The sequence below is a fragment of the Cuculus canorus genome, chromosome 1 (genome assembly GCF_017976375.1).
Source record: "Cuculus canorus isolate bCucCan1 chromosome 1, bCucCan1.pri, whole genome shotgun sequence".
NCBI classification, from domain to species: Eukaryota; Metazoa; Chordata; class Aves; order Cuculiformes; family Cuculidae; genus Cuculus; species Cuculus canorus.
This window is the reverse complement of record NC_071401.1, coordinates 147,932,377-148,004,465: the sequence shown is the minus strand read 5'-3', so window position 1 is coordinate 148,004,465 and position 72,089 is coordinate 147,932,377. Positions and strand designations below refer to the sequence as shown.

General features: G+C 40.2%; 1 protein-coding gene across 1 annotated transcript; it reads right to left on the bottom strand.

Annotated features, from left to right (window-relative positions):
* Positions 1-36,686: 36,686 nt before the first annotated feature.
* LOC104058958 (tyrosine 3-monooxygenase) lies at positions 36,687-71,747 on the bottom strand. Its single transcript, XM_009560550.2, has 12 exons — positions 71,550-71,747; positions 70,460-70,634; positions 67,245-67,333; positions 64,228-64,295; positions 61,446-61,496; positions 56,876-57,021; positions 51,099-51,234; positions 50,375-50,444; positions 48,645-48,701; positions 45,525-45,620; positions 39,571-39,704; positions 36,687-38,054 (listed from the first exon to the last, which is right to left on the bottom strand). Exons 1-12 carry the CDS (start codon positions 71,745-71,747, stop codon positions 37,895-37,897), a joined length of 1,380 nt encoding a protein of 459 aa, XP_009558845.2. The 3' UTR covers positions 36,687-37,894.
* Between the last annotated feature and the right edge of the window lie 342 nt (positions 71,748-72,089).

Genomic DNA, 72,089 nt, shown 5'->3' with positions numbered 1-72,089 from the left:
GCATATTGGGTACTGAAGTATGCCACTGATTAATTACAGTCTCAAAAGACCTGTGAGCAAGTGGGAAGGCATAAGCATCTGGCATCTGTAATGAGAAGATAGATGGGAAATGCACAGGACTGTTGTTATTTCTTCATATTTTTTTCTGACTCAGATGCTTTGCTCCATTCACTAGTGTTAATCTTAGCTGTGGGTGGTTTGAAGGAACTAGGAAGAAGGGCTGAGCCACCATGTTTCCTCCACCCCCACTGGTATTCCAGCTGTATCCAAGTCTGGGGGAAAATATTCTAGTATGAAAAAAGTAAATAACAGATACAATAACTGGGTGGTGGGGGATAAGTGGCTGGGAAGAGAGTGAGGAAATCAGGATGTAGGTTTACCTTCCCGCCCCCATCCTGGTAAAGTACCACATCTGCAAGAACTATAAGAACTTAGGCCCTGGTAAGTAAGATGCTTAACTATGCCCTGAAACTCCTCAGATCACATACCATCCCCAGATTTTCAGGTTCCTTGGAAATTTTCTTCAGCAAAACTTCTAATGACAGTAGAGAATAAGTGCAAGACAAAGTGAAGGTAATAGAAGACTGTGAATAGTTAATGTCCAGTGTATGCAGTCAATAGATTTTATAACCTGGATGATTCTAAAAGTTGTTTCATTTCAGATAATCTCTTCTCTATTGCTTACACCTCCATTGTATGCTTCTATCATGACAGTTACAATGAAGTTACAGTTTGTGCTAAGCCAGTAGCTGTTGGTCTACACACCAAGAGTAGCAGCAGGACTGAGAGCTATCCCTCAGCTAAGCTTAAATGGAGAGTTTTCAGCAGCTCACTGCAAGACTGTGTTAGTTGTAAAAATAGAAAGCATTGCTTACAGCAGAAATTGTGATTGCCTATATGCATCCATGAACTTACCAAGGTTATGAAGAGCTCACCATTGAAATAATTCAAATAGTTCCGTTGGAAATACTTTTCCTTTAGAAAATTCAGCCAGAAATAAAAACTGGATATGTTTTTAATAGGGTTTTTTTTTTTAAGAAAACACTAAAAAATCCCCTACAGAAAGCAAGTATTCTTCCAAAAACTTGTTGTTTTGGGGGGTTATTTTTCTTGCCAAATCCCCAATTTTCTGTCACATAGTTTCAACAAAAATTTTTCAGACAGCCCAAAGAACAAGAAAGATCAAACGAAATCTGTGGAGTGCTCTTAAGATTCAGAGGAGGGGTAAAATCCTACAAAGAAAAAAATGTTAAGCTGTTTGGACCACAAAGGAATATCTGGGGAGTGTGTTAAGACTTGTCTATGTCTTGTTGATTTGCCCTGAAACTGCTAAACAGCTAATGAAGCAAAAGTTCAGCTTGAACAGTTTAATCTAGAGCTGACTGAAAAAGTACTTGGAGCAAAACATTTCAATATAAAATGGCTTTTTTCCAAAACCAGAACTTTCAGGAAAAGCTTTCAGTTTCTTCTAAATTTCTATTTTCTGTTGGAACCAAACATTTTATTCCTTTCAGTTTTTTTTTCATTCCTGCACCCTACTTTCTTTTACCACTGAATAAAATGTAAAGACTAATGCGCAGCGACTATTTATCTCAAAATTTTCCTTAAATTTATTTTTATTTTTTCATTTGTGACCTTCCAGAGCATTCTCAACTTTGGAAATGTAAGGGAGTAATAAAAAGGGGAAATAAATATATATTTACTTATAATCCTGCAGCAAACTGTGGAATAGTAGATTTTCTGTTGATAATACATGATGATGCTTTATAAACTTACAATTAATTCATTGAAAAAAAAAATTTGTTACTGGCTTGTGTCACTTGTGCTGTTATACCTAGATCCAACCAGTCAGCTGAAATAAAATATTGCATATAAACAACTTTTAACATGAATACTATGTCAAAGAATACGGTCTTCTGTTGTCCAAAAACTGTTGCTTTTCAGTGTTAGGAAGCAGAGACTACACTTTTGCAAGACATTGGAAAGTTTAACAATGGACCACAGTGCTGTAATCTTGTCAAATCCTCTGGACGTGTGTTCTCCGTCTGTTTCCATTCAGGTCTTTTGCATGTGCTTCTCAATTATTACTGTCATCTGCATGACAGGAAGACCTAGAGGCTCCACCTGAGATCAGCTCCTGCCCATCCTAGACACTGTACAGAGACTAATACTTAGACACAACCCTTTACTCAGAAAGTTTATAGTCTAAATGGCTAGTACAAAAAAAGAATGAATTCAAACAGCTTCAGGTGGAAGATCAAGAGCTACATTGCAAGCAGATTAAGATGGAATCCTGGCCTCCTGTCAATGAGGGTTTTGTCATTCATTTCCATTTGACCTGGATTCCTTCTGTGGCTGACTTGCCCAAAACTTCCTGTCTGCATCAGAGACAGAAATTGAACTCTGAGTCCCTGTCCGGTGACATCACCCTTCCTGCCAAAGGATGATTTAGATGTGCTCCATGCGTCACTCTCCTGACAAAATGAATGGAAGTAGTGCATGTCAAGGGCCTCCAGGCTTGGGCCATTCATCCCTAACATGTTCTTTTCCTCCACCTCTTGGTAGAACCTCTGAGTTCTGACAGTGAGAGTTGAGTAAACTCAGCAGGTTCACAAAGATGGCGCTTAAGAGCATTTTGCAGCCTGGGTGTGGGCTTAGGGTTGGAAGGAATCCAGAACCTCAAAAGGAAGTAGAACTGAAATGACCAATTTTTTGCCTGGTTTGGGGCCAAAAACTAGTGAAAACAACACTTCAGGTGGTTCCTATATAAAGAAACACAAAGCCAGACAGGTTTATAGAAAACCACCTCAAATTTTCTTACTGTGCAGTAGGGTTCAGAAAGAAGGTATGGAAAATTGGGTAATATTGCTCAAGTTCCAGGCTGAGGGCAAAGGTTCAAAATACTTCAAACCTGCTCCAATCTGGGTTCATTTCACTTCTAAACCTTGGCATAAATCCAGAAGCTACCTAATATGGTATTGTACCAAGATACTTCGCACACTTGGTAGTCTCCTTCATGATATCGTTTGTTAAGTTTTGAGGTTTTTTTTCTGTTCTGTTATTTTTTTCTTGGCATTTACATTTAAAACTCCTTTCTTAGGGGCTTGTGTCGATCCTGTCAGAAATCTCATGCCTTCCAGTATTCCTCAGAATTTTATTCTCAAGAATTTTAATTCCACACAGAATTCCACCTCAGAAAAAGGAGATGAAAGAATAAGATCTAAATAAAATATAGTCCAAGATTTGTCCTTAATGACAGGCCACCAACCTGTGCCTGTAGAAAGACCAAATCAGTTATTTTAGTAGTGCTAGAACTCATTGAGTCTTCTTGGAACAACTGGCAGCTGTCAGCTTCAGCTTCAGTATTCTATGAGGGCCTTATTTTCTCGGTGCCATGTGTGACAATAATCCTTCTTGTGGACAAAATATGTGTTTGCTATAACTTCGCAATGTTAGATAAAGATCTGCAGGCAGTGATTTGTTATTAAAGCACATCAAGATCCCTGTAAAAGAGAAAACTTACCTCTTAAGAGAAACACAACCTGGTTCAAATCTCGCCAAAAAAATGTGCACTGCTTTCTTCCTAGAATGTGAGTTCTCTGCTCAAGTCCAAACTAAATAGTCACTAACTTATAATTAAGTCAAGTGAAAAAAAATTGCTAAGACTCTTATAATAAAAGTCTTTCTTCATGGGAATCCCTACTAACAACGACACTTCAATGAAGCATTCCAAAAAGTAAGAATTTGAATTCACTAAATGTGATTAAAAGCCCTTTTCTGAATGAAATGTTGTATGCACAGACACACGAAGAATTTGGGGGAGAAGTTGTAGTACTTCTGGTTCCTATTTTGCCTGTTATCCACAATGATCTAAGAAAAGCCACTCAACATGGCATTCAAGTACTGTTCTCATCACAAGTGTGAATCAGGATAGTACATTTAGTCCAGAAATAAAACACAAAATCAGATAACACAGACATGGAAAGTAACTTCTGTATAAGGCAACACATTAGTTACTCTGTGTGGATGTTTTTAGTAGTCTTCTGGTTATCTTTAGTCTTCTCTGAGTCAAGAATAAGGCTTTCCTAGGAAAATCAACATTGTGTTTTAAGCTTTACTGAATTTAAAGCCTGTGAAATTCAACAGTAGCAGTGACATTATATGAACACGATTCCTTCTGCTCATCTCTTTTATAGTGATGGCAAGAAAAATTAAGATGAAGGAGAAAGAAATGAGGACATAAATTGCAAGTCAACTAGGTGACGACTAAGCCATGAAAGGCAAGGGCCCATCTTAGATGGTTTTACTTACATTTGTATTGTGTTTGCTGCCAGCTAATACAGTAGCTGGTAGGATACAGGTGACCTAGGGAATTACCTGCAATTAGATCCTTCAAATATTACAAAGGTGGACTTTTATCCAACCTATAAGGGTGATAAGTGGTCTGATAAGAAAACTTCTGATTTCATTTCAGTGCTACCACCTGGTGGGCAAAATATAGACAGCAAAAATCATATTGTTATAATACTGGAACATTCTGATACAGTGAGTTTTTGTTTTGTTTTGTGAAAGAAACATAAGATATTATTAAAACAACTTGAACATCTGGTTTGGGGATAAAGTCATTTTGCAGTGTTGCTGCCAAGCCTCAGGGCCAAGCACAAAGAGAACAACCTTCCCTTCCAGCCTCTCCATAATGCATAACACCAAACTGTAAAATGAAGAATAAAATATACTGGAGCTATAGTTGTACACATCTACAGAAATTCACCTGATAGCTTGAAAGCCAGGGAACTGTATGGGATTAAAGCTGCAGAATGTTATAAACCAACAGCAGGGAACAGGAATTATGTTTATTTTAGTGTGGGTAAGCTAAAGTCAAAGTTACATCAGGCATTCTGAGGAAAAGAAGCGGAGAGGAAAATCACTAGGAAATATTTGTAATTCGTTATTGAAAGGCTCTGTTAAGATGCCATAATGAAGAGCAGTGCTGTTTTCTTTGGTACACTTAGAACTTACAATGTGAAGGTGGAAGCAAGGGTCAGATCCTATCTTCTCCAACTACTGCCTGAACATTTGGGATCTGGAAGAAAAGGGACAGATTGTTCCAATTTTGTCTTACTTACTTTCAAATGAATCTGGCCCCAAACCTCAAACATTTATGCAAGGTCCTTTCCTGTTAAAATGTATGTAACTATCATAACCACATGACTTTAAGTTTTACAAAACCTTGGAATAGGTTTTACTTGAGAACGTTTCTTCAGGGTTGAAGTTTTGCTGTCATTAACCTTACTGTGGCTGAGATTTTACCTCTGACATTCTTCATCTACCCTACACTGTCACTTTCTTACATGTAAGTAAGAACCAGCCACTGATATTTCAAATGCTTCCAGTCCCGACTTGAATGCTTTCTTTGGCCATTTGCCTGCACTCAATAACGAAGTGTCTTTTAAAATGTGATTGAAGTTGTATTATGCCATCTGGGATCGCTGCGACCTTTGACCTGGCATAAATCTACTAAATTGAAACCAAGCTTAGCAAAATTTAATCAATAATGGGTTTTTTTAAAACAGGTGTGAATACACCAATACTGATCTCTGAGATTGATACATTAAATCCTTTGATTTAACTCAGCAGACATTATATAATAAACTTCTGTGCTTAAGTGCTGATATTGGTATTTTTTTGAGTCTTTGGTATTGAAAATCTACTACTCTAGAAGGTCAGCCAGTAGGTGACTTAATGTCTCCAAGTACTTCTTCTAATGAGTACACCAGTAATTCATGATAATTTCAACCTTGGTAACAAGGTTCACAGAGATCTGGTCAAGCCTTCCAAAACTTCATTTTCATCAGACAATTTGTACCATGGTTGAATGAGAATAAATAACAGTTTTCTAGTATATTTTTTTCTCATATATTGCTCTTCTGAGTTCCTGCCAAATTGTCGACTAGAACAAATATCCATTCTTCCAGTATAGTTTAAAGTGACTTCTATTTTTCCTACAAGAGTCTTGGTCCTTGACTTACAGGTGATAGTGATCAGATGCAAGAAAGACTGAGATGGGGTACTGTGTTATATGTAAAGAAATGGAAACCACTTCTTGACTGGATAAAATATCTACCTGTTCCCAAGGTTTCTGATGTTTGAGCTCCTCTATACACTTTTTTTTTTGTTGAAAATGTGAGAAAAATATGAGAAATTCTCAGATTTTAATGCCGGAAGAGCAGCAAGAACAAGTACTGTTCATTTAGTCTGATTTCCTATAGCAAGTATTTCAAGGGCAAATAGAAATTTGGGGTGTGTTTTGGTTTGCCTTTTTTTTTCCTTTCAAATACTAATGCTTTATCATTATTTGGGGAAAGATCTCTTTTGGCAGTACCCCAGAAATTCAGCAATTGCTCCTAGTAAGACCTTCTATACATACAAAATGACACACGCTGGCTCAGAGACACTGTTCCTGCCATATGCAGTGTTCTGCAGTTTTTGAGGGGCGATGTTGATTGGAAAAACTGTGGCCTAAAGCTGGGCTCAAAATAATCTCAACATCTACCTGGGAATTTAATACTATGTGCTTTCCATGGACTTAAACAGTTAATTAGGCATCTCTTGTCAGAGACAGGTTACTGGGCTAGACAGAGCTTATCTGAGCCTGTACAGGTGTTCTTGTGTTTCTTAGCATGCTTATGTTTGACCTAGTTACCTGGGAGGAAATATTTTGCTTTCCTTTATTGCAAAGTTGCTTTAGAACCTCTGAGCTCAAAAGAGGAGCTGCTGCAGTCCAGTATGGCATGGTCTTCCCATTGTCAGAAGGACAGCAGAGGAAACAGGGGCTGCGAGCAGCTGCCTTATGCTAGAGGCCATATCCTGAATCCATGGTACTGGCTGTCAGTTCTAGCTGAATTCAAAGTTTACCTTATGCCCCAGCTCCCATGAGAATAGTCTTCTCTGTGCAAGAGGTAAATTATTTTGGCTCCCCCTTATACCAAACTACGCTAAATTCATATCTTTCCTCTTTCATTTCAAGCCCTTCCTGTACAAGACCAGCCATAAATTATTCCCTTGGAATTCCTTTATTTAACATATTTCTCCTATTTGATTGCTATGGTATCTTTTAGAAGGAGATCCAGTCCTAATTTGAAGACTGGATCTGATAAATTTTTCTTCCCCTCTTCAACATTGAATGACCCTAATACATATGCGTGTGTGCGTTTGGTTATTCCTTGGCTTTGAGACAGGAAAGTACGTGGCCAGAGAAAAGATGTAAATAACATGCCCAAATGAAAAGGATGAAAAGAAAATTCTACGGATTCCTTACACAGGTTTTAGTGCCTTTTGAATAAAAATTGGTTTTGACATTTTGCACAATTTTTGGCTTGCTCTTCCTTGTCATTTACAATACAATTTTGAACTAAGTATCCCTTATAGAGCAGAACTGGAAACATCATCTCTGTGTCAGGATAGGGTGCTGGTAGTACTATAAGAACAATATTCCTTTGAGATGATCTAAGAGATCTGGTAGATTTTCTGTTTCATCATACCATTTATCCTGATGACCTAGACAGGGTACATGAAAGCTGTTTTGGGCTCTGGTCTTCCAAAGGCAGCATGATTGTCACCATTGAAATGACCTGCTCCTTTGTGAAGCTATTCTGACCTTCATAATTTTCTTCGTCAAAGACTTCAGTAATATCAGTCTTGCTGCTAGTACCCATGTCATTACACATACTCACAGATATTCAAAAAATAAGCAAATATATTTGCTTGCTTCCTCCACAGGGGGTCCAAGTTTATTTTAAAATTGACAGTAGAAAAGATGGAGTCATGCAAAGACTGTGTATTTTTTGTGATGTCTAGCAATACTAGATTTGAGAGAGGCAATTTCCTGTATTTAATGTTTTAGCATGCTGAGTGGAGAAGTAATGACTATTTTCAATAACAGCACTTTTTTTTTTCCAGGGGAAGCTCATTCCCTTTTCATACAGCAGCTGCTTCCTACACGATGCCTTTAAGGCTGCGTACATTACAAAGAGGTATTGAAAGGGACAATGGCTGGATGTGCTTCAAGTATGTCGGAAGAGAATCCTGCTAGCCCTCAAAGTGCTGGAATGGGTGGCATGTGATCAAAAGGTGCAGAATGGTACTCCTATTGGATCTGAAGCTGCGAGAGTCCATCTGCTCTGGGCTTTTGTTATTAATCTGTGCATTAGCAATAATTTTACATGTATTCTGCCAATTCCCCAGGCTTATCTGATTGTAGGGTTCCTTTCGCCAGATTTTTCAGCAGTCTTCTGGAACCCTTCTCTAGGGGATCACTCCCACCTCCTTTATGTCAGAATGGATAACAGTGCACTTACCTCAGTGAGCCAGCAGAGTTTATACATTTCCCATCAGGCTTCTCTTTGGATAACGAGGCAGGTTGTCTCTGGCAAGGATTAGTGGCTTGTGATACACTCTTTTAAAAGCTGTGGTAAAATAGAGTTTACAATGACATTGGCTATTGAGAAATTGATTTCTCTATTGCTGTTCATAAAGTTTCTTTCTCATCCAGCTTTTTGTCTCTTAGCAATAGTATCCATTCACTTTATGAACTTATGAATGCTGTTATGATCCTTTCGTGGCCGGTAATTATGTCTGACACTAGAACGTTTGATTATGGACAGCGGAAAAGAAATTGAAAATGTAACCTCCCTGTAGAAACCAGGGTGGTTTCAGGGGAGAAGATGTATTGAATATGCAGATTACAGGAGAATCTGCCTGTGTAACTGGCTGGCTTCCTAGGCTTTTGCTATTGGTGCAGTATATAATAAATAGGACAATATCAATATTTACTTTCTTTCTGTTGATTTTTTTTTAACAGTACCACAGCATAATAAGCAAAATTCTTGGATTTCTGCATTAGTTTTTCAGGAGCAGATAGACTCTAGTGAAATCCCTTCTTTTTCTTTTTTATTTTTTTTTTTTAATGTTCTACAGCATCAAGCTATAGACACAAGCATTTCTCCAGACCTATGGAACACATTCGAACAACTTTCTTGAGTTTGCCATTACAGTTAATTCTATGATTGAGGGGGAAAGGGGCATTTTTTTAAAATACCGTGTCCACTAATCCCAGTCTTGGGACAGAACTGGTTAAGACCATTGACATTTTCAAATATAGGGTTCCCCAGAGTCTCAGAGTTACACCCTGCCCTGCTGTCAACTATGATAGGATGAGGCAAACATGAGAGTTTCAGGCTCATTTCATTAAAACATCATGCCCATAAGTCCACAATTGTCAGTGATATACAGACTGAGTATATTCCTATGGAAGTAGGTGATTATGTTTGCATGCTGTCAGTAGGAACTAAACCATGGCATTTAACATACTTCTAGCCAGATTCCCTTTTACAGCAAGAGAAAAAGCTCAAGGTTTTAACTCATGGGAACCATAATGAACAGTTTTGGGCAAACCTTAAAAGAGCACCCTGAGATTAAGATAATTGTGTGCTTTGGGAAATTTAAGCTCCAATATCCACTGATCAAATCTGTGCTTAAGGGGAGGTTTGATAGCAAGTTTTCCCTGTACCGCTTCCTGATAGTGCTCAAGCTTGGAGAAAATGTCCTATCTTTCCTAACTTATTTAAGATGCAGATAATCCTGATGAAATTGAAGTGCCTTCTGTCCTTCTTAAACACGTATGCAGGAGCAGGACCAAGTGCATTAAAATCCAGTTGCAATACAGAAGGTTACATTATGTAAAGGACTAAAGAAGAGCAAATGATACAATATATCAAACAAAAAATGATTTTTGTGGACCTCTCACAATGAGTTTTACTGGCATTTAAGTCAATGAGTTCCCACTCAAGGAACCAGAAAGACAATATTTGCATACTGTATTTATATGGGTTCTGTTAAGACCAATAATTACACATAAGCATCCTGGCTCTGTATTTGCTATCGCACATACCCTTCTCTGTGCCTCTCTGTGTTGAAACTAGTTAAAATCTGAATCTGAGACAGAATTATTGCCTTTCAATTAGATGTCAACACAATAGTTTGATTACTCATTTTTCACTACTGATTTATTCAGAACAGTGGACATTTCATTTATTCTTTGGATGTTTCTAATCTGGAATAAAAGAAGGGATTATGTAGAGTCACTATGAGCTTGTGAATTTGGCAGAGTTTTTACAGTTGCAACTCCATTCTGTGCTTCGTAGATTGTGTGTGGCCTAAATGAAGCCTTCAAATCAGAGCCCCTACAGAAGATGAACCGATCTTTGTTTCATACTTCAGGCCAGCCTCTTCTAGGAGGTTTAATTAAAAATAATGGAGGAGGTGAAAGCTGCTTCTGACTTCACCGGGCTTTGGATGAAGATCATGAATATATAATACCTTGTATAATATAAATCCTTGTATATACCTACATTTGTAGTTATACTGTCTTCATTTGTAACATACTCAACAAGTCACACACATCCATAACACAAATAGTAGACAAAACTACAAGCAAGCAACCAAACTTAAAAAAAAAAGGACCATAGACAATACATTTCCATGAAATCAAGATAAAGTTCAAAGACAAAACTGGACTCAGACATTCAGTTATAAAAGAGATTTACGACTGCACTGGAGAAATATTTAAATGTGACAGTTCCTGTGTTTGTAAGTGAAACAGCAAGTTCTCATGCAGATAAATAAAATGCATTTTGATATTCTCACACCAGCCTCTGTTTATATGAGTTTATGCCAGAATTCAGATTAACGATAAGTATTTGCTACTGCAAATGACTAAGGATTCATCCAGATGTTGGTGTTGGTTCTCAAATGAGTAGAAATCAGATGTATTAAAAGCAGTTTAGCTGCTGTTGATGGTTTCTGATCTTTAGTATTACAGTTTGTTAGGTGTGGTAAGGATGAAAGCAGTGCACAGAATGGATTCTATTTCAATAGTTGGTATGGAGGAGCTAGCAGGAAACAAATTTTTTACTGGATGGTGGATAATCTTAGATCATCCAGCCTAACTTCAGTGCTCATGTAGAATTCTACATCTTTATTATAAATCTCATTCTCCTTATGTCTTTTTTTTTTTCCTCTTCTATGAGGCAGGCTCTGATGAGCTGTGTGGCCATTCTCTGTACCTGCTTCATTTTTAATACATCTTTGTTGCACATGGGTGGTCAGAATTGTATTGTATTCATAATGGAGGCTTGCCAAAGCTTTTTGCAATGACATTAATACTTCCCTTTCTTCAGTAAGAAATGCTAGATTCATAGCTGTCATCTTCTTTGTGGCTGCATCTTTTTAATGACTAGTCGTCAGCCCTTTTCCTCTCCTCTTGTCTTGTTAGAGCTGTCCTAATGAAATATGTAGCTGTGCACTATTACTAATAAGACAAATTTTGGCTATGCATGGCTATTGCCATAAAAATTTCAGATAAGAAGTTCCTTCCATTTGTATTTTTCACACCTACCTGCAGGAGCTGTCTGGTCCAGCAGCATTATTTTTGAACTGTATGCTGTTCTTAAGGAATACACAAAACCTCAGACGCTGTGGAATACAAGAGCAGAACTGCAGTAGGGGTCTCCTCATTCTTTCACATGCACACACTCTGATGTCCTCTGCTATCCCAAAACACCATTTGCTCCCTAATGGGCCCCAACACCCATCTCTCAAATTTACAGATCCAGAACACAACTGCAGAGATCATAGAATCATAGAACGGTTTCAATTGGAAGGGACCTTTAAAGCTCATCTGGTCCAAACCCCTAATGTGGACCATGTGCTGATTAATCTCATCTCTGTGAAACACTTCTAAATCAGTCTGTGCTGTTCTGTATGTTGCAGCCATGATCATTGCTGCAGACTTTTACTGAGGGTTTCATTAAAATGGCATCACCATTCTCTGCCTTCTGGTTAATAAAATGGGCTGTTCTCCTGTATTTGAAGGGAAGAAGTGACCATGTTACTTGCAAAGATTCAAGAGGCACTGATTTCAGTGGAGAGACGAACTGGATCTTTTGTTAGTCTCCAAAGACACCTTCACTCTCCCTTGACTTCAGAACAGCTGCAGGCATTTCCAGAGTGCATCCCAGTCTGCTTGTGTGTATCCTTCTTCAATGAAAGTGTAGGAAAGCAAGAGGAAACATCAGGCCAGAACATCCAACAGCTCACTTAGCCAACCCTGAGCATAACAAGGACCAGGAAAACAGCATCTACTTCCCCCTGCTTTTGCCTAACTCTTCGTTGGTTAGAGGATTTTGAGAAGCCTGGATGATCCTCTGCCCATACTTCCAGTATTAGGAGCCCAAAATCCAGACAAAATAAGCACTAGTTAATGTCCTCAGAATGGATTAGGTGGAATCCATTAGGATTCACTAGAAGTCCATTAGTAATTTATTAGGAACAGAGTTTCTCTCTTCAGAGTCTATTGATATGTTAAGGCTTCTGCTATAAACACCAATAATCACTAATATCACAGCTTACACAGAATCTGAAGGACAATTAAGGCTGATAGAAGATATGTATATTTTGAATAATACTTAATTCAATATTTAATCTACAGCATGTCCACTTTCCTTGGGCATTGGTTGTTGACATTGGTTATCTTGGCACTGTAGCTGAAGAAGCACGATTCTCTGCCTTCCTTTCCTGTCTAATTTATTTTGCTTTCCAGCGTTTTTTTCCTGTGGGTGGAAAATTCAGCCATCAGCATCAACTGACTCTTTTGTGTTTAAGACACAGGGCTCTATTTTGTGGTAAGGCCACTGTGTTGGTGCAAAAGTAGCTTTACTGCTATGCTCACACTCCCATGATCCTAAAGCATTTCAACTCCCTCAGTGGTTTCTCTGCCACCAGAAGGTCCCTGTATTACGCTGCTTGTAGCTCCCAAAGAGCTGTTTCTCCAGCTGAGGAACTATAAGACTATAAAGTCTTTCCAGTTGCAATGTCATTACCTTGCTACTCTACCCAAGGCAGGAAGGTGAGCAGAGTGCTATGACATTCCCAAATTGCCAACATCCATACTAGTGAAATCTTTCCAAAGCCTGTGAAGCCAGGTGTGAGGCATGTTTATGTCACTGGCCTGCTGCACCAGAGCTGGCAAGCTGGCCTGGACCATAAGTGTATTCCGAGAGGCAGGCAATTCAGAAACTCAGGAGCCACTTCTCTGTGTGCTGGCCACAATTCCTGTTTCCCCTGCCAATATGCTTATGGTTTGGCATTTGTAGACACACCACAGCTGTCCTGTTGATAAACTGACACAGTCTGGGTGGCCCTTGTCTCCTGAGATTTTACAACTGCTGCTTGCTCCACCAGACATGAATTGAAGACTTCCAAACTCTCCCACGGAGACTTTCCTGGTACTCTGGTGCCAAGTTCAGAACAAAAATCTGGAGCAGACATTTTATTCCTAACAGCACTTGTTTTGCTATGCTGCTTCTCTCCTTTTGCTGATTGGTGCCTGTGATGAGTCCACACTTCTACTCACCGGTTCATCCTGCTCAGCAGTAGTTAGGAGTTGTTTACAGTACCCTCCCAGATGGGAGCTCTCTACTCTTGAAGGAAAAGGTCTGTGTATACCCTACAGTCAAACTAAGGACTACAGATCACATGCTGTACATGTACTTTTACATGATTTTTGGGTCACCTGCTGGTATTTCCTGAATGTTCACTGTCCCAGTTAAATAAAGAGCTATCGTATTTACATACAGTAAAACAGCACTGAAAAATACAATGTCCCTAGCAGGGATCTTGAGAAATAGAATTTCTGGGCTGTCTGCCTTTAATGTCAATTTCATAGTAGCTTCTAATGACTGGTATGTGTCTTGGATCTCTCATGCAATACTTGTTTTACTCACACATTGCTTCTGGAATGTGTAGCTACTTCATCTAGTAGAAAATGAGAATTAAATGTTAACAGCCATAGGACTTCATGTTTCAAGCACAAGAAAACAAAATAGTTCCATTATTTAGAGACCACCATCAAAATTTCATCAGCATTGTTCTTCTCTAGAACCAATATCATGGTGTTCAGGTAACAGTGAAAATAGATTTACAGATAGCTCTAATTTCATGCCAAGTTGACATCACAGTAGAGCAACTGTTGGATTGTGGACAGAAGGAGAGGTATTCATTTCTGTTTGCTTCTGCAGTAGATTCATTGAAATGTGTTAGCTCAGCTGTATGCATATATGCTGATGTAATCAAGCCAGGTGCATGCACAGGATTTTCTAACAGGAGGTAGAGATGAGTCTGGATCATATGAAGAGGAGATGGAGAGCCGTGCAGGATGTTTGAAGGTCACAAGGGTGCTTAACATTTTGTACCAGACATGTGAAGAGCAAAAACAGCACAGGGGCACTGAATGTCAAGAGGGGTACTTGTCAGGCATTTAAAGGTCCAGATTTCCAGATCATATATGGTGCAAGGGAGAGAGGAGGGGACTCTGCCTTTTTGTGAACCTAGGTAGAAAAGATTAGGGAATTTGGGCTACTTACAGGAATGGCAGCGAATGGAGGAAGGATTAGCAAGGGAACATTTTACCGTGCCACTTGAATCCAACCAGACTTTCTAGAAGGTGAAAGTTTACATCCAGCAAAACAGACCCAAAAGCAGTTCTCATAAAATGTACAGGGTTTTTTGTCAGTCATTCAAATGCTGCATTTTAGTTCAGTCTGACACTTTTCAAGGGAATGTGGTGGTTTTCTTTTGCTTTCTCAGGAGCAGAGAGAGATATGGGACAAGAGTGTACAGGAGGACATGTGGATAGACAAGGCTGAGCTTGTGGAGAAAACTCTCCAGCTTGATTCTTGCCACCAGAGACTTGTATGTTATTAAACTTCCTAGATAGCCTTTCAGATTATATAAGTGAAAAAGACATTGCATAAACTGCCAACATTTTTCTCTTTTTCACTTTAAGAACCACCCTTATGGGACAGTTGTAAAGAATTTAGTAGGGTTGGCTCTAACAAATTTCTGTGGATAGTACTCTAAAAATACAAACGGAAGAGGAAGTGATGCTCTTTTTCTCTGGTTTTAACTACTATAGAATTCTACAAAAGGGATTCAATTATCTTAAAAATTTTATACCATGGGAAACCTTTCCATTTTCACTGCATTCTATTATACTTTCAGTACAGAGAAGGTGCCATAAGGTATTTTCAGTGGAAGTGGGTACATGATTTCAGGTCTCACCAAAACCTAGTTGGATCAGTTACTTAATCCGCAACCTTCCTCTGACATGATAACTACAGGCTGCTTCAGATCTGCATTCTTAACAACAGCCCACCACTTTGAAAGGGACTGTTACTCTACCCTTAAAAGAAATGATCTGTTGCTGCAGCCCCTGGAAGACTGCTTGTACACTGATACAGCAGTGAACAAGCAGTAAGTCATGTGCCTCCATGTTGTTCATTAAGAGTGTCACTACTCCTCTACCATCATGACTGAATATCTTCTTTGACTACCCCAAGGTGTAACTGCCTATCTTCACCCCTTCTTCTAGATCCTGTCGACACTTGACAGGAGCTTTTAAGAAAGATGAGGACAGACTTTTTGGTAGGGCCTGTAATTATAGGAAATGGGGTAACAGTTTTAAACTAAAAAAGGGTAGATTCAATCTAGCTATATGGAAGAAATTATTTACAACGACAGTGGTGAAACACTGCAACAGGTTGCCCAGGAAGGCAGTAGATATCCCATCCCTGCAAACACTCAGTGTCAGATTGGACAGGACTTTGAGCAACCTTATCTAGTTGAAGATGTCCCTGATCAATGAAAGAGAGTTGTACTGGATCACAGAATCACAGAATCACAGAATCGCCAGGTTGGAAAGGACCCAGTGGATCATTGAGTCCAACCACTCCTAACACTCCCTAAACCATGTCCCTAAGCACTTCATCCACCCTTTCCTTAAACACCTCCAGGGAAGGCGACTCGACCACCTCCCTGGGCAGTACCCAATGACTCTTTCTGTGAAGAATTTTTTTCTGATATCCAACCTGAACCTCCCCTAGCGGAGCTTCAGGCCATTCCCTCTTGTCCTGTCCCCTGTCACTTCGGAGAAGAGGCCAGCTCCCTCCTCTCCACAACCTCCTTTCAGGTAGTTGTAGAGAGTAATAAGGTCTCCCCTCAGCCTCCTCTTCTCCAGGCTAAACAACCCCAGCTCTCTCAGCCGCTCCTCATAAGACTTGTTCTCCAGCCCCCTCACCAGCTTCGTTGCTCTTCTCTGGACACGCTCCAGAGCCTCAACATCCTTCTTGTGGTGAGGGGTCCAGAACTGAACACAGTATTCGAGGTGCGGTCTCACCAGTGCCAAGTACAGAGGGAGAATAACCTCCCTGGACCTGCTAGTGACCCCATTTCTGATACAAGCCAAGATTCCATTGGCCTTCTTGGCCACCCGGGCACACTGCTGGCTCATGTTCAGTCGGCTGTCAACCAGCACCCCCAGGTCCTTCTCTTCCGTGCAGCTCTCCAGCCACTCTTCCCCCAGTCTGTAGCACTGCATAGGATTGTTGTGCCCCAAGTGCAGGACCCGGCATTTGGCCTTGTTACACCTCATCCCATTGGTCTCGGCCCAGCGGTCCAGTCTGTTCAGATCCCTTTGCAGAGCCTCCCTACCCTCCAGCAGATCCACACTTCCACCCAGCTTAGTGTCATCTGCAAACTTGCTGAGGGTGCACTCCAAGCCTTCATCCAGGTCATTGATAAAGACATTGAACAGAGCTGGACCCAGTACTGAGCCCTGGGGAACCCCACTTGTGACTGGCCTCCAGCTGGAGTTAACTCCATTTACTACCACTCTCTGGGCCCGACCATCCAACCAGTTTTCAACCCAGGAGAGTGTGCGCCTGTCCAGGCCAGAGGCTGACAGTTTCTGAAGCAGAATGCTGTGAGAAACTGTGTCAAAGGCTTTACTGAAGTCCAAGAAGACTACATCCACAGCCTTTCCCCCATCCAGTAGTAGAGTGATTTTGTCATAGAAGGTGATCAGGTTAGTTTGGCAAGATCTGCCTTTTGTAAACCCATGCTGACTGGGCCTGATCACCCGGTTCTCTTGCATGTGCTTCATGATAGCACTCAAGATTACCTGTTCCATGACTTTCTCCAGCACTGAGGTGAGACTGACAGGCCTGTAATTCCCCGGATCCTCTCTGGAACCCTTCTTGGATATGGGCACAACATCAGCCAGCCTCCAGTCTAGTGGAACCTCCCCAGTCAGCCAGGACCGCTGGAAGATGATGGATAGGGGTTTGGAAAGGACATCCGCCAGCTCCTTCAATACTCTTGGGTGGATCCCATCCGGCCCCATAGACTTGTGTGAGTCTAGCTGGGCAAGCAAGTCTCTAACCTCCTCCTCTTGGATCATGGGAACCTCATTCTGCTCCTCTAACTCTTGGGTTTGTAAACAGAAGGAACAACTTTCTTTGCTATTAAAGACTGAGGCGAAGAAGGCATTAAGTACCTCAGCCTTGTCCTTATCCCCTGTCACTGTTGTTCCTTCTGCATCCAATAGGGACTGGATATTCTCCCTCGTCCTCCTTTTCCTGTTAATGTATTTGTAGAAAGACTTTTTGTTGTCTTTCACAGACTTAGCCAATTCGATTTCTAGTTGGGCCTTGGCCCTCCTGATTTTTTCCCTGCACTATCTCACTTCCTCCCTGTAGTCCACCCAAGACGCCTGTCCTTTCCTCCAAAGCACATAGAGCTTCTTCTTATTATTGACACATCTTGAGATCTCCCTGCTCCACCAAGCTGGCTTTTCCCCCCGCTGGCTCCTTTTCCGGAACACAGGGATGGCTTGCTCTTGAGCTGCTAGGATTTCATTTTTCAAGAGCGCCCAACGCTCGTGGGCTCCCTTGCCCTGAAGGACTGTTTCCCATGGGACTTTGCTAACCAACCTTCTGAACAGGCCAAAGTCTGCCCTCTGGAAGTTTAATGTGCTAGTTTTGCTAGTCCCCTTCTTTATCTCACCTAGAACTGAAAACCCTATCATCTCATGATCGTTTAGTCCCATGGATGATGTTTATATGTCTCTTCCAACCCAGATCATTATGTGATTCTATGTTTGAAACTACTGTCTCTTAATATTGAAATCTCATTAATGTCTTCAGCTAGGTATCCTAATGGCAGTAGTCTGTAGGATGGAAGAAATCCTTCTTTTTCTTCTTTCAGTAAAAATTTCACGATCCATGACTATTTACACAAAATCAAAATCCAGTTAATTTGGTTTACAACTGATGTGGAGGCCTGAGGTCAGGTTCTCCCAAAGTGAATCTTGATATATGAGGTAACAGGCATGAAAGGCATCACCTTCATTGGTTTTGACCTAGAAGCTGCCACGCTTCTAGGCCTGCCACTGACCTCCACGAAGGATGCAGAGCAATGCATGACCTCCCACATAGCTGTGCCACTAATTCAATTAAGAAAGCCCTAGTGCTTACCAGTCCCACATCATTTCTCTCTTGTTCCCCCATAGGGTTGCTCAAAATCAGCTGAATTATGCAACAAAAGCCGACTGTGGTCTTTATTGGTAAATCCAGTATTACAAGCCTTTGCATAATAATTCCAGGGCCAGTCTTTCCCTCCATCTTCCAAGAAATTTGATAGCTAAAGTTTATGACACCTGTGCAGAGTGACTTTTTTCAGATCAGTGACCATTTCCTATGTTTTCATCCATTACTGAGTATTTACAGTAACTTTGGGAACAATTTCTTCTACCCCTTTTTACCTACACCAGTTTGGCAATATGAATGTTACTTCTAAGGTCAAATCTATATCAGCATTCATTTTCATGAGAATCACTAGTAACCCCTTAAATAATTTCACAACCTTTGTCAAAGATATTTGGAGGAGTACAGCACCGCAGGCACACACACTCTGCAGCTGAGAAAAAAAGGCTCTTCTCAGCATTCTTCTTCAAGTATATTTTTTGTAGCCAAAAACTAGACTGGGAAAGGAAAAGATAACATCTGAGTTGGGATGACCAAAGTACATAGAAAGAACAATTTAGTCTCTTAAAACAATGCAAGAAGTTAGATTCCAGTAGTAATTCAAGTGAAGGCAGGGGGTTGGGCCACATCCAAACATCGATGCAGTCCCGGTGACCCAAGCTATCACATGTGATATACCTCACTTCTTTATTTGCTTGTTTACTCTGAATGACTACAAGGGCATTCGATGTGATGAAACATTGACAACATCCTGAATTCAGCTGGAGAGAGTTACAATATTATCTTTCTGGAGCTTCTCCCTGTAGTAATGATGATACCCGTTTTGGGGTTAATTTTATGTTGAATAAGGATGTCAGGTTTTAAGGCACTGGTCCAGACTGTAAACAAGTCAGTCTCTTTGGAGCCTGTTTTGGCAGCTCTGCTGAGGTTACTATTTGTATTAAAATATTTGCTAACCTAAGGCAGGTATGTTTCCATGAAAAAGAGAGGCAATGTTGACATCTGTCCTCTTGCCAGCAGCAGCAATCACATTACTTTGTTATCTCAGCTAGCCCTCCCCCCATGCTAGTGCATTAAATAACGGAATTCTGAAATGCTGGCTGAGGAAATGATTACATTTCTGCTTCATGCACAATTCTGAGTTATCTGTGCATCACTGCAGTGTCACTGAGATCAGAAGAATTCTTACTGCTGTGAGAAATCAGTGATAGATAGTTCTGTAATGTAAATTTTACACGAGGTAGAGAATTCCATATGTGGTTGACAAGCAATTTAAAGCACTGAGGAGAGTTCAGGAGAGAGTTAAGTGGTCCACCTAGATATACAGATACTAGAATAATTTGGATGCATTTAGGATGCAGGATAGACAAAAAATTCATTTCATCCCCAAGCTGTTTGGAGCTGTGACTATATTTTTGTTGTCAGCTTGTATAGAGTTTTCTATAGCAAGATTAGCTCCAACTATAATAGGTCATTGTTATAGCTCCGTGTGTATTATGTGGTTGGGGAGTGGAAAGCAAGTAATCTAAGAAATGTAAGACCACAACCATTACTTCAGTTGTTTTTATAGGTTACCTATATAATAGTGGGCACTTTTCAGGCATAGGAAAATGCATAGTCTTGGACTCAGATCTTATAGGCCAAAGCTCTAGCCCAGGGCAAGCTCCATGCACTTTCAAAAACTCCCATTGACTGCAGTAGTAGGTCTAGGATAAAATCCAGGAATTTCAGGATTATTATTTATGTTCCAAGATTAAATGAGGTGTTTGATAGAAGAAAAAGGACTAGATTTTGATGGGCAGGAGGTTGTTCTCACTTCTGGACAAATGTGCAAACTGAAAGCATAGAAGGTTTTATCTGGTTGGGTTTTTTTAGCCTTTGATCATTTCATTTGCTATTGCATAGAGTAGTTAGTGTTATTTTGCTTTGTGTAGACTTCCTGTTCTCTGTTTCTTTCCATTTGATATACAGTTCAAAGTCAGATGAAAGAATACTAGAAAAGTTTTATTTTGTACTCACAAACAAGGAGTTAAATCAGGCACTCTGTTTTCTGATTTTTAAATTAGGAGAGATTTACACCTATGAGGCAGATAATTTTTCCTTTGAAATAGCTATGATGGGCTAAGTATGCAGACAAAATCAGTTTTGAGGGAATCATGGAATCATAGAATGGTTTGGGTTGGAAGGGACCTTAAACGTCTTCTAGTTCAAACACCCCTGCCATGAGCTAGATCAAATACCTTCCACTAGATCAGGTTGCTCAAAGCCTTATCCAGCCTGACCTTGAACACTTCCAGGGATGAGGCATCCACAACTTCTCTGGGCAACCCATTCCAGTCCTTCATCACCCTCATGTTAAAAAATTTCATCCTAATATCTAACCTAAATGTCCCCTCTTTCTGCTTAAAACCATTACTACTCATTCTATCACCGCAGTGCCTGGTAAAGAGCCCATCTTCAGCTCTCCTGTAGCCCCCTTTAAGTAATAGAAGGCTGCTATAATGTCTCTCTAGGCTGAAGAAGCCCAACTCTCTCAGCCTGTCCTTGTATGAGAGGTACTCCAGCCCTCTGATCATCTTTGTGACCCTCCCCTGGACTTGCGCTAACAGATCCATGTCCTTCCTGTGCTAAGGACTCCTGAACTGTACTCCAGGTGAGGTCTCACAAGAGCAGAGTAGAGGGGCAAAATCACATCCCTCGACCTGCTGCTCAAACTTCTTTTGAGGCAGCACAGGATAAAGTTAGTGTGTGCAAGTGCACTGCCGGCTCATGTTGAGATTCTCATCCACCAGTACCCGAAGTTCTACTCTTCAGAGCTACTCTCAATCCATTCTTTGCCCAGTCTGTATTTGTGCTTGGGATTGCATTGACCCAGGTGCAGGACTTTGCACTTGACCTTGTGATATGTTTCTTACTCCATTTTACGTTGTTGGAAAACCAGGCAACTCTCAGGGTATATAAAGGCCTTTTTCCATTTCATACCTGAAGGCTGGCCCATATCTCTGAAGGCACGCCTGTTTATTTTTCTGCTGGTATTAGCTTGACTGATGGGAGATACTATTTTTCTCTGCAAACTTAGCTATGGAGATTTCTTCAAGACATGACTGTCTCACAGCTCTTTCTCAGGTATCTGTGTAGCAACAGACAGCCTCTTTTTTCACTCACTATTCACTGCTGTTAATTTCTGCCCTTTTGATTCTTGTCTTCCCACTTCTGCCCATTCCTATCCATTATGGCTCCCTTCTTGGAATTTTTTCCCTTATTTGGTGGTATGGATGGGCTTGCTCCCCAAAAGATGAAACACTACAGTATCTTCATTATTGTGTTTTGACATTTTTTGATTCTCATGTAATTATAGGCTCAGCTACTTTGATATGGACCTGATCCAACATCTGTGTATTTTATTGTTTTGCATACTGTCAGTGTTAAAAATTACTTTTTCTTTTAAAGTGACAAACTTTCCTTATTTTTCCCATCTTGTTTTCATTGACTTTTCTTGATGGTAGGTCAGGTTAGGTGCTTTGCCATCTCTGCTCCTTCTGTCATCTCTTAATGTTGAAACTGACTTTTACAGACATTGTTGTTCTTATCTTGGAGCTTTCAGAGAAATGTTTGTATGTGGGATAAATTTTTTTTCCTCTCTCTGTCTTCTTTGCTGTCTCTGCTTCTTGTCTTCGGTTAGTCTTTGGCTTTTGTCTTTCTGTTTTCTTGGCTTGGCTGTTCAGTAGCAGAGTCAAAGTTGTTAACTCTGACTGAGAAAAAATATAAGATGGAGAGATGCTTTTCTTCCACAGTATAGTTTGATGCAAGATCTTTCATTATGAGCCTGATGTTGAATTCAATCCTCATATTTTCAAGCTGAAATTAATCCAATTGAAACTGCACAGGCAAACCACTCTGTCAGGCTACAATTTTTCAGGAAAAAATTGACTGATATTAGGTAAAATATTTGGGAGACAGGAAGGTATTTTTAGAAGTGGGGTGATCTAAATTTGGATAATTTCCTGCTTATTTTAAATAAATTTAATGGCTGAAAACTATATTGACTGAGAAACTCCAAATTTGGTTTACCTTGTTGTCCCTGGCAAGAATAGATGCTTTGGACTTTGGATGTTTGGAAGGTACAGGGGAGGTGGGGGGTGGGTAAAATTTAGATATTAGTAACAACAGGTCTGCATATGTTAGAAACACATTGGTTTTCTGAATATCACATTCCTGCTTGTGCATTGTTTACAGACCACATACCAACAGCCTTTGTGTTCTTTAAGTAGTATACACTCTTTAGGAAGCACATAGCCGAAGGCTACCAAATGCTTGAACAGCTGCTATTACATCTGTCAAGCAGGATGTAAGAAGCACTCAGTATAAAGCATCTTCTGATCTCCACAGAAGTTTCTATAGAGTCTGTCAACTCCATGGGCATTCTCAGGATTCTGCTGCCTGAGAAGATGCATCAGCTTCTCTCTGAGCAGAACTGAGGTCTCTATCCATCCTGCTCCTAGCCTACCACCGCATTGTGAGTAGATCACTACGTTAACTGTGGCTTTTAGGGAAGCACACATTTCTCTTAAGCCTCAGGATACTGAAATGTGGAAGTTTCCTAATCTAGAACTACATTCAAGGTAAAAGCAGTAGTTAAAAGGGCAGGTGGGGATGTGGAAGGCCTTGTGGCTAAAAGGCTAATCCTACAATAATGTCATTACCTGAACTCCTCTGTTACCAGCAAATAAACATACAGAGAGTACAGAACTAGGGCAAACTGCCCTGAAACACCTTGACAGAGAAAATTACTTCATTATGCCTAAATCTTAGTACATTCAAAGGCAATTTTTTCTGCCATGCAAGCTCTGCACAGTGTTCTAGTCCATAATTCCTGGAGTCTCAAGTCTGAATTTTGGGTGTTCTGCTCTTAATAATAAACAGTGTAGGTCAGGCAAGTACTTTATGAACTGGTATCACTGTGGCACACACTAAGGGAGAGCTCTGAGTGAGCATTGATTCCACTGAAATGTCAAGGTGGAAGACTTGGACTCTGGCTGCTGATGGGTGCCAGCAGGGAGAGTCTGCTCATGGATGAGGGAATTCAGTAGAGGTTGCAAAGCTCTCCCAAGATGGGCAAAGCAGCCATTACTAAGCCCCTTACTGGCAGAGCAAGGCAGCCACCAGAGCACAGACGAGGCAGCTTAAGTTAGGTAAACTTACATTACAAAGGAATTTTGTCTGCCATGTAGAGAAATGCTGAAATATTTTCAAATTCCTGTAAAGCAGCACCTTTATTCAAAATGTGTCTGGGATCTTGCACCACCTGGTAAAACCATAGTTCAGACTTATTCTGGATTAAAATACTCAGAGTAATTAAATCAAACTGTTGAAATCAATTCCACTTCCAGAACAAGAGCTCAACATACCTCCAAGATACTGCTCTGAATGTTTCTCTTTTGAACATCCCAGTTTTCAAGGGCAAAGTAGTGAAACTATATATGAAATACTGCTTCTGAAATCCTCTGCAGAGCAGTGAACTGATGATGAAGATGAGTCCTGTTGTGAAATACATGTATTTTGCTCTCCAAAACAGCTCTTGCACTCTGTAGGAATGAGAAAAAAATGTATTAGACTAGCAAAATGGGCAATGGGTACCTCTACAGCACAGAAATTTTGTACTCTAGTGATTGGATTTGGGATACATTGTCCAGGGTAAAGGTAAATGAAGATAATAAATTTAAGTTCTTCTTCTGAGAAACACTAACTACCTTTTTCCTTCGAGAGGCTGAATTTTTTGACAGGTTAGGATTTTCTAGAACACAGAATATATCCTTCCTCAGAAATAAGTGTGTTTTCTGTGTCTTTCAAGTAACATCAGAACCACTTTGGGGTTAAAGGATCATTTTTCAGAGAATACTTTGGTAAGATGAGGAGTCTTTAGCCAAATATGCCAATAGTCAACATAGTTTCTAGTGTACTTCACGGTTAAGAAACGTTATTGAAAGTTCAAGGGATTGAATTAGATTCTCTTTTGGATTTCCTGTGATAATCTTGGTTGGATTATCTGCTCCTGCATGTTAGACCTCAATGTCTAATTCTGTTAAGGAAAAATGACATTTATTAGACATAACTTTCCTTTACAAATCTTCCTCATCTGTCTGGAACAACACGTGCTATTTAAGGGCGGTCTTGCACCTAATGAGAATTTTGTATAGAGAAGCAAAACACAATATCAGATGGGAAAGAATGAACTGCATTAGGCCTTTACCTTAAAGAAAATATAGTCATTTTGGACTTGGCTTCTCTCTCTCCATAGGTTAGAGTACATTTAATATATATTGCAATTTCAGTTTTTGTTAGCAAATATTAAACTCATCATCCTGCTTTGCGTTACTGCAGGACCTGATTTGAAACACTCATACATTACCCATATTCTTTACCAGCATGCTCAGGAGCAGTTGTACAGAATTACAATTTTCAGCACCTACCTGCCATTCTGGAGTCCAAAAGGAGCTTCATGACAAGAAATTTTGTGAACATTAAGGGTCAGAGTCCTTTGATATAGATTCATATTTCAGGAGATGTGGATTGTGGTCATTAATGGCACCTCCATTAATTTTTTTTTTAAGGGCATCTGTACTTTGGGAAGGATGCTTATATGTTTGTTGTCTTAAAACTTAGGTAGGCAAGTATGAAATATTCAGCTAACAGAGATTATCCTAGCCCCACTGATACTAACTTTACTCAGCTAAAAATTTGTTCTGGTCTATGTGAAGTCATTGGAAGCTTTGCTCTTGACTTTAGAGGACCAGATTTCACTCAACCTTGTAAAGTTTTAAACAACTATATTTAGGCATTGTGACATTGGTGAGTCCTTCAAATATACCTGATAAAGGAAATAAATCTGTGATGTGTTGCACCATGTGGTGAGAATGCATACATTGTGATATTGTTTCATTTAGTTCTGATTTTATAGACTACTTCAGAAGAAATCCATAAATTTGAGTAGTTTAGTCTACTGGTTAAGCAAGTGTAGTGACCTTTTTCAGACCAGAGCTGTTGGTTTCCTTTATTTCTAGTGCAGAAGTTCTCCTATAATTACCTATATGATAGAGGCAAAGTTGCTAGTTCTGTCTGTTAATGCTGTGGATTTCGCTTGAGCAAGGTTAAGTGGCTGATAGGGATCTATGTCATGACTCAAACACAAGTAGGGAAGAAAGTTTGTGCTGGCTTCTCTGAAAGAATTAATTTGCTGATTTTTATACACTTCATCCAAAACCCAATAAGAGAACTCTTCAGTGCTGTTAGAGAGGCAGAAACATTTCCAAGAAAAAGGAAAATTTGAAAATCTGCATTTTCAGCAATGACTAGTATTGGTTATTCCTCAGTTTCAAAGTTCACAAGCAGAGAATTAAAAAGAAGGAAGGAAATCCAAATGAAATCGGGCCCCAATTTCAGGTTGTTGGTACTTTCTGCTTTTCAGACGCCTCTTTTGAAGTGTCTCCAGTCAGGCATCTGAATCACTAGTCATTTTAGAACTCTCAGGCTCATTATTTTCTTTTTTTCCTTCTCTTTTTCTCTTTTCCTCTTCTCTTTTCTATTAAGGTCAAATCCTGCTTCTCTTGATGCCAATAATAAAACTCCCATTGATTTCAACATGAGCAGGAAATATGCAGTTCGCTATTTACCACAACCACCACAATGAATCTCTTGGAAGAATTCATTTATATCCATTCCAACAATGCCATGAAAAATGGGCTCTTGCTATTTTATCACATCCAAACTGTTGCTCTAACTCTAACATCCTAGCTGTTGCTAACAAGTCAGTGATGATTTGTAAACCAACAATTTATGGTAACCACATTCCATCCCCATTATGATGTGTGGTTTGGAAATGGAAAAGTAATCAAGACCTCCTGTTAAGAGACTTTATTTCAGTTGAATGTTTCTGTAAATAAAAGCATTTTGAAAGGATCATTGCTATATGTTTCTAACTCCTAATCGTTCATTTGATCTAGGCCACATCTATGCTCCAAATTCCTGCCAGGCTCTGTCTGTCAGGAGAGTGAGATGTCCAACAATGGCATGAGCATACTGGCAAAACTGTTTCTATCAATACAAGTATTTTCACTCAACTTGATAGTTTCACTAGACTGGAACAGCAGTTCAGTTTCTTGGAGAGAGCTGTGTCCATTCCTTGGAATACTTCATAATACTTTATCAGCACACTATAAGGGTACTCTGACATAAATAAAGGCCTCCTACTACAGTTACAGTAACAGATGAATTATAGCCAGACCCATGGTATGTAGTAATGCCCTTGGGAACAAAGAGCCTGTGTAATTTGTGCAACACTTTGTCTTGGTTGTAAGGATTGTGGGCAGTCACTGTGGCACTAAGGAGGGCTTTCCAGCACTTTGATGGGAGACCACCTAGAATTACTGGTAAATAGACTCAAACAAGGGAATTTTGTTCCAGTACTAGGTTCTGGTACCAACTAGGTCAAAAACCTTCTTTTGATCTTTGACATTAACACACTCTGTCCTTTTAACCCTGTGTAAGAAGGCTAGCAAACTGAGTTTGAGGTTAGAGCCACTTTGTTTGCTAACCTGCTAAAGGAGATACTAAATTAGGCAGTCTAGAGAGTGTCCTAGTTAATCAGCACTAACTACGATGTGATATGGAGATAGAGGCAACACTAATTAGGAAATAGAGCTCTCTTCCTACCCCTTCCGCTCCAGCAAAAATCACTACTTGATTAGCTTACATATCCCAGGACTGAGCACAATTCACTGGGGATAGGATGTCAGCTCAAAGGATTTATATGAATGCTCTGATTTTCTATTGAACAAAAGGCTGACTACTAAAAATCACTCTCAAGTTGACTTTTATTTTGTGACCTAATAGTATGAAGAGATTTTGAGCACGTATGAATCCTCATGAGATATTAATTAACTTTATTATATTGTAATAATGGTATAAAAAAATTAACAAACATTAAGTAACTTTCTAAGTAGTGATCTCCATGACAATAATACGAAATATGTATTTTGAAGGACATGCTACCTCATTTGGTACAACAGACTGAAAAATAAGACACAAATCCTGGTAAGAGAGCTCATTCACCATGGGGAAAACTACAGCCGTAGGCTCATGATAAAAAGCATTCATAGGCTTAACTCCAGTTTAATATGTTCCTTCCTACTCATGACCCTCTGCTTCAAGCTCAATGCCTTCTCAGTAGTGGCAGAACAACCACCTCTGAGTCTGTGTTGTGAACTAGAGGTCTGAAATCTGGTTGAAAAAAAAGCAATATGTGTAAAGGGAGAGAAAAATAATAATAACAACATTGAAGTAGCTTCCTGTCATAGTCGTGCTGCCAGGTGTGGCAGGCAGCAACGAGCAGTGAAAGTGGGAGGAGGTTGTAGATGGGACTGTCTGAAGCCAGTAGTAGTGTTGCCAAAGGCAAAACTCTAACCTAAAATAGCCTTAGAAAAGAACCTAACTATTTCACTGAAGAGATGACTAACATATGGTCCTACAAGCTGCTAGATATGGGTTCTGGTGGGCCTTGAAAGGAGAAGTTCTACCACATTCCACTCTGCAGCCAGAGAGTCACTCAAGAGCAATATTAGGAGCCACTGCAGCCCAACCCGTTTCATCCCCCTTCAGCATCTCAAAGCTGGGCTACATGATTTTTATCCCTCATTCCTTACAAATAACATTTTCAGGTATGCTTTATATTTTAGTATCTCGTCTTTATTTTCACACATATTTACTCTCCTGGTGTATACGTCTTTTGCCTAATGTATCACGCTGCTCTTTAACTAGAAATTTAACAAAAGGAAGAAGACAGCCAACATTTGTCCAGTAGTAGGAGTTTGTCAGGTAACTGGGCAAAAGTTAAGCAAGCCACCATGTTTACATTAACGCTAATGCTGCGCTACCACCTCGTGGACAAAAGGTAAATAGCACTGAGCTGTTGGACACGCGTAGGTTCACTGTCCGTGTGCCATAAATACAGCACTGATTGAGAAGGTGACTGTGGGTAGTGTAGCTGAAAAAGACAATTAGTCTGAATCCTCCAGACTGAGCCATTTCAGGATCAGGGTAGCCAAAAGAAGCCAAAGAGACTGTAAAACTTTGCTGGAACTCTGAATTGTGAAAGCAGGTGAAGTGTACCCCTCAAAGGGATATGGCAATCTGATTCGCCTTTAGAATATAGAAAGAAGCAAGTAGGAATGAAAACATGATACTAGAGCGGCAATGCCTCTATACAGGCAACTCATCTGCTCTGCCTGCTCTCTACCACAATCCTCAGAGCTACTTGTGTCTTCCTTGACTGTCTTCTACCTGCTAGCTCAACTTACAAATCCTTTGGCAGTGTATTGCCTTGGAGGCCTAAATCCTCTGTGGTCTTCTTCCCACATGCTGGGATTACAGCAGCTCTCCTGCATTTCAGTTCTGTGCTTTAGGGATTAGTAGAAACTAGAACACCACCTAAAAGATCAGTTACTGAACATGTTATTAATAAGAATATTATTGGTAGCCTCTTCGTTCCATCAGGATGAAGTGCCCTATGTCAGTCAACAGATTCCAAGAGAAGAAAGGGTATTTCAAACCTTCTCATCTTCTTCCCTAAAGCTGAAGGAATGCCCCTGCAGATCTGAAACTATTCAGGAGCGGATTTACTGTTTGATGTGCCTCCTCACACAAGAACTACGGAGGGATTTGGAAAACAAGTGTTACTCAGGCATCTCAATTAAATGCCAAAGATTATTGGCATGGTCTGATTTGGGTCTTACATATCTGGAGGTAAAAGCTTTTTGGGAACAGCCTCCCATTAATCAATAGGCTAGAGATCCACATTTATACTAATGTTAAATTCTCTCTGTGGTCTGATGTGACACAAGATTGAATAGAGGCTTTCCACATTTAGAGAACCAAAAATACCGGTTTATTTGATATTACAGCACAAGCCTTCTTCAACTGCTCTTCTATTATAGCAGTCGTCTACATGTAATAAATTAGCTGTCCACTGGAGCAAGCACATGAACTTGGGTCTCTAATTAACTATAGATTGCCTTAAAGGTAAGCAGTAGAATCTTTGCTGCTTTCCTTTCATCTCATCTCCCCCATTGTCTACATTTTCATAAGATAGTTTGAGAATTTTTTCCAGCACCACCTCTTCCAAGCTCAAGAATGGTCCATTCTAACAAGTAGGATGCCTGGGAAAGACAGCAGGAAGCCTGCATGGACGAAACAAGTTACTCCAGACAAACCACAAACGTAAAAAAGAAACATGCAAGAGGTGGAACTAGTTTCAGATTTCCCATAAGGAATATAGACACATTATATCATGCAGGGATGAAGTTAGGAAAACCAAAGCCCGGCTGAAGTTTAATCTGGTGATGGATGTAAAGGGCAACAGGAAGAGCTTCTACAAGTACAGCTGCAGAAAGAAAACGGGGAAAGTGAGTTATGCTACTGAACAGAGTGATGTAAAAGTCTGAGGAACTCACTGACTTCTTGTTGTAGAAGTGGGACAACAGAAATATCAGGAAACTCAGCGAAGGGCAAAATTCTGCACCCCAGAATGACTAGCACCATGCACCAGTGCAGGCTAGGAGGATCCACCAGCAGAAAAGCAGTGTGGGAGAAAAGACCTGCTGGCTGCAGGTACTGCTGGACCACAAACTGATGATACACCAGGAATCTGCCCTTGCAGCAAAGATGGCCATCATCATCCTGGGCTGCATTAGGAAAGTTATTACAGGCAGAGAGAGGAAGGCGATCCTTCCTTTCTGTTCATTGTTGTGAAACTACATCTGGAGCGCGGCGAGTAGTGATGACCTCCCCAGTACAAGGACACTGACTTACTGAGGCAAGTCTAATGAAGGACCACAAAAATGACTTATGGATTGGGGCATGTGACATATAGGGAGATGCTGAAAAATCTGGGACTGTTCAGCCTGGAAAAGAGAAAACTCAATAATATCTTACCAATGTGTATAAATATCTGGTGGGTGGGAGAAGTAAAGAAGGAAGAAACAAACTCTTCTCAGAAGTATTCTGTGAAAGGATGAAAGGCAATGAGCACATATTCAAATACAGAAAATCCCATTTAAATGTAATACACTTTTTTTTTTTTTTTACTGTAAGAGTGGTCAAAGACTAAAACAAGCTGCCCAGAGAGGTTGTGGCATCTGTGTGCTTGGAGATATTCAAAGCCTGACTGGATACAATACTCAGCAACCTCCTCTAGTTGACCCTGCTCTGAGCAGGGTGTTGAACTAGACAGTCTCCAGAGTTCCCTTCCAGTGTCTGTGACTCTGTTCAGTAAAGGTTATTATTCCAGACACAGTTCTGATAGGAGCAATACTCCCGTGTACAACTTTTTGTTCTCTTTTTGGAAGAGAAAGGAAAACCATTTCCATCTTTTGATTCCACTTTCAGAATAACATTCAGCCTACAGGTATTGTGGATTGTGAATGAGTCCTTGTGTGCTCTCCAGCTCTTTTCCCTACCCTACTTCTCCTGTTGCCCGAAAAACACTTACTGGAGCAACACAGCTCCCTTCTGGCTACAGCTTGTGTCTTACAAGGATATGGGAAAGACCAAAATGTATATACCATTCTTTGATGTGGCAGAAGCACAGGATAAACCTAGGGCATGAGGGGCACTGAATGCACTGCAGGTGTTTTTCCACTCCAGCTTTATTGAAGAGTTGTCCTTAATTCAGAATAAGATCCCTCACTCCTTGCTCTGCCTCAAGCACAGCAAAATTGCTACACAGGAGTACCTTGAAGCTAGGACTCTGCCGTTTATGCCCACCTGCTGTATTTCCTCTCTTCCATTGCTATTTCCAATACTGCCAAACAGCAGAAGTGCCATGAAGAAATGGTTGTGTACCAAAGACCTTAATCTTAAAGATGTGTTAATTACATCTACCAAGATCTTGCTACGGAAAGATTTTCATGTCATGCTGAAAATAACTTCTTTACTGAGAGCAGAAATCTGGTAATGTGACAAATGCTGAATCTGTTTCCCTGGAGAGAAATTGCTAGCAGAAGACTTTGTGATGGTGTTGTAGGAGGAATTCAGAGCAAAACAGTTCTTTCTGGGTTTTGTTGATGTCCTCAGATACGGAAGTACATTCTTCCTCATTTCCATGAGTTGGGTTCCTTATGTAAAAAAATAATTTCTCTCTACTCCATATTTCCTAAATGACATAATTTGTCTTATTCTCCTACACTCAAATATAAACAAGATTCCATAATCTCAGAACTGATATATTAGAAAGCACAAAACCTGATCGCCCTTTCCTGAATTTGAAAGGAATGTGAAGAACCATTTACAGAAATTTATCAGGAAATTCTTTCTACAGCACATCTTGGCTGTTTAAGTAGGAAAAAATGAGGTGTTCTCTAGTTCTCTACATAATGACATCATTGCTGTTTTGCTTCATGTTTTCAGTCTAGTTCCTGGACAAACAGAGATGTCAAGGCAATAGGAAAGTTAATTTTCTCCATCCAAATTTGGTTTTTTTCTACCTTTAGCTCCATTGAACCAAGTAAGATAGCAATTGAGAAAGTAGTGATGTATCACAAAGAAAAAATGAGAAATGTGCTTGAATGGTTTGACCACAACCCAAACAGTAAATATCATTATAAACAGGCAATATCACCATAAAGTTATTACTACATTAGTGATGGGATGGAATTATCATTATTCAAAACTGTGCATGTAGTTCATAGCACTTTTGGATGATATGTTTGTAATAGAAAGACCATTCTGGTAACCTTTGACTTGTTTGCTGCCCAGGGATAAAGACTGGTAGTTGGAAGAGAGTTACAACAAACAACGACTAGCAAGTTTTATTTATGAAACTATTTCCTCAAGCTCCCTGCAGCTAACACAATGTTTCGTAAAGGAGGCTAAAATTCACATTTGGTTACAAAGTCTGCCTTTGTAAGTCACTAGAGACACAAGAATCGAGTGAAATAATTTTGTTTACTCAGGTTTAAACCAAGAAATGTGAACTAATGCAGGAGTCAGAACCAAATTGAAATGTCTAAAGTACAGGACTTAAACACTGTACAAATTCATATCATCATCCAACACAAATTCCATTTCTAACCCATCAGTTTTGGGAATAATTCAGGAAATACTTAAAAACAGGCTTTTTTTTATGGGTTCTATTAAGAATGTTTCTAACACTTTTGTACAAAACATGATGATGATCATCTGTGTCATCTTGCGTGATGTTCTTGAAAGACAGTATTTGTTAATTAACAAATTAAAAAATATTTTCCTTGTACAACTTCATTTTAATTGTCTATTTATGTCAGTGTGCTAGTCAACCACACTCTGAATATCACTAGTGATGACTATCACTACAATACTGATGTTTGAGGTTTTTTTTCTTTATCACTGAATGTAAGAGGAAAGTACTAAACGCTGCACAGTGCTATGACTGTAAATGGATCCCTTATTTTTCCTTTCACATTTTAGCTATTAGGGTGTTCAACAATTTTTTTTTTCTATCGATTCAGAGTCTGTAAGTGAGATCAGTCATACTGGCTTCACTCAAGTCAACAGCATATCCTGCTTTATCGCATGCCTTACTCAAACTCCACAACTTCAGCAGCAGCTGAAATAGGCCACATAATTGTAAATGGTATTCCAAATCGTTACAAAGCATCCAGTTCAGATGCTGAACTTCTAAACAGGAGGATTTTTCTTGTTACTGTACTGTACAGGTGTTACGTGCCATGTTTTATATTTAGTAGCTTATGTTTAAATCTATGATGGGTGATTTTGTGAAAGATGTGCCTTGAAGGCTAACACTACTGGTTGTGGATGGAAATAGAAAAATGGTTTGTTTACATCAAATGTCAGCTATCACCGGTTTTATCCAAATATAACTATTTTGCCAGGCCTTCATTGCTTTCAGTAAGAGGGCCAGACTTGAGTTTCAGAGGGTCCATTTGTTGCTCAAATTCCACACAAAACTCTAGGAAAATAATAATAAACTTTCTTATGTTCAGTGACATAATTTTCCTCATTTGCAAGCACAAGTCAAAGAGATCAGCAAATAACGTTTTCAATAATGGGAAAAAAAGAAAACTCTTGACAAAATAATTAAGCAAGGTAAGATACATAGCCTCACATACAGCTATAGAAATAATAATTTTAGTTTTCTGCTGGAGGGGCAGCGCTTGGCCAGCTTTCCCTTCCTAATGTAGATTTCATTCAAAATTTAGAGCTCTTGTGTCTAGCACAGCAGCAAGACCTAGTCAGCTTCAGCTTTCCCATGCATCATGTAAAAAACTCTTTCCCAAAGACCCCTTTTCTACTTTCTAACCTTTGTACCCCATGCTCAAGGTAAATGCCTTAGACAAGGTTAAGACTTCCCAGGCACAATCTAAAAAGTCTTCAACTCCTCTGCACTTACAGGTACAAACTGTCCTCTTTTGTGCTAAAAGCTCCCTTTCAAACAGAAATTTTTCCCAAATATAATGAAACTAAATATGCAAATCAAACATGTTTTACGTCTATCTACTGATCCATTCCATTCCTTGTCCCTTTGGTCTGCCAGTTGTCAGCCAGACTTCTTTTCTAGTCTGGCTTTCTTTCCCCTGAGGAATACTTGTGGTGGGAGACAGAGCCAGAGATTTGCTTTCACTTTGGTCCTCAGCCACCAGTGTTACCCAAAGTTAATATATATTTAATATGATACTGCCAGCAAGCCCTTCTGCCAACCTCTGATCGTGTGCCAGCTGAAGAATGCTGCAAAGTAGTGTCCCCTAACTAAATTTCAAAGCCCATGTATGAACTCTTGATTAGTGATGGATGAGATTACTAGGGATGTATGTATATACCCCTCTGTTTCTTTGCCAGCTGGAATTTCTCCATGCTGTGGGATATCTACAGAAGCAGGCTTCAGAGAACCTTCTGTTTTTGCAGTACATGTGCAAGGCCAAGCTATCAGAGAGTTTTTCCTGGTAGCTTAATTTCCTCCCTCAAGCAGTCATATAACACTTCTGTGCTTGGTTAACTGACAGTCATGATTTATCCAGTAAGTTATAGCATTTCAGTGATGGGTGTAAGATGATCTTCATGTATATAGTTGTACCTGGAACAGTTTCATAGTTAGGTTTCTTCAGGAATACACTATCAGTTCCACGGAAATTTTGTTGTTGTTGTTTGCTTCTTCCTTCATGGATCAGCAGAGACAAGGAAGACTGAGTGTAAAGAAGTTTCCTTTCTTGGAACAATTTTTTTTCTTCCCCCTTCCCCTCCTCCCTGGTATGTCTTTAATTGGTTAAGTAAGGTTTACATTCACCAGGTAGTATAAAGGTCAAAATCTTACGGGAACCAAAGAAAAGTGATAGAGGTCTTTCTGAGGATGACAGCTCTGCCTTGTAATACACTGCTCTTTCTCATGGGAGTGGGTGGGAAGCCTGCCTAAATTTCCTCTTCCTGGTCTGCCAAAGTCCCCAAATTGCATAACTGTGTATTCTCCTTACACAGTGGTACCCTTGGCATCCCTAGTAAATCTGCAGGGAAGTAGTGAAGCAGCTGGAAGCTTGAAGGTGGACCAAAATTGGTAGAGGACTGACTTGGTTAGCCAAATAAAAAAACAAATCCAAACCCACAAACTGAATTTCCTAACTCTCCCATGTATGAAAGAACAATACAATACAGACTTAATAACATACACTATTTTATTCTAAATGCACTCCATCTAGGAAAAATAAGTTTATCGGTATAAGCAAAGGACCCACAGGGAGTTCATTAGTTCAGTTTCAAGTCACAAGATGTGTTTTACTTGGCTTTGGAGCCTTCTTGTACAAGATTAATGTGGAACTGCTGAAATACAAACTGACAAAAAGACATATTTTTACTGGTTGGTGCTTTTTCCTCTCTGCCATTATTTTCACTGGGAGACATCATTGCTGCCTTCCCCATCACCCCTGCCTTAGACTGACAGGAGTATGAAGTACTCCTTGGTTTCTTGGAGGAAATGAAAAAATGACTACTGGAAGAGCAGCATGACCAATGTATGTCATAGAGATACAACCCTGAAGACTTTTGCTTTGTCACTACACTGAATCAGAAAAGAAGAATTTGGGCTTCCTTAGACCGGAGTGTCAAACATGGCTGTCCTGAGGAGGGAAAAATTTACCTCATTTGGAAAAACAGTTTTGCTTCTCAAAAGTTTTAGTAGCCAAATTCATTACTTTTGAAGCTTTGCTAAGCTCCACGGGAGCCTACCATAGCTGCTTATACTAGCTGACTGTCATTAAAACAATAAAAAAAGCAAGTATATATATCTGAGGAGGTATCGGTAATCCTGCCTTAATTGTCTGTGTGCAACACCTTAAAAAGGCTCGGTACTGTCACTGGGATTGTTCGAGAGATTGGGTACTACTCAGCATGTGTAAGGGTGAGAGAATCTGGCTCCAAAAGGTTTCTTTTTCTCTCCTTGCTACAGGAACTGGAAAAGACAAGGGTGTGTGGGCGGGCCTGGAGTCCCTCCAAGGAAAGTGTGAGGCCTTGGGCAAAACAAATCCATCAGGTCTCTCATTTCTTCCAAATATAGGTCTGTTCTGAGAAATAGCCAGACTCAAGACTAAACTCCACATTCAACTGTTTCAGGGGGAATACATGAAAAAGACCCTATGGCCTACAGAGTCCATCTATAGAAAATATTTTGATAGCTCTTCCGCTCTGATATTATCCTCCACTTAAAAAGAAAGAAAAAGAAAACAGACAAAACTGGAGCACGTGGTTCAATTCTCACTGTAAAACAACTGATTGATGAACACAATACTTCTGAAAACAATCTGTTGTGAGCTATCAAGCATTTTTGCCTATGTACCAATTGGCAGGAAGTAGACAGATAAATTATTACAATATGTAACAAAGTAAATTCTCTGAAAAAAATGTATTTGTGTGTGTGTGCAGGATAAGTAGAATTAAATCTATAAAAGTATGCTGAGAGATCATCTTCCATCACAGCAGAAATATACTGGAAGCAGAGGAACTTACTTCAGCTCTGCCCCTGTCTGAATCTCTAGCAAAAACGAGTTTATGATAGGTAAGTAGAACAGAAGGATCTTGGACTTAAAAAAAAAAAAAGGAACTTGGGATGTTCCTGCTGTTGAAAGGAAGGGGTCTTATAGTCATTTTTGCCAAGATATTTCTGATTTTTTTAGGCATCACCATATTTTAATAAAAATGTAGCAGTTACAGCAGCTCCACATATTTTGTATACTCTATTACTATTACATGGGAAAATTTTTTGAAGTGCCTATAGACACAAAGATTAAACGCATCAAATCCCGTTAACTTTCAGTAAGAGAGTTTCTTTAGAGCCTGGCACATGGACAAATTACAGTGAGATAACCTCTATATGAAGTAACATCATGCGAACTGTTCCGTTGTGACATTCTGTGTACATGCTTCTATTCCACAGTGACCAGCTAAGGCAGAGATGATGACTCTTGCATCCCAAACCACCTCACATTTACCTCAGAGTTCAGATCATGTACATTGGCTGTCAGTGGATAGTAGTGGACAGGCTTGCTGCCTGCCACATGCTAAATATGTTTTTGAAAAAATAAGTAGAGCTGCTAAGCTGCATAGGAGCACCACTACCCAGCTTGAGCCACAAGATCCACATTGCCCTTTCTTACGCCGTGCCTGTAAACTGCCTTGACTCCATCTGCTTGTGCTGCTGCTAAGAGGAGAGGCAACCCTTCTAAGCACATGCCTCATCCTGTATTCCTGAACCAGCCTCTCTATTTATTTTTTTTTTTTTATCCAAGGGACAATTATTCTGTGATCTCAAATATGACAATTATTTTGCGATATTTGAAGGCTACTGAATGAGATGAAGATCTAAAAAATAAATAGTGAGCAGAAATAAAGGGTTCCTCTCACAAACTCTTTCCTTCACACACTGCAGGAGAGCCATTCATAGTTTGTGAGCACAATAGCTGATAGTAATTACTAGCAGAAACGAGCTAGTTGTAAGGACTGCTAACTGTAGACAGCTAGCCAACCTAAAGGATTGCGATCATGTCATTTAAGCTGCAAGTAAAAGACTGTGTAGCTGAAGCGTTACTGTGCAATTTTGGACAGATAAATTGAAAAGGTGGCAGGTGAATAAAAAAGAACATGTAAGAGTCCAATAATAACAGATAAATATATTCCAAAAGGTTGTAGCCAATATCACCTACTAAAGATAGAAGTAATTTGGTCTTGTTTGTCATTGAAACATACTCAACAGGGACTCATTAGAGTGGCTAAGTAAGCAGCCTAAATTGCATTGAAAAGATAAGCTTGACAGAGCTGTTTTGTGGGTTAATAATTTTCACATGCAACTACAACTTCACTACTGAATCTTCAAGCACTGGAATTGTTTACAAGTGTCTCAGTGCCATGTGAGGTGTACTGCTTTAGTTTTAAGAAAGGTTTTCTAGGGTCAAGCAGAAATTTTTCAGTTCCTCTTGAGTTTGACGGAGTACCCTCTTGACTTTCTGAGGTGTGTTCATGACCTCTATGCTGCTGGTATAGGGGTCGTAGTGCAGAGAAAAAGGCTTCTTGATCTTCATCATATAGTTTCTGGGGGGAGGAAAGACAAAGCTGTTAGTTCAGAAGCCATTTTCCTAAGAGTAAAACATGCATGACCTAATTTCTCAGTATATAGGCATGGATTTATTGATGACCAGAGCCTGCTGCGACACCTCCTTTCTTAGTGCTACTCCTTAATGCTGTCTGGTGAGGTATATCTTCCCCACGGCTGAACTATTTGCAATCCAAAAGATCTGTAGTGTCTACTTTTCAGTGTGGCTGGCTCATACCCGTCTGTGCTGTTACAGATCTACTTTAACACAATTCAGAGTTATTACAACCACAAGCTGAAGAATGCAAGAACACAGCATGTCTGCCTCCTTCACTTCCAAGAAATAACCTGGAGTGGTTCTTTCTGCCTAAAATTTTAAAAACCTGTTGATACTAGGCATCCTGGGCTGTTTTGCTGTCTCTATTAAAAGAAAAAGCACAATTGCTTGCCGTTTTCGACAATGTTTCCATTAAGTACATGCTGCTAGGAACCCCCTGTACTGATGCTGCTTTATATTTTCCGTTCCGACAGATTCTTGTGCCTTCGGCTATTTTGAGCAGCTTTGGCTGCACAACTATCTTGAAAAAAATGTATGAAAAATATTCAAGTCTAAGAATGGCATATTCCTTGTCCTTGTAAGTTCTTTTCAGGTTTGCCTGAGTCAAATGCTCTTGAAAGTCCTCTCTCTTTTGCTAGTGCATTCTCAGCCACATTTTACCCACATAAATAATCTAATGCAAACCTTCGGGTTTGAGATGAGTGACCTAATTTGGCATTGCTATATAACCCCAGCAGAGAATGCTTCTTGGGAAGAGATGGGGGAGTAGGGAAGTCTGGCACAGGCTCTCTTCCTCTATAAATTCCTCATTTCAGCTCCCACATACTCCCCGGTAGCTCCACAACCAGACTCCTTACTGCATAATCTTTACTGCATAACCTAACACAGTCAAAGAAATGCATTTAGAAACACCTCAAGTTAATGTGAAACAAGTTATTTAGGTTACAGACAGCTACTTTGTAGGAACTAGATTGCCTGTGAATGCTGATTCTGCATTCTTGTGCAGAAATAATCAGAGGAGAAAGGCAATCTTGTTTTTAAGCCTCCTGATGATCCATGATAAATCCTGGGACTGCTATAAAATTTCTGTGTGACCTTGGGTAAATCAGTTCTTACTGACCTCCTATATGTACAGACTAGCACACAGGCACCCCAACTATGGGATTGTTCTCCACTCTCACTATACAGTTACAGAATTTATTACAGAAGTTGTCAAAATGAAGCATTGCTAAGATGAAGCACAGGGCAGGGCATAATGATATATAGATATGATATTCTATGAAGCTTTTCTAAAATAAACAATTTCTTGTTTAACTTTGTTGTAAAAAATCCACTGTTCAGATCAAGTGTGCAGTGAGACAGCCTGGCATGGTTATCACAGCAGTGGTATTTTGAGATTAAGATTCAAACCAGAGTGCCTCTCTCATTGAAAATAGACACACAGACACTTTACTTACTGAAGTTTAGCCTTGGCATCCTCTAGATTTTCTGCTATGAAATAGACAGGCTGGAAGGCTTGATCCTGATAGGGGTGAACTGCAGTCACTTCTGGATCAAAAGGCTTGTACTCTGGCTTGTTTGATAAAGCATACTTTGTAATGGGAACAACACATGTTAAAGCAGGTGACATGGGTTAGATTAGGTGAACCAACATAGCAAGAATTAACGCCTACTGGCCTGTAATATGCTCTTTGTGAACTAGTCCAAGGTAACATCAAGTCCTGTTCTTTTACAGGTGAAAGCTGCTTCTCATAACGAGCAATTTAAAGGAAATAATAAATAATTTTTTAAAAAGAAGGAAGGAAGGAAGGAAGGAAGGAAGGAAGGAAGGAAGGAAGGAAGGAAGGAAGGAAGGAAGGAAGGAAGGAAGGAAGGAAGGAAGGAAGGAAGGAAGTTATATTTCCTGTACTACAGTGATGTGCAGATAGATACCATAGCTGGATTCTGAGACAGGGAGGGGAAAGTCTATGACACCTCATAAAATTGGAGTATCTACAAGAAAAATTAATGTCATGCTGCTTTTTTTCTGTTAACATCACAGAAGATTCATAGAAATCTCACATTTCCTACTGCACTGATGAACAGACAGAATGCTTCTAATATTTTCTGTATAACTTCTATGCCAGTTGAGCAGCCTAACAATTTCCCTGAAATCCAAGACAGAAATATGCACCACACTCTGTCTGTGTGTGTTTATGTTTTGGTCCTGCAGGAGTTCTTCCATATGCTTTTCTCAGGTGTTTCTAAATTGTCCCCTCAGGTAGGCGAAAGGAATATGGAAGTCCACACTGCAGTCCGTAGGCACATCTATCATCTGTTTGCACAAATATAGACACTGGGCATACCTTTAAACCAACCAGCAGAAGAGCTGGTGACAGTGTGGTTGCATAGGTATTGGCTTTGGTCATTTGGTTTGTGGACAAGGTCCTGGGAAAGCAGGTCAGGCTTAAAGTGAGTTCCTGCACAGTTTGTCTGTTTCTGAAACTCAAGTGAGAGAGTTTAAAGCTAGCTCAGCTTCAGTGACTTTTGAACAGTACAGCAGATGCACCTAAAAGCTGGTTTGGTTCTAATTGTCCAGGTTGGTGAGGGCCATAGCCACTTTGGTACAGTGTCGTGGATACAAACAAAAAGGAAAACAGCAGCTCATCCCAGTCAGCACTGAGACCTTTCTTTCCACCTTCAGCCTCCACAATGGGCCCCATCCACCCAGTGACAGTCTTCTATCATCCACCCTTTCTTTGGGATCTGACTATTTGTCTTTTGCTCTTCTGCCCCAGACTTTAGAAGGGTCTCTTCAGTATTTTATGATCCAAATGCCAACTCCCATGCTGCTTATAAATAACTGGTAAGAGTGGATGACAATGCACAAGAGTTTAAGCTCGATCTGCTAACCCAAAAAATTCAGACATTACCCTCAAGGACATTTTTAGACATTTCACTGAAGTGAGACTGAACTCTCCATGACTGGAGTCCTGCCTTAACCAGTAGGCCAAGTTGCTACAGAACTAGCGCAGGAAAAAATACAGGGTACTTCTGTTTTTTTCGGAAAACAAAAAAATACAAGAACACAAAATGTTAAAAGATGGTATTTTTCCTGTTTTTCATTTGTAGTGTGTAACTGAAGAATGAACCTTGGAGAACGCTCATACAGTCTAAGATGAATGGTAAACACAAACATGAGGCTGCTCTTACAATCTTAGAAGCTCTGGGGACTAATGAGAAAAGATTTCAGAAACTTGAAACCTGACAGGGGTCCCGCTATACTGTCGGTGTTGAGGTAGAACTGAAATATCATTGATTTCAGTGGAAGTTCAGCTTGAAACCCGATGGCCTTAAAGGCCTCTACAAGTTAAGTACTTGTTGTGCTGCAAGGAAAGCATATGTAGCACTGACTGTTGCCAGAAGTGTGGTATAAGCTATAAGATTTTTATGTAGGATGGAGTCCAGCTGACTGTTAACCGGAGAAGCATTTTGGCTAATGTAGAACAACTGACAGAATATAGTGAAATAAACAGTGTAATACCAAGAGCTGTTTAGGGAGGAATTCTTACAGTTCAGAGGAGGCAAGTTGGCCAGCAGTCAGACCCACTGCAACTGTTCAGTACAGACTTAGGTATGGTTATCTTGTTCCTTAAAATACCTAGCTGCTGTCACAGAATGATTTCTTAGACAACATGAATTCAAGAGCAAGCCTCATGTAGAGGGCATCTAGCTCTACATCTTATATTCTCTTTCCCCGGTTATGCCCTGAGTATAGGGAGGATCAGTTCAGCCATGGAAAATAACTACCTGAAGCTGAGCTCAAACTGGTCAGCGTGGGTGCTGTGGAGAAGAAGAAAACATTATGAGGATTTCATAGTCAAGATATATTTCCCTGAGTTACAGTCACACATCCACCAACAGTCCAGGCTGCAGTTCAGGGATTATGCCATGTTCCTTGCTGATAGTAAGCTCTCACATAACATTAGTTGGATGTACTGCTGTTCACCCTCTCCAGCTGGTTAGATGTTTGCAGCCAACCGTCTAACTTTAGTAACTCGCACCTTAATTGCCTCCACAGCAACCAAGTCATCTTGCTATTCCTGGTTCAGATGCCTTCAGTGATGAGGATTCTCCTCCTTTGAGCAGGTTCCTACAGGGTGTTTCCTCTGTCACATGAGCCGCAGTGAGCCTGACCCTGCCAATTATGCCAGTCAGCTAAAAGTTATGGAAACAAGTTTGGGGCTTCCATGCACAAACCCATGCACGGGACCAAACTGAGAAAAATGGCAGAATGGACAATGACTTTCTCCCAAGCAGTGGCAGAACTTATTTAGAGCTGTCTCAAGTGGCAGTCTAGGACTGTAAAATGAGCTCTGCAAGAAACTGAAGGCTACCATGAGCTTCACTATCTTCCATTCTTCATCTTCTCTAACAAAACTGCTAGCCGTTGTTGTATCTCAAAAAAACCCTTTCTATGAAATAGAAACCGCACTTCACATATTTCGCCTCTTCAGCCATAAAAGAATATGAATTGTTGGTATACAATTTCAAGTTTTCAGCTTAGGCATAGGATATCAGTGCTTCACACTTCCACCATCTATACTGAAGTTAGAATCAGATGTTTATGCGGACTAGAATGATTAAATAGAAACATTTCTATATATCAGTTTTGTTCCAAATAAAAATGTGAGATGAATTAGTCAGCCATAAAAGGAAATTTCAGCTCTTAAGGCTATGGGTATAATTAATTAGCATACAAGAGTTTTCAGATGCTCAAGGAAAGATGCACAGAACCTGCTGTCTCAAAAGTTACGTAGTGATGTACTTGCTGAGCTCGCCGAAGGATTGTGCAGGGCACATAGCAGTGTTACTAGTGAACTATTTGCTCATCTTCAAATTGTCTTAAGTGTTACATGAAGGTGGATACACTTTTGGAAGGGAGGTAATCCTTCTTCATTTCCTACGGAATATAAATGCTTTTGCATGTAATTTCAATAATATGACGGAAGAAGACCTAGGTGGAACCAGCTGTATCAAAAGTTTATCCAGCAGCACTACCTAAAAGCACTGATGATAAAAGTAGTTAGAAGAATCTGGCATTTAGCAACTTAAGGACAGTTACTACTTCCATTGCAAATATTAGAGGTAGAGAATTTAAGATGCAGCTATACTTCTATGTTATAAAGCAGTTTTGTGAACAAGGAGTTTTTGCCTATAGTTCTAATCAAAAGCAGAAGAGCTTCTTGGCAACTGGTGAAGAAAAGGGTAGAAAGAGATGAAAGAGAGCAGAAGTCTAGTAGACTCAACTCCAATCATTAAAAAATGAGCATTTCTGATGAAACTTTTACCTTAATCTGTGTCAAAATTAAACAGAAAAAGGAGGTACAAAAGAAGATCCTATGGTAAACATAACTACAAAAACTACATAAGTATCAAAGACATGATTGTCTCTGCCCTATAGTACCCCGTTTATCAAGTAAATGCATTTGATTTAAATCTATGAAGTACTCAGGCAGGCAAGATAGAATAAATGTTGCCTTGAATTGTGCTTTGATATTGGACCTTTTTGGTTTGACCAGGTAAATAAAAGCAAGCCTAGGTTTCCTTTTTGTTGCCGGTGAATATGGCAACTACTGAAGAATTCTCAGAAAAAGCATTTCTTCAGCCTTTACTTAGGTCACATATGTATGTAAACTAAATGCATTGCACTGGAGCCTAATTTGTAGGGGAGTTCTTTGATCTGCTATTTCAAAACAATATATTTCACTGTTCTACAGGTGAGTGGTGTGATAGTGCTGCGAAAAAGACAACTCTCCACAGCCAATACTCCATGGGACAACTTTCCAAGAGTGGGGCAACTCTCTGAAGGACAATTCTTTGTGTCCAGCGTTATGTGGGGTCATCTCTCTGTGGGGACAATTGTCCACGAGGAACCATTAGAGGTAGGTTGAGGGCTAGGGTTTGAGGTGCCCCACATAGAGTTGTCTCCATGGAGAGTTATCCCCACATAGATTTGTCCCTATGGAGAGTTGTCCTAGACACTGATAATGCAAGCACACTTCTGCTCGTGTTCATAAGCAGTGAGGCACAAGATCAAGTTACTATGTATAAAGGAAGGCATGCTTGTTTCTCTAGAGGGCTAACGAGCATGCAGACCCCTCATCTTATCAAGAAAGAAAGCTCTGCGAGTCATATACCACACAGTTTGCTCTCAAAGTCTCCAAACGGCAAATGTTGGGAGAAAACCACTGCTAAACTTGGCAAGTGGTAAAAGGAAGGTTAATGTCTGGGAGAGTTCCCCTTTCTATATGTTAGCTCTCCACTGCACCTCTCTTGAGACTCCTCCTATAAATGCCTCGAGATATGTTAACATGTTGTTTCTTCCTTCTACCAGCTGGCTGCGAAGCAGGCTGACCCATATGCCACTAGGAGAGTTTTGTAATATGTTTATTGTTATAACAATCCAACCATCTCCAGTTATGGGAGTCCAAGCTGTGCTAATCCAGCCATGGTTCCATCATGTAGCTGGCCATTAGGATGTTGTCTATATGTGTTAAGCTTAAAATATATCTCCCAAGAAAAAATTGATGTCTTGTTTATAAAAATGTTTGAAAAGAGTGATTTTTATTCTCCTAAATAATGGCTCTTACTAATGCTAAAAAATCATTCAGTATCTGCACAACCTGAAGCAACTGGGACCTACTGTCCAGTCTAGGGCTTTTGCACTTAGAAACTGATCACTTAACTCCAGTGTTCTGCAAAACTGAGGACAAATTATTATCTCAGCTGTTTGTCCAAAGGGGAGGAAACCAGTAAGTGTTCCATAAAGATGTAGAGTCACTCTTTCTGCAGTCAATTGTCTAGGCAGAACAGTACCAAACTTGTGCATGCAGATGTTCATCTACATAAAACTCAAACTGAGATTACTTTTTAAACATATACAGGAATGTAAAATAACTAAACCTTTTTGTCAGTGTCCACTGATTTACAGTTTTCTTCAAACTTTATTTGGTCCAGTCAATTAGTGTCTTTATGATGCATACGTGAATGAATGTCAACAGCACTAAATGAGTAGCAGAGCTCATAATAGGCATAATATTGCCCTCTAGTGAGTAATTCAGAAAGGTACATGATTTTTATGTCAGTCAACTGTATCGTTAAGGGCCAGAAGAAGAAGCAAATCTAATATTTTATAGGACAGTTGTTTTCATTGCATTTCATCTCTCTAGGTGGAAAGCAGGTACAATCTTTCAGTTGTTTTCCCCCTACTCAGTAGCTTCTGGGAAGGGAGAATGAATTTCTTTTCAAAAGAAAAATAAGTATTTTAAAATCACATTGTTTCATGCGATGTAACAATATTTTGATTTCACCAGAGAGTTCACAAAACTGGAATACAGAAATATTTCAATACCATACATTTGACACATACCATAAGCTCCCCATAAGATGAAAGGAGTCCTGCACCATAAGCTTTGATCGATCCATTTTGCTTGCAGAGACCAAACTCCACAGTGAACCAATAAAGCTGGCAATAAGAACAGCTTGTGAAAAATATCCTCAACAGGCAGTTCATTTTTAAGCTTCTCATTTTTTCTTTTGTTTTCTTTTGTCCTTATTTCTTAATGTCTTTGTATCTTCAAATGTTATAGTTTTATATTTTCAGAAAATTGTCTTTACTCTCAACAGATACAACTCAAATTATGACATGTATTTTTTTAAGGCTTGCATGCTTCCTATTCTCACTACTTCAAAAAAAAAAAAAGAAAAAAAACCCAAACCTGCTAATAATAATTACATGGGTAAATAAAATCATAAGGTCCTATTCCCTTCCTTCTTTGGAAGATTTTACAAATCGCCTTGCAACCTCTTAGCCTGAGCTTAATCACTGTCTATGGAAGCTGGCAGATTTCAGCCTATAGTCTTCAGAAAGACAGGTAGACCTTCGTAGAGAGTTCAAGACCCTAGGAAAGGTGCTTCAAAGTACAGTTTCCCTCCTCCTTTGTCTGCATGATAACATTCAGAGCAGCAATGTACCCTTTAAGATCATGCCAATTACACCTTTACCATGCTCCAGTTGAAAACAAAGATAGATCTCTTCTTGCAGTAATGCAGGCTAAGGATCATAATTCCTTTATTTGCTGGATGGTAATGGGATAAAAGCAACTCATGAGTCTGCCAACCTGTTAACCCTTCCCTTATCATAACATCAAAGGAAATGGCCAGTAGAGGACAAATTCTGGAAGCAGACTAACCCCATAGCTGTTGGATAGGTGTTGTGCAAAAAAAACCCAACGGAAAATGTAAAACATTCAAGAATATGAATTTGTGCCACAGCTCTTCAAGGTTCCTTTAGGGACACAGGTTTTTGCTGCCTCATACACAGAGCTGGACCTTGTCTTTGGTTTAGAAAGAAGTATTACATTCTCAGCACCTTTCTCAAAGAACTGCTGGCAGTTCATAAAATAATGTGAAACTATGTTATGTTGTCCTTCCTTCCTTCCTTCCTTCCTTCCTTCCTTCCTTCCTTCCTTCCTTCCTTCCTTCCTTCCTTCCTTCCTTCCTTCCTTCCTTCCTTCCTTCCCTCCTTTCTCTTTCACGTATCTTACAATTTTGATGACTGGGGTTTAGCCTGCAAATTTACTACTAAAGAAAGGTCATGCCAGTATATTTCTGCAGAATCCTGAGCTGCTTTTTCTACAGTTCAGCTAATAATTCTACATTCTTATTGTGTAAATAATCTTAAATCTTATTATCTCACAGTGAAAAACCTTTCCATTATCTCCTCAAATTGCAGAAGATCTTTTTGACTGAGACATGGGAAAAGAAGGAATTATTTTTAATTTTTCCTTTGATACCCGGAAACTGACTTTTAGTTACTGAAGTTCTTTCATCTCTCGCTGTTTTAACAGCATTCAAGATGTAGTACTAGTGGCAGTCTGTGGACCACATGAACACTGGCAATTTCCCATCTCTTTTACCAGATTAGAGAAGTCCAGTGAAATAATGGCATTTCGAAGTCTGATGTACAAATGCCATAGATCACAGCAATAAGTAAATCTAAGATTCTTTAAATAAACTTATAGTTAGCATAAATGTTGTCATATCATCTAAGCTAGTTACTTACGTTCTGTTTATAATGAGCAGAGAATGACAGTGACTTCCGGAGAGAAAAAAAGTATTTATGTTAGACATAGAGCAGGATAGAGAATATGTTACAGTTTATTCTCTGTCTTCATTTTCTAGTGAAGGACATTAAACAATAATGCTAGTTTAGATGTCTAACTTTTAAACAATTGCAGATTGAGATGTCATTTCAGAATATGTTTACTCTTCAGAACACTTGAATGGCACTTACAAAACCGTCTTCTCACAGATCTTGAACTGCCAGTAGCCTTTTCAAAAAGGTGCCTTTATTCCATCTTCTCAAACCCTAGCTGATACTATGACAATTTTAGATACGCGACCTGCCATTCTTGTAACCATAACCCTATCTGTAATCTAGTCCTAGCCAGTCCAGGGCTGGGCAAGGTACTTGCAGAGGAATGCTATGTAAGCCACTGGCCTGCACCCAATCTCACCAAGATATGGCTAATGACACAAAATGGCTGTCTGGGACCCATGATTCTTTTAACCCTAGCAAAGGCATGGATCTGAATCTTACTCTAGCCTCTCTAGACCAAGAGAGTGGATGCATTACTACCTCTTCCCACATAGTCCCCCCACATCACCAGCATAGGACATAGACAATATTACTAAAAATTGGTACCTTTTGCTGTCTGAACTCTAAAAATACTGCTAGTCCTGACCCAAGGATGGATTCATGCAAATAGATTTTAGGTGAGCCATAATCTCCTTCATATGGTGCCTCATTCCACTTCACCACGAGTAGTGCTGTGGGCTGAACGAGGAATTCCAGGAGTGACAGTCTCCTCCAATCCACCCCCTTTCCTGAATAAGCTTTATGCAGCTGGGTGAGGGTAAGTCTCCTCTCCTCCCCAGAAAAAAAGGTCAAGACTGGGAAATGGCTGTCATTATCAGGGAAAAATAAATCACCTTGCCTCCAGCCCACTTGCAGGACAAGATGGCAGTGAAGGTCTGCATGATCTACTTTGGCAGATGTATATAGCCTAGTCACTCAGAAATGAATGACAGTACCTGCTCTCAAATTGCTTTAATGAATACAGGGTGAATCAAATTCTGATGGTTCCCTGCACCTTGTGTAGGAGAAAATCCATGAATCACGTTGGGTATCTAGTCTATTGGGTGAATCTGGAAAGTGATTTTGAACCCTTCTGTATCTGCAATTGTAGAAACTCAGCTTCAGCAATATATTCCTATAGAAGCAAAAATGTATAAGCATTTCCTCAGGTGGTGTCCAGCACACGCTCCAGTACCTCCCTAACCTGTGGATGAGAAGAGACAATTCCTGTGATGCTCCATTTTTGTAGCTAATCTGAGACACTGGAGAAGAGCCTTCCCTGCACAGCAAGGCATATGCGGTGAATTGTTTGGGTTTTGCCTCCAATATTAAACTGCCATCTGTACTTACTGTGGCCAGTTTCTCAATCTCCGCTTCAGATGATCCAAGAGAAGCCAGTCCAATATCCTAAAGCAAGTAAGCAAGCAGGCAGTGTTACACTAGTGTGATTATTCAGCCCAAGGGAGAGAAAGAGGGGAAGGGGGAGGACCACATCATTTCTAGCATGAATAGCATGAACTGTTCATTGTTTTTGTCACCCAAAATGACCTTCCATGGCTTCCAGGATGCCTACCTCTCCCTGGCCCCCAGCTACATACCACTGGGAGCCACATTAGATGAGTGTTTAATCCTCAGCATTCTCTGTGTAAAGTTAACCATCTCTAGGCTTAATGCTGGACTGCCCCTGGCAGAGATTTGTAGGGAGGCATGAGAAGGAATGAGAAAAAGGTGTTTTTTAATATTTGCCATTACCTTTCTGTCTCTCAATATTTCTGACAGCCCTTACGAGTGGGTCAGATCTGTGCAGGGATGATTCTGTTTACTCTCTTCTGTGCTTTCTGTTAGTTGCTATTCTCAAAATAGGAATCTCTAGAAGTCTCTTCTTAGCTATCCTGGAAGCCATATCATGCACCAAACAAACAAAATTAGGGCATTTTCATCATTCACCATCTCATGTTGAATGGAACAAAAAAGAATTTACATGGAGTGAATTTCAGCTGTGAAAATACTTTGTGAAAGAAAAAGTGAAATGTGAAAATTCATTTAATGTGATCCCATGTTGGATAGTCTATGTTATAGATGGGAAAAGAGGAAAGCTGAAAGTTCTGAAATTGTTAAAATCTCTTATTTCTAATGCATCTTCAGTTATGGTATTGAACTGAACTTAAGGGGTTTCTTCCAGAATAAATTATAGACCGCTAGGATATTTTAAGTACTACTCACCTGAATATGGTAATGACCAATATTTACGACCAAAATGAAAACTGGCATGTATCCAAGTAGCTACAACTGGAAACTACGTTATATGAGGGGAACTGGTTTTTCTTTTCAAGACATTCTGACAGAGACCTACATCACATAACCCCTCTGCTCATATTACCCCTTTCCACACTGGCCACTGATTGATAAGCCTAGAATATGAGTTATCTTCTTCCTTCTTCGATGTTTTTGAGGCACATTCATAGTTCTGAAATCTTTAATTATATGAGGTCATTGAGTTCACTTGGGTCTGACCCTGACTGTTCATCCTAAATAGCTCCTTATTGTACAAAGAAGCCTTGTTTGTTTTTGGAGCCTACTCATCAGTGTGAGCAATGCTGTGAGAATCTGGTGAGTTGTAAAAGGAAAAACAACTCTAATGAATGACATGGTGATGGACACAACTAAAGTATCGTGTGAGATAAAAATGTACATCCAGAGACAGAACCAGCCTGGGGGCTCTATGGCTGTTGCTAGTTAGGTTCATGTGGTCTAGGACAGGAAGCCAGGGGAACAGCTTAGTCGGTACAACTCAAACACACAGCACCACAGAGGCTTCACTGGCATCCTTCTGCAGACTGAAATAGCCCTCCCACGGAGAAGTCCCACATGTACTGCCTGTCTTTCATTTTGCATAATGTCCACAGGGAATAGTACTACCACTCCCTTAGAGTAAATGTCTCCTGAGGCACTGCTAACCCACCACCCCCAGCGTTTGCAACTCAGGCAAAATCAAGTCTTAAAATAGCATTTCAAGCACAGTGAACTGCATGCCTTTGAGGTACATCTGGCTTAAACAGCCAGCAGAACAAGCTTCTTACCTGTGAGAACTGGGCGAACTGCTTGTCAGCTAGCATGGGAACATGACCCAACAACTCATGGCAGCAGTCTCTGGAAAACAAGTGATCTTCATGTTTAATAAAAGTTTCTTTTCCTGTCCAACATGAGCTTCCTACAAAGGACTTTAGCTGCCGATAGATCCTCTAAGAGAGCTAGTGTGAGGGCTGCTCCACAACAGCTGCCTCCATATCTGGCCTGATTATGCGGGGAATATGACAGAGCATTCCCTTCTGCCACAGGGAGCCAGCTGCCCGCTGCTACCTTGGCTATTGAATCACTTGGAATGGCATGGGCACTAGTCTTCTATGTCACAACATCTTTGAAAGGCCCCTGTTTTGTCCCAGCACATAACAAAAGCGTCTGTGTGAATTTGTAATTTCTCATGAAATGTAATCGCTGTTGTCTAGCCAGCACTTACTGGGAGAGTTTCACAGCAGGGAATCAAACACCAGCAGATGGTAACTGAAGGCAGGATGAAAAGATTAAACCAGATATTCTCCAGTCTTTTCCTTCCCCAGACAGCTTTGCAAGAGAGACAGAGACCCACACCCTCTCATGCATGACTTCCTTTTCTAACTCTCCAGCTACCAGTCACTCAAATTGCTTAATTCTGTGGACTACTGGATAGAGCTCCAGAGTTGTTCCCAAGAGAATCATCCCCAACACATTCAGAAGGATGACATTGTACCAGGGCATCAGACTTACGGTTCCGGGGAATACATAGGAGAAGAGAAATGCCTTATATACTGTGTGCTCTGGAAGACACGAAATGCCAGACTGGCAAGAAAGTCACGAGGAGACAGCAGTCCCGCAGCTGGTCTCAGCTGGAAACCTGTTCTTTCTGCAAAGGGAAGCAAGACCAAATTTAGTCATTTCTAGGGTGAGTTCCATAGCATAGTCACTTCAGGTAAGCAGTTTCAGGGGACATTTGTGCTCAGTTGCAATAGCCCCCTTCACTTAAGCATAGTAGGATCACCCTGACTTATAATTATCAACATTCCCCTGTACTGCTATGGGTCCAACTGCTGCAATATCAAATCACCAGCCATCTATCCCACTGCCTGCTCCAGATTAGATTTTTAGTACAGTTATACATGTTTATCTACTATGTTCCCGTATGTCAGTGATGTCTCTAAGGTTGCATATGATCCTTATGATCAAGCAGGGGACAATATCTGCATTTTCAGTCCTGGCTAGTCTATTAAGTCTTGGATTATCTCTCTCATTTCTTGTATACATATATAAAAAAAAAAAAGTAGTTAGATAAGGGACACACCCCACCCTTAACCTTGTCTGAAAGCACTTGGCTCTTACCTGATGAGGTTACCCTTTCCCGCAAACTTACTTATTCCCTACGCTGAAAACACCGGTAACTTGCTCTGTTGAAGACAGAAGTAAGCGGAGCATGGGTCTGCACCAGTCTGGGCAATTCTTCTGTTCCTCAGTGGGCCTAGTTCAACATACCCCAGAGGCAGAATTGAAGAATACTCTTCATTTCCCTTTGTCATTGTGTGCTCCATATGTACAGACTAGTTCAGTGCTGGCAAAACATGCTATCAATTTTAATTTTCTGCCTGGGCTCCGTCAGGATGGGAACATGTAGGGGAAAGAGCAATCAGGTCCTCATCAGAAATATCAGGTGCTGTAATTATTATTATCAGAAATAAGGGTGCTGGAATTTGGCCCTTAGCTGTTTGACATCAGAGTTTCCATCGGTGTCCTCAACTATTTTTTCCCCTCTAAGTTTTTTTCACCGTTATGTTTGACTTAAACTAAGTGCACAGTCTTCCAGTGATGTGATCGTATGTGTTTTCCTTTGCATGTGCCCATGGAACAGGACAGAAGAATACAATACATCACAGTCATTTCAGCTTGTGCTATCAGTGTTACCCCAGGGTACCCTGCGTTACTACAAAAGGTCTGAGAGAGACATTTAACAAAAACCACCAGTCCTATGGTCAGCAGAATACAAAATCTACATTTCCATGGGAAACGTTGGTGGTCTGAAAGCTATGAAAATTGAAAATCATTGCTTTAAAAGAGAGCCAATGATGATCTTTTTGAAGTCCTACATTCAAAATCTGTATTGCATTCTCAGCTCCCATAAATGACATTTCATCTTCTTTAAAGCATGGAACTACATTTTTAAAAAAATCAGAAATGGCTTTATTCTCCCCTCTCTATCCATATCCTATTGTGTCATGAAGCCTGGAACCTAATTTATTTAACGTAAACAAACAAAAAATTCCCACCCAGAAACCAAGCCATTTACAAGATTTGTTTTGTTTTTGGTTTTAATGTTTCTTCCAGCATTTCTTGTCTTCCTCTGTCTGGCTCTGAGCACTTTTTTTCATTTTCAAAAAAAAAAAAAAAAAGAGAGAGAGAAAAGGAAAGGAGAAAAAAAGGCTTCAATGGAAGAATCAAAAGTGACAAAACATCTGAAGCTATATGGGACAAAAAAAGAATGGACAGCAAGGAATGTTTCTACCTGATAATGTGAAGGGACTAGGTGGTTAACACTTGCCATGGATATCTTTTATCATTCCATTGAATTCAAAGGGATACAAAACTGCCTCAAAGCTAAAGAATGGCAAAAAAAAAAAAAAAAACAAAACGCTATGGAAATTATATCTTTATGTCTTTATCTTTGTCTGTATGCCGAACAAAGGCATTGGTGTTAACCAAAGAACCAGAAATTGTTGTAAAGCAGCTTTCTATTTTCCTCCCTGCCCTGTTAAGAAAGCAGGGTGTTTGGGGGAATAGACAGACTATCAGCTATATTTCCTTAGCACTGGCCAGGAGTTGGCACAAGAAGGGTGCTCCCTTGCTGCTGATGTTGTACTAAGCCAATCCAGAGGAATGTGAAAACCTCAGAATATGGTCATCTTTGGGCTAAATTCTGAGTTCGAGTGAAGTGAAAACTGCACCAGCTGAAAAATGTATCAGACGAGAACCAAGCCCTAAGTAACTCAGTTTTGGAAGGACTGTGAAAGAGTCTAGGGAAATTTATATTGCTTTAGCATCCATGTTGGAGGAGCAGGGGGGAAAATGAAAATTGCAGCTTATGTTCCCTGAGATGCCCTTTTAAATATAGGACAGTGAATCAGACAGTCTGCTGATGGAACAGACTGGGCCAGTTGCCTTGAAAAGCCATAGGAAAAAGTTATTTACCGAAGGTAATGTCTGCAAAATCTGAACTTCTATTTTGCTACTTTGCAATAAAATCAGCAAAAAGTAGAGAATTTGAGGTGCAGTTTTTTGGACCCGCTGCCCAAAGTTCTCTGAAATCAAAATGAGTTGAAGAGAAGGTCTTGAGAAGTTAACCTAAAGTGATCTGTAAGTCTTAATTCTTGTCCTAAAATCCTCCTGTATACAGGCCTGTGCATTGTACTATGAGCTTTCTTGAGTTCACTGTCTGTAATTTCTTCCAGCTGTGGAGGACAATGAATGCCTAAATCCAAACATCTTTCCTAGAAAGAACGATGTGCCTAGGTTCATCTAGTTAATTCTTTAGAAAAACAATTGCTGTGTTAAATGGTCACATGATTAACCATTTATATTCCCTTCAAATAATTATGAAATACTTATATAGAGTTTATTTCTGTTCAAACCAACCTCACTAGCAGGTAAGGTAAAACTAGACAGATCTTGTAGTTCAACTTGTATTGAGGTCAAAAGGAATTTCTTGTGTGAGTTCACAGATACTTCTGAGCGAAAGAAAAGATGGAAGTTTATCTGGCTGTGCTGGCTGGTTATAACGTGCCCACTTCCTCTGAAGAATGTCCCTCCGTCTCTCTGCATCCATGTAGTTTGTCCTATTCAGAGCTACCCCAAGGGGTTTTTTTCAAAGCTGTGCCAGTGGGCAGTTAAACTAGACATTAGAAAATGTTCTTTACCAAGAGGGTGCTCAAACACTGGAACGGGCTTTCCAGAGAGATGCTCGATGCTCCAAGCTGTCAGTGTTCAAGACCCTTAAAAACATGTTTCAGCTTTTGGTCAGCCCTGAATTAGTCAGGTAGCTAGACTAGATGATCCTTATAGGTCACTTCCAACTGAAATATTCTAGTCTAGACTAGTCTAATCTATTATTCCATTCCATTCTATTCCATTCTCTTCTGTACAAAGTCTTATCATTACACATGCTAAAAAAACGGTCCAGTCCTTAGAGGATGTATTTAGCAGAGGGACTTATATCTTAAGTGGGAGAATGGGATGGGTTGGGGCTCTCCTAGAACAAATCAGTGACAGGAGGAACTACGCTATGCATCTCCACGTAGGCTATAGTTGAAATACATCCACTGTATGCCAATGAATTTTGGGAGACACATCAAGCCTATAGTTTGCTCAAGGAGTTTTCAGTTGAGCACTGCACATCTGTAACACAATAAAGAGCCTAAGCACACAGCTGATTGATGACTTGTAAGGAGTAAAAATTCCTTGCTGACACTGGTGGTAAAAGCCACCCAAGTCAGTAATTAATCAGAAGAACTCCTTATAAATCATACCCTCACCCAGTGGCTGCTTGTCATGAGACTGCCTTTAACACCGATTTTACAGACCATGCAGATGCTTCTGCATCAGATTGAGTTCATTACAAAGGGACCTTGCAATAATGTCAGTCTTCATGCTATTCTAGAAAGTATTATGCATAGTGAACTGACCTTATTAGACGGAATCATTGAAGGCAAGTAAGACATCAGTTCAAAGCCCCGTGTAACGGGACTCGAATATCTACTTGCTCTTAATTCTTACTAGTTGTGAACACTGTTCTTTTGAACAAATTTTGTTCCATTAATGCATAATGTTTTATAAAGCCTGTAGGCTAAAGTAATCCAGTTAAGAAGAGTAGAAGCAGTGTTTCTGAGAGCCACTCTTTGCACTTTCCTTAGACATCTGTTCCAGGACACAATAAAATATTTTTATTCCCAGTCAGATTAGTTTGGACAATTAGCTTACACTAGACAACCCGTGTTTATAGTAGATGAGTTGAAACTCATTGTGAACATATTTCCATTAGCTGAATTTTCAGAATTACTATTTTTACTGTTTGGTTTGGGGTTTTGCCTTTTTTTTCTTACAACAATCTGTATGGCATAAAGAAAATTTAGAAACAGCGTCTACAAAAGAAGTGAGCTGGCCTAGACTCCAGGCAATCAAATCCTGACAACCAATATGAGAAATACAAATAGCACTATGACGTGTTATTCTTACATTATTCTCCCATTTTGAAATCACATGATTTGCTTAAAGAATATTAATATCTATGGGAATTAAATCAAAACACATGATTTCTTGAGCTTCCTTTTGTAAATGAGATAAGATGAGATCAACTACTTCATGAGAAAAGATAATTATCAGCCTAGTTACTTCAGGAGGGAAGTAAGATGGATAGTTGAATAGAAGGGAAAATACATGAAAAAGTAATGCAGACACAGAAAAATTCCTACAGCTGGATGTGATAGTGTTTATGAGAGATCGTTTTCATATGCCTCCCTTCCCTTACACTAAAGGTGCAATAAAGACTTTGTCATCAAACAACTTAATCTTCCCTAAAAATGGCAATGTCTTAGAATACTCTTCAGCAACTGAAAGCTTATTCAAGCTTACTAGCATTACTTATCGATACATGGAGCAGGTCACTTGATTTCCTGATTGTAGTATTTAAAATTAATATTTAAAGTTAGACCATACTTTTTATTATTTATTTCACCATAGTGGTCAGCTGTCTTCCTCTCTGGTGCACCTCCTCATGGCTGAGAAAGAGAAAGGAGGCTTTAAAGACTGCCTTTCTTCAGTCATTCTGATAATGGTAGGAAATCCGCTGGCTGACACAAAGCATCTGGCCCTAGAAATCCATGCAGCTTGTGGCCTTGTAAAAATAATGCAGGCTCCCTTCCACTCCTGCCCCTTGCTACTCAGCCCTCAGCTAACAGCAGGTAGGTCAGCCTTCCAATCTTATGTGTCCTTTCACCTGAAGCCATATCTTCTGCATTTAAAGACTAGCACACAGCCTTTCTGCTCTCTTATAGTAGGTACAAAATAGATTAGTGTGGCAATGGGGCCATAGAGACAGAAAGAAACAGTGCTGTTTCAAGGCAGCTGATGACTGACTAGCAGGACCTCCTGGAAATCATTTCCTCTAGCACATATTGCCATCCTGTCTCAAGGATCAGAAAAAAGTGAGCTTGAGAGGTATGCGCTTGTGTTTGGGTCTTAGTAGCAGTGTCGCTATAGAGGCACAAAATACAGCCACAGAAAACCTGTGTGTAGAAGTCATGCTGAGCAGTGTGCTGCTGTTAGTGTCTGAATTGTCTGGTTAGTGCTACACCAACTGCATCCACTCCCAGAGCAAATACAAACTTACAGCTTGGACTCTGAATATGTCGGGTATTAATGTCCTCTGTTACACTCATCTTGCACAAGGGAACTCTGTGGCTATATCCATGAAACTCTAGATTAGGCCATGGTTCATAATGACTGGCCTTTTAAAAATCTGGAGACGTCCTGAAGTTGAGGTATGTTATCCTCTTGGTAGCCACAGTATTTCTCCAGCTGCTGGAAAGCATCCAGGTACTGTGAACAGGCATGGGTAGGGTAAAGGCTGCTCAGCTTCCTGTAGACTTCTCTCCTGTAAAGCGAAAGCCATAGAGCGTGACCCACCTCAATAAAGCAGTACTTCTCTGCCCTATCTACAAATTCACAGAAGCCCCTCCAGCATAGGCAACTTCCTGAAAATCTGAAGTCAGGACACTTGGTGTTTGGAAGATCATGCCTCCATGGATGTAGCAAACATAAGGGGTTTTTGTTTCACTTCTTCAGAAGGTGGATGCTGTTAAACAAATCCAGTTTATCCCTTTCTCACCCACCTTTAAGGACTCTAATCCTGATTCAGAAGTGTTTCATCCTTAGGATAAGGGTGTTGGAGGTGCCAGGGAAAGCCCATGGAGAAAGCTGAGGCTGTGGCTCTATGTTGTGCATTTTAGGGATGGAATAAGTGAGGTATTCTCTCCCTCTCTATGCTAGCGTACAACTTGAAATGCCAGTCCCTCTATCTCCATCTCCACGCTGAAGCGTAGCCTGTATTTGATTCTTACAAACCTCCTCCTAGAAAAACACTTTTTCTGATACTGAAGAGTAACATCTGGACAGGCAAAGAGGTTCATACTTTTGCAGTTCAAAATGCCTGGCATGGACTACATAATTGAAAGACATGCCAATTTCTTGAAGCATTTACCCCGTTATACAAAAAGAGAGTGGATGAAGAAAATTGTATATAACCAGTTTTGGGCACAGGTTTCAAGCTTCTCCCAAACTTGATGGTGTTTGGATTTAGAGCTGTGGTTTGGAATATATTTAGCTGTTGCAAAATAAACAAGTAGTAAAAGGATGGCAAAGAAGCTTATAGAAATGGTTATTTTTGTTCAGACATGGCCCTAGGGTGTTAAACAATTTTATAAACATTGTTTTATGAAAATTGAGATCATTCTTGGAAATGCTGCCTACAGAAAATGACCTTTTGTTGTTTTTGTATTGTATTTTTTTTTGTGATGCTATTGTTGCTATGGAAGTGATAGCCAGTCTCCAGTAATGGTTCTCTTCATTTGTACAAATGTCTTCCGCAGTGTGGGAATAATGAACCAGAATGAAGTGGGGGGAGGAAAATGTTAGAGGGAAAAAAAAACCCCTAAAAGAATAGAGGGAAACAGTGGCTGCTGTCATTATTGCAAAAGCCACAGGAGACTGGGCCATTTCCATGGAAGAATTAGGAAAAAATGAGGAGGACTAGAGTTCAAATGTTGCCCTGGCTTATTTCCCCACAGAATACTACTGACTTCAGTGGGATTGCAAAGGATCTGAACCAGTACACAGTTCATCCCCAGACTGGAGTCTAGAAAGGGCAGCCTTGTTTACTTTTCTGCACATATGGTCTCTTTTACCAAAGCATCATTCTACTGTGTGTCCAAACATTGATTACTACAGAAGTGTAGGCTGTCTCAAAGACTAGTGATGAATTATCCAACATGTCTCTCCTCTCTATGTACCTCTAAGGCAATCATCTAAGTTCACTCCAAAGTCAATAGAGTAGCAGATTTTTCCAGACGACTATTTAGTTTGTCCTAATGCAGTGTCTCAAACAGGTGTAATGCCTCACTAAATGGAGGTGCTATCACTCAAAGGATCATTAAGCTACTGCTTGATGCTAGTTCAGTCCAGAGATGGAAAGAGAAACTGCTGAAAATGCAGTCCATGAGATACTCTAGAAAGGAGCCTCGTGATGGAGGATAGAGCCAGCCGCTTGAAAGAATTTAAAAGCAATGACTTTATTTTTATAAATTTCCTTATTCTTCTAGAAAAAATGTGGCACTATTCAGCTTCATTATAAAAATGTGACAGGTGAATATCCGTAATTTTGGCCTACCTTCTCCCTTTTTCTTATATAGCTTTTATACATAAGATGTCTTCTATGACTGCTTCATTTTAGGCCTTCCAAGAAGCCTGCTTGAAAACAGAAACTCAAATCATCTGTCCCCTCTGTTTTCTGAAAGTCATATTTCTTCACTTGATTAGTTTTCATTTTTATAACCATGTTGCTACAAACTGAAGGCATCCAACAACTCTGCAGAGTGAATACCAAGGGAATTTAGTCTGTGCTTCAAATTTCCTGTTCAACTGCACAGTGCTCAATTAAATTGTGCTGTAATGCAGCTGACCTCCGGGCAAAGCCCCTGGGGGCTGTGATAACCATTGGGAGGTCTAATTTTGGAAACAGCTTTACATAACAAGTCAACTTGGGCTGCTGGGGTTGGCTTTTTGGGGAAATGGGCAGATACTCCTTTAAAGACCTTTTCTGTTACCACAAGAGGACTAACTCTAGATGGAGAATGGCTGGAATGACAGAAGTTGGAAGCTAAAAGGGAAAAACAGGAAAGAACACAAAATTAAATTTTCTTAAATATGACATTCCCACACACCACCCTATGCCAAGATTTTTGGCTGATGGTAGCGATCATGAGTGTGACACTGACCATCAGTCTTTGACAATTGAAAGATGCTATAAAAGCCTATTTGATCTTAATAAAAATGGATGAGTTGGATACAGGACTTCTATGTGGTTGTAGGCAACACCCATCAAGATTTCTGTGGCACAGTAGATTCTATTTAAAAGAAAATAATCACTGAAAAAGATGGGATGGCCCTGTGGCTGAGTTTCTGGCGTGAGTATTCTAGTGTATGGATTTAACTCCTGGCATTGACATTAACTTTGTGTATAATTCTGGGCAAATCACTTAAGCTCTAGCTTTTTCAGTTCCACAGTTAAAAATCTAATGGGAGAAAGTGGAAACAGAGGCAGATGAAATAAGAACTGTGCTTTCTTTCAAATCTGACACATATTTCACATAAAGTCTACAAATACACTTTGAATTGAACCGATATTGTTTTGTTGGTTGATTCATTTTTTGGGTTTTGGGGGTTTTATTTCGAGTGGCAAATCTTCAGGAGAAACATAACCTGAATAAAGAATTGCTGCATTCATGTAAAAGTAAATTGCCATCACTTCACATGGCATTATATCACTTCACGATGTCTTTATCAATGACCTGGATGAAGGCATTGAGTGCACCCTAAGCAAGTTTGCAGATGACACTAAGCTGGGTGGAAGTGTGGATCTGCTGGAGGGTAGGGAGGCTCTGCAAAGGGATCTTAATAGGCTGGACTGCTGGGCTGAGGCCAATGGCATGAGGTTCAACAAGGCCAAATGCCAGGTCCTGCACTTGGGGCACAACAACCCTATGCAGTGCTACAGACTGGTGGAAGAGTGGCTGGAGAGCTATACAGAGGAGAAGGACATGGGGGTAATGGTTGACAGCCGACTGAACGTGAGCCAGCAGTGTGCCCAGGTGGCCAAGAAGGCCAATGGCATCTTGGCTTGTATCAGAAACGGTGTGACCAGCGGGTCCAGGGAGGTTATTTTCTCTCTGTACTCGGCACTGGTGAGACCGCACCTTGAGTACTGTGTTCAGTTCTGGGCCCCTCACCACAAGAAGGATGTTGAGGCTCTGGAGCGTGCCCAGAGAAGAGCAACGAAGCTGGTGAGGGGGCTGGAGAACAAGTCTTATGAGGAGCGGCTGAGAGAGCTGGGGTTGTTTAGCCTGGAGAAGAGGAGGCTGAGGGGAGACCTTATTGCTCTCTACAACTACCTGAAAGGAGGTTGTGGAGAGGAGGGAGCTGGCCTCCTCTCCCAAGTGACTGAGGACAGGACAAGGGGGAGTGGCCTGAAGCTCCACCAGGGAAGGTTCAGGCTGGATATCAGAAAAAAATTCTTCACAGAGTCATCAGGCACTGGCACAGGCTGCCCAGGGAGGTGGTCAAGTCACCTTCCCTGGAGGTGTTTAAGGATGAAGTGCTTAGGGACATGGTTTAAGGGAGTGTTAGGAATGGTTGGACTCGATTATCTAATGGGTCCTTTCCAACCTGGTGATTCTATGATTAGAGGCCTTTTTATAGTGTAAGTAGCATATCTCAGAAGAGCAGTCCAAAACTTCCTTTACCTTCATTTTGAGAGAATTAAACCTATTTAGGTGAACAGCAATGAACACTTGTGGAGGAACGAGCGAGGCTGGTCTGTCCTATGAACATTGGATTAGCCACATTCTATTACTGAACTTCCATCCTGCAAGTGGGCATTTTCTCCTGGTGACAGATTTGGAAAGATGATCTTTCTGTCACCACCATACTGTAGTGAATCCGAGGTCAGTTACAAGAAGTTATACTATAGGCTCCAGGTGTTTTCTGTCTTCTGATATCTTGGTGCGATTGACAGGCAGAGACATGGCCAGGAAAATGCATTTTGCTCTACAAAGTGAACAGTTAAGACCAGCCCTAAGACTGGCTTTCTGCAAAAGAAACAACCAAAAGGAAACACTTAACCAAGGAGTAAAGTTTGAGGTGGATAAATATAGTTTTAAAATGTTGTAACTGTCTCACATTGCCAGTCTTTCCTTAGACTGCAGTGGAATGACCCAGGAGTTGGAGTTTAAGTAACAGACTCACCAAGTTGCGGTTTCCTGCTCTGTGTACTCGATGCCAGGCAAAGGGTCTCCTCTGTAATGAAGAAAGTAAATAATGTATGTGTCTAAAGAGGTTTCAAGTTCAGTTTCCAAGTATTTTCTTTCCCTACACCATGAATACTTGCTGTAATGAAGACAGAAACAGTAAAATAGTACATAATTTACAAATTCTTTGCCTTTAAAGGCTCTCATGTGCATTTTCTCCACTGTTCCAGTGTGAGGAGGAAACAGATGGACATGGTAAGGAAGGGAGCCATGTTCTACTTTAGAGAAGAAAAAAATGGCCCTCAGTCTTACCCTTACCTCTGCTGGAGGCAATATAGCAACCAAAACACAGTGTGTGCATGAAGGGTCTGTCCCTGAAGGATGTGATTAGTACAGCATCATCACAAAGAAGCATTCATAAAGGCATGAGACTTGCCCAGACACATGCTGTATGGTTATCACTAACTTCTCTGATGGCTCAACTTCTCTTCATGATTCTTGCTTCTTCAGTAGCTCTGAGTCTGTTCAGTGTGTGCTTTTGTGCTGTGCTAGCTGTGATATATCATAGAATCATAGAATGATTTGGGACTTTTAAGGTATCTAGTACAGCCCTCCAGCAGTAAACAAAGACATCTTCAACTAGACCAGGTTGCTCAGAGCCCTGTCCAACCTGGCCTTGAAGGTTTCCAGGCATGGAGTTTTTACTAGTTCTCTGAGCAACTTGTTCCAGTGTTTCTCCACCCTCACTGTAAAAAATATCTGCCTTGTATCTAGTCTGAATCTAACCTCTCTTAGTTTAAAGCCATCATCCCTTGCCCTATCACAACAAGCCCTGCTGAAAATTTTGTCCCCATCTTTATTATAGGCCCTCTTTAAGTATCAAAAGGCTGCAGCAACATCTCCTTGAAGCCTTCTCTTATTCAGGATGAACAGCCCTAACTCTCTCAGCTTGTCTTCACAGGAGAGGTGTTCTATCCCTCTGATAATTTTTGTGACCCTCCTCTGGATCAGCTCCAACAGGTCTATGCTTTTCTTGTGCTGAGGGCACCAGAGCTGAACACAATACTCCAGGTGGGGTCTCACCAGAGTGCAGTAGAGGGGCAGGATCACCACTCCTGACCTGCTACCCATGCTTTTTTGATGCAGCCCAGGATATGGTTGGTATTCTGGGCTGTGAGGTCACATTGCCAGCTCATGTCCAACTGTATATCCACCAGTACCCTCATGTCCATCTCTGCAAGGCTCCTCTCAATCCCTTCCACCCCCAACATGTATTGATACCAGGAGCTGCCCCAATCCAGGTGCAGGAACTTACACTTGGCCTTGTTGAAGCTCATTAAGTTCACAGGGGTGCAATTCTCAAGCCTTTCCTCATCCCTCTGGATGGCATCCTATCCCTCAGACATGTCAACCGCACCACGCATCTTGGTGTGCTCTGCAAACTTGCCGAAGGTGCACTCAATCTCACTGTCTATGTCATTGATGAAGATATTAAACCATGCTGGTCCCAATACAGACTCCTGAGGGACACCATTTGTCATCCTTCTCCATCCAGACATTTAGCTGTCAACAACTGCTTTCTAGATGTGACCATCAACCAATTTCTTATCCACTGAAGAGTCCACCTATCAGATCCATAACTCTCCAATTTAGAGAAATGGAGAGTGACTTGGCAACTACATAAGTCAATTGCCTCAGGACTGTGAGAAGGATCTCATCCAGGCCCATAGACTTACATATATTCAGATTCCCCAGGTGGTCATGAACCTGATCTTCTCTTACAGTGGGAGGGATTTTGCTCTCCCAGGCACTATCTAGTCATCCATCCACTTGAGAGGTGTCGGAAGAGAGATTGCCAGAGAAGACTGAGGCAAAAATATTGTTGACTACTTCAGCCTTTTCCTTGTCCATTGCTACCAGCTTGCCAGTCTACTTATCATCAGGTGCACACTTTATTTGACCTTCCTTTTCTGGCTGACATACCTGTAGAAGCCCTTCTTATTATTTTTTGCATCCTTTGCCAAATTCAGTTCTAGCTGTGCCTTTGCCTGCCTTGACAACCAAGCAGTGTCCCTGTACTGTTCCCAGGATACCTGTTCCTGCTTGGACTGTTTGTGCATTTCTGTATGGTGGCAGTGAGAAAACAGTGCTTAAACAGAAGTGTCTCAAGACATGGGAGATTTCACCAGTTCTTGGACACCATGAGGCTGACAATTCACAACCAGTTCTACCTATACATCTGATTGACTCTGTCAGACAGCAGTGTGATTCTGGTGAAAGTTTATACATAAATGCAGAAACTTTTTTAATCACCTACACGAGACCTGAGAGGTTTTTAGGTTTTAAGTAGCTAATGTAAATGGCTAGAGACATTTTGTCAAACAAATAACAAAAATTATTTCAAATTGCTTTTCTATGTCAAAAATACATTCCTAAACATTGTTTCTTATCGTTCCCTGAAAAAGATTAGCCTCAGCTCAGGAGCTAGTCCTAAAAGGAACTGCAAAACTGAAATGAAAGACTCATATTCAGAAATCACCTCTACGTAGCACCAAAGGAGATGTGAACACAATCTTAAGATTTTTATTCTAAGATATATTTACTATGTTGTGGAAAAAGTCTGTTTTGTATCAAGTGAAAGCTTCTGTGGCTGAATTTATAAAAAATAACCTATTTTGATACATCAACAAAAGATTAAGCCCATGGTATTTCTTGCACATGAAGGTGTTTGAAAGCACATGTGGACTGCTGAAGTCTCTTTTCAGCAGCCTTGTACTTACGATCTGTAATTAAAGGCAAGGTCAGCAAAGAATTCCCTCCTTTTCTTATACTCCAGGTCAGCGTATCCCTAAATGAGAAAATAATATGAAAAATATTTATGTTAAGAGAGATTCGCTGGCATAAACATATTTGCTAACAGAACCATTCAGAAAGCCTAGGCCTCAGACAGGTTGGTTTCTCTGAGGGAATGAGTCATGAACCTTGTGAACACGGTAAGCCAAAGTCTACACTGAGTTGAATCAGTGACATTTTCATGAAAATTTGAGCACTGTGACCAGAAATGGAAGTAACATGGCTTGGTGGGAAGGTTTTAGAGTTGTTCAGAAACATTATATCACAAATCATTACACTTACAGTTAAATTTAAATGCAAATCACATTAAAAATGGGATTGAAATAGGGGTGCCACTTCTGCTGGGGAAAAGCTGATTCTCTGATTAGTTTCCTTCCTGTCCTAAGCACAAGATTTTGCAATACAGGGCTGCAAGGAACATAATAGTACCAAGCCTAATACCACTTTGGCAGACAAAGTTCACGGTGCTTGCACAATACCCTATGCTTTGGGTGAAGAAGGCTTCCTCACTGGCTAGAAATCATTAAAGTCACCACTTAATCTGTAGAAGTTACAGGCTTTCAGCTCATTGACCATTTATCATGTTATAATAAAGACAGATTTGATGGTATCTGTTTAGAGGGGTAGTTTACTTACTTAATACCGGAAAGGATTTTTTGCCCTCTTCGTGTTTACTAGAAGCTGAGCTTCAAGCGGGTTTCTCCAGCTATTAAATATGAGTAGGAGTATGGGATCAAAGTCCTTTGAATTTTACATTATTCATAATAGGAAAAAAATCTGAAATTTGGCCCTATATTACTAATATAACTCACAAAGCAGCATTGATCTGCATCACTATACAAATATTTATTAGTCTAAAGTATTCAGAATTTACTGGAGCCACTTTGCATACTACAAGCCAAATTTCTCCCTTAGGTTTATTCACATAATCTTCAGTGTAGCCATAATACGAATAATACTGTGATTAATGAGTACTTAAATCTGAGGAAAGAACTGGATCTTGACAGCATGTTTATTTTAGTCATACGTTATGGATAACATGTGCATTCAGATGCCACCCCTGCTTTGCCATAACTGTAGCAAGTTCATACAAAACGCATGGAAAAGCCATCGGGCCAGACAAGCGTTGATGCTGTGAGCTCTCATCTTTACCCTTGCTCTTCCCAAGGCTCTGTACCCACCCTCTGAACATCAGGAGCATTCCTGGGGGACCACTGCAGCCAATGTTAGTGTGGCCCAGAGATCAGTGTCACGGTGTTATTGGTTTGCTTTTCTGGCCATTAAAAAGATGGTAATGAACTAAGTGAAGCTGAGTACAGCCCAAATTGCTTCTTTGATAATAAATGCATATGCAAAATCTCTGCTGAGCCAACTGTACATCAGCGAATTTGGTACTTTCCTCCAGCCTGACCATTTTTGAGCCATTCTTACTAGCACAGTAAATGAGCCCACCTTGTTCTCCCTCCTGCCTCAGACAAATTATTTCCAGTGCCTGAGCTAACCGGTTTCCAACTAGTTTAGGTATTCCTACATCACACTCCATTCTGGAGTGTAGATTTATCCCCTCTCAGTACTTCAGTAACCCTGCACCATTGGTGCTTTCTCTCATCCTCTTCAGTGCTCACACCTTCTCTTCGGCAGACTAGGAAGGGAACTTAGTACAATTCAAAGAATTCCCAATGTGCATGCATTTATCTCGTGAGAAACAGCCTCAGAGCCAGCTCAGGAAAATGAGAAAAACTTGGATTTTTTCTGTTGGAAAGATGTGAGGAAGGAGGAAAGATGGCCCGCTAAGGACGATATGAAGCTCTCCTAGTGCATTATAGTTTACTAAGTGATTCTCAAAAATGAAAGATAGACTTGGAAAGGTTTCTCGTCCCACACAGAACTGTGCATAGCTAGCAACATTAACGTTGTGTGGGTTAATAAAAGGGTCTGAATAGAATTCAGACATTTAGAGTAATGAATGACAAAATCTTGTTCATTCTGTTGGCATCCATCTAAATATTCTTCACCTTTTCTAGCACAAAGCCTGTGGGGTTTTTTCCTTTCATGCTTCACTTCTATGTGATGCGTGGCAGAACACTTCACAATTCTGTGGCCTACCTTGTCAGTCAGTAAATGGCCTTTGGAATCCCTTATTTGTCTGTATCTAACTCATACCTCATCTGTACTAAAGCTGGAAAAAATTGATGAGAAATTACTGTTTGGTTGGTTTTTCTCAGCATCACTAGAGCAGGACTCCACAGTGCTTTTTTCCTCTTCTTTCTCTGGAGTTTCTGCTTACATCAAGGCTAAGAGTAGATGCACAAAACTGCTAATAATAACTATTATGAGTAACTCCTGTGAGTAAAGCCTTTTTTCTATTGTCTGAATCTAAGGAAAAGCCCATCACAAACATTCTAATGATATTTTGCAAAGTACTATCAACAAATACTGCCAAAATTCTGGCTCCAAAGACCGTGCGAAAGTCAGATGTAAATTGGGATTATAATCTTTCCAACTTGTTTCCTAATTAAACTTAAGATGCTTACCTCAACTGAAATCACTAGATCTTTTGAGCTTCTCGTGTCACATTTAAATCTCAGTTTGGGTATTATATCACTTAGCCAATTCTGCCATGTATTTATTGTACTTTTTGTCTAGACAATTTTTGTGAGTTTACATATAATATTCCCTTCCATGGGATCTGAGGAGCTGGTGCTTATTAGTGACCAGCTCTTTACCATTTGTCCTCATTACGATCCTTACTTCAAGTATATCGGCGACAAAAACAATAAACGACATTTTTTAAAACGAAACCATGAAATATAAACTCAAACTAAAGAATATCAAAATGACTTCAGCATGTGTCTGATGTTAGTCGTAAGTACCATGGTGAATCTGGACATATAAGATTTTCTCATTACTAAGTTAAAAGAAATAATAGTGACATTAAACTTACAGGGTGACCATGGTCCAAATTGGCATCGTACTTAGTGATCAGATGGTGACATTTGTCCAGATCTTGGATTTTTTTGGGGAACCAAGGCACTGGAGTGAAAGCAATGAGGGTTAAATGAGATGGGATCAAATATTTTTTAAATTTAATTTCTAAAATAATAATTCTTTAAAATACATGGAAAATAAAAGTTGTGCTAAAGATTACAAGCTTTCTTTTCATCAATATCTATGAATATTCATGCTTAAGTGTCACTATATGTCAGTAATTTATTTTGTTTGCTGAACAAACCGGCAGACTGAATGAAACGTTAACTGAAACTAACTTGCAAAGATAATCTCTTAGTTTTAATTAGTAGAAACATTTTTTAAAGGTAAAAACATTTCCTCTTAGGCCTAACTAGATGTTCAGTTTAACACAGCACAACAAATATATTTCCATATATTTTATTTTAAAAAATATTTTTTATCCTGTCTAAAAATAGTCATAGATTCTCATACCTTTAAAAATTAAAACAACTTTTTAAAGGAAAACATGACATTTCTAGAGACAAAACAGACCAAGAAGTACCTTGGCTTCAAGTTTTTTCCTTCTGTCTCTTTTTCATTTTTTTCACCAAAAAAAATATTTTAGCATTAGCTGGATTTCCAAACTGTTGCCTTCCCTTCAAGTGACTAAACTGAATATAAAGTGTACCTTTCTTAATTTAATTGCCAGCATTTATAACTAATTAATTCAAAAAACAACTGCAAAAATACTAAGTTAATACTGTTTTCTGAGGTCAGAATGACACCGTGGTCAGGCTTAGTGTGTTACAGCTCAGATAAGGTGTGTTTGGGGTCACCTTAATCTCATAATTGACAGGAGAAGACCGGGCACCTCAGTACTGAATTTAGCTAGTTATATCCAGGCACAGCCATTTTACAAAGGTACAAGGCTACAAATACACACCAATGGGAAATTCTTGTTCTTTCATGCAGTTATGTCCAATTCTGCAACAAGAAGGAAATAGTACTAGTCTGACAGATGCCTTAAGTCTACCCAGAATTTTTTATTGAGCCTATCTTTGGCTGTGCTAATGGTTCTGCGTGCAAATGCCTGTCCTGCCATCTCTGGCTGTATCTCCTCAAAGCCTGTACCTGATCAGAAGTCCTCCAGCATGTGTCCCAGTACACATCTTGCCTTACTTAGTGCAGTGAGAAGGCAGACAGGCTAAAGGAGAGAGGAGGAAGGACTCTGGCAAAACCCTGGACTGGTCAAAGAAGTGAAAGCAGCCAATAAAACAGGGATAGTGCTGACAGATGCCAGATTTTCTGCATCTGTCTCTGCTTCATAGAAGCAGAGGTAATCACTGCTTTTCTCAGCAGAGTACAAATTAATTTGGGTTAAAGCCATTATGGGCAGGACATTGTCTCATCAGTGCCCTTCAGCAAACTGCCTGGGAAGGCCTGTTTGGCTCACTTAAAGAATCTGAAAAAAAGAATAAAAAGTCCGTATAGAAAAAAAATAGATTTATCCAGGAGTTGGAGTGACAGGGGTTGGGGTAGCCAGAATGTACATGCTTGCATCTTCCCAGTAAAAAAATTGCTGACCAGTAAGCATGTTTACACAACTTAGATATCTTTTAGTTACCAATATGGTCTCACAGGCATCTGCAAACCCCACTAAAAAATGGAGATGCAGCTAGGTTTTTTCTATAAGATATACAAGTAAAATGGGCCACTAACCCACCTTAGACCTAGGGACTACCTGAGCTGAAAGTCCTTTGACACTTTATCACCCCTGAGTTCATCTAAACAGGACCAAAACCACAACCAGCTTGAAGGCCAAAACCTTCTAATCCCCATTTCTTGCTCGTGACTGCAACTAAGGTGTCTCTGTAGTCCACAAATATCAACTCTTTGACCCTTTCATCTTGAAATCAGATGAACTGCTTACAGCACTACTGAATTCTGGGGTCTGACACACCCAGAAAAGGCTTTTTTTTGCGTGCCAAGAATATTAATTCTAGCAATATTATACCTAAAATAAGTCTGATGACTTTTACAACTGATGTTTAAAACCATAAGTAAAAGGAAAAGCTGAAGAACATTATGTCCCTAATATTCATGTGCTTTAACTGTAAACACACCTTACTGTAACAGTCCTTTGTTTTTATTGTAGATCTCAGTGCCAGCACACTTGAAACCAGCTGCTACTTCTGAGCACTAAGGTTTCATCTCCCAAGGAAATCTTAAAGAAATGCTGCATCAGCTCCAAAATGCAATTTGGCTCTCCAGTTTCCCTCAAGACAGTGATACCCTTTTGATATCCCTGCAGTCCCTGATAACAGCTTGGAATGAGAAGTCTTCCATCATTAGCCTGTGAACAAGTAAAATACCAGCCCATCTCTGGCAAAGTCACTTTCCACCCTGATGATGACTGAAATACAGCACAGGCAGTGGGGTAGCCACTTACAGCACTTTGCCAAGTGAAATACTGTTCCTAAAATGCAACCTTTGAAGCCAGCACAGCCTCCAAACAAGCTTTTCAGGTGCCTAGGAAAATGCCTGATGCTCTGTTACTCCAATGGGTCTGTTCTCTACAATACTCTCACCCCTTGGCTCCTCCAGTCTGCCCTGCAGGCTTTCTGCTGGGTCTCGCTCCCTCTTGCACTCCAGAAACTTCTTTAAGCCAGTTGCATTTAGCTCTTTTTGCTGATGGAGCAATCTGTCTGCAGACTATACTGCTGGACACAGATGGTAGTAGACAACATAAACAGGCAGCTACTGCTTCTTTAAACAAAATGGACACAAAACACTACAAGCAAATGGAACATTCAGGCCATCTGCCATATCACTGCTTTTCCACCAAGTGCCTGTGCTCGTCTCAGAGTGGTCAGTTCTCTGCATAGCTCTCAGCTTTCAGCCCACAATCTCCCTGTCATTGAGGAATTTTGAGTTTCCCCTCAGCTTCTTGTTTTGCTGCTTTATCCTTCTCATTTCCCTTTTTGCTGGAATGCTTTTCCCGTCTCAGTTCCATTGGCTGTGATGGAGTGCCTACCTTTCCACACCTATGAAAATGGTCCCAATTCAGGGAAAATAATCATGCAGTGAAGAAAAATGAATGCATGCTTACCTGCTTTTCAGACTGATCGCATTTCTATTATGAAGCTAATGCTAAAAAAAGTTACTCCAAAAAGAAACAAAACAGTATTAACAGATGCATGTGTTTCTTACCTTTTTCTTGTCTGCTAGCGTTCACATCTTCTGCTACTCTCCTTAAGGAGGTGAGAAGGAGGCTAACATCAGCACTGTGAATTTCACATTCAACAAAAATGTCAAGATCATCAGCAGAGTTCTTGGGCTTTCTGGCTCGTCTGGTTTCGAAGTGACAGATCTGAGTTTGAAACATCTGCAAGAGCCAGATATTCATATGATGAAGCTTCTCCAAAGACAGAAAATCAAGGCAAGTCTAGATACACTTCCATAATATCCTTAAAAGATTACTAAAGGAGGTCTTAACAAGAAAGACATATTATACAATGAAACCCAGTAATGCTCTATTTAGAAGGAACTAAAATGCAAGCAGAGCTAACGACTAAGCACTGTAGAATTTGGTAGACCTAAATAGAAATGAAATATGAGATACTGTCTACCATAGCATTTCATCTATGTAGAAATAACAAATGAGTGGCTGAGTAACTCCTAAGACCCTGGCAGAATGAAAGCATACCTATTGATGTATAATAACACCATAATCTAATAATTGTAAATGATTAAAAATAAGAAACAAATATAATACTTTCTTTTGAGTTATTCATTTTCACAGATGAGAGTGAGCACCTGGTAGAGATACTTCAAGTGCCCAGAATATATAATGTCTGCATGGTTTACAGCTCTTGTAGTCTCTGTATCTCCTGCCAAATATGCAAAGAATATTCTTTGGCTTCTAACATCCTCACAATCTGAGTGCTTGAAATTCTGGCCTGTTCTTTAGTTGTGGCTGACCATCGCAACTGCTAGAAAGAAATAATAGATTGATATTTGCTCTAAACATCCCTTACATAAAACGGTGTTTTTTCTAAATGACTGTGTCCAGCTGCTCCTTCTCTCCAGAGCACACCCCTTCAACTACAGAGACCAGTCAACCTCTCTCAGCAGCTCTAGCAAAACAGGGACAATGAGAAAGGGGGAAGAGATGTGGTGGCGTAAGACAGGCAGGGAGCAGAAGAAGAGTGAGAGAAGGGGAGATGCAAAGAGGGAGAGGTGAAAACAATAGGGACAAAAGAGAGAGCTCAGTGGAGGAAGGGAGTTGTGAAGTCTATACCTCAAAGACTTTGGCTGCCTTAGAGAGCTCAGTCTTCCTCACATTGCAGAGGGTGAGGGTCAGGATGAGAGTGGCTCTGCCATCCTCCCTGTTGGATTCCAGGTTGCCTCGCTTGTTTAATGCCTCTATGTCATGCACCTCCTTCTCCTTGCCAGCCTCTTCCTTTTGGCCTGAGATTTCCACCAAGTCAGTCTTCATTGGGACACAGGGGAGTGGATTGCCGTTGCCAGGTGTTGGGTGGAAACTGCCTGAGGATGTGAGTGCTTCTCCCAGAACAATGGGCAGGGAAAATGGTGGGACTGGAGATGAAGTACATATACGTGGGTGGTGTGATCAGAACTCCCAGACAGCAGTGAAGCAAGCTGGTTGCTACTGTCTTAGGTGCAGGGACATTTATGTTAGCCATGCCAGACACATCAAGGGAAACCGCCTGCGTAGGATATACGCTAGAGCCCAAGATAACCCTCCTACTCAGGGTAACTTCAAAGTGTGGCCCTCCTGCTCTGTTTGAATGTGTCTGCAAGCTGTTCAACCTGGAAA

Excerpts from the sequence above, each read along its gene's own strand:
- LOC104058958 (XM_009560550.2), bottom strand. The coding sequence starts at position 71,747 with ATGAAGACTGACTTGGTGGAAATCTCAGGCCAAAAGGAAGAGGCTGGC. Across the intron at positions 64,296-67,244 it reads ATTTGGACCATGGTCACCCT|GGATACGCTGACCTGGAGTA; the intron begins GTAAGTTTAATG and ends TTTCTCATTTAG. Across the intron at positions 45,621-48,644 it reads AGATTGAGAAACTGGCCACA|CTTTATTGGTTCACTGTGGA; the intron begins GTAAGTACAGAT and ends TCTTATTGCCAG.